Source organism: Mya arenaria, chromosome 2 (genome assembly GCF_026914265.1).
Source record: "Mya arenaria isolate MELC-2E11 chromosome 2, ASM2691426v1".
NCBI lineage: Eukaryota > Metazoa > Mollusca > Bivalvia > Myida > Myidae > Mya > Mya arenaria.
This window is the reverse complement of record NC_069123.1, coordinates 66,206,141-66,267,088: the sequence shown is the minus strand read 5'-3', so window position 1 is coordinate 66,267,088 and position 60,948 is coordinate 66,206,141. Positions and strand designations below refer to the sequence as shown.

Genomic DNA, 60,948 nt, shown 5'->3' with positions numbered 1-60,948 from the left:
CTTCTGGTAAAGCCCCCGAAGAGAGCATCTCGCGGTTTTAGTAGATTAACAAACTCTATTGATTGTAATGTTTCATTCCGACATCATTCTCCCTATCTTGTTTAAAGTCACATTCTTATATGGAGATTTAGAAATAACCTTTCTTTTATAAAAGCGGACTTAGTCTTAAAATTGCCTTTGGTAAAAGGTTTTCATATTTTTTTCTTTCTTCGCTTTTATCAATATACTAGTAAATAGAAATGCGACATATTGTCTATTTCTTCTAGCTCCTGTCTGTTTGCAGGGCCTTATCACATTTTTCGATTTTGAAATGTTTTCCAGCTCCACGGCCATTGATTGGCGTGAGTGTTTATCCAGGGCATCTGAAAGGGTGAAGACCTTTATGCATTCTGGGCAGCGATGGTTCTGCTTGAGATTGTGTTTATGTTCATGTTGGTCAAAATTTTCCTTTCTATGAAAGACCTTTCACAACTAGATTTTTCCAATGATTTAGCTGGCTCATTTTTCGCTCCAATAGTATGTTTAATACATGCATCATACATACCATTATCCCTCAAGTTTCTGTAAGATGTTTTGCACAGTATGAGTAAATGTGTTTATAGCTATATGAGGTAACCCTGTCCTATTAAGTGTAAGTCATTGACGTATCTCAACACAACGCGACAAGGGAGGTCATGGTGCCTCTCAATAAGATACAGTTCATTCTTAGTAAATAATGTTTTCTGCATTTTCTGTTTAATCAGTCATTGTATTATAACCCTTTTGAAAAGGGCTCCAAAAAGAGGTTCTTGGCGTATACAGTGCCAAGTGCTCAGCATTATTATTTAATAACTATTTTTCGCGTATTTTACCTATTTGGCCTTGATATTTATAGAAGTACAAAAGTGGAGTGATATTCGTTCAATATGCAGCAACACAGCTTCTAAACGCCAGCTCCATAACTTATCGGTGGTGCACTGAAAATGAACTTTGTTCTAAAGTATGACAGAACCTGTACAAGCATGCAGTTAATCTAATTGACCGAATACGGTAAGAGATCATTTCCCCGCGAAGAGATATTTCATCAGACTTGAATCATTACTTCGGGGACGATGGACTCTCTCAGTTTGTAAGTATAAAGCAACTTTTTTCTGAAACGTCATGTTGAAAACATGCATTCGTACATAAGAGGATAGTCTTATTGTAGTGTGTTTGAAATTCATACAGGAATGGATGGAAGACCAGATGGCTACTTCTATTCATTATCTATGTGCAATATTCTACGCAGATCGATTTCTGCTTTTCGATAGGTGTTCTGTTTCCTTACTTGTCAGACAAGTTCCAGCGGAATAGGAAAGATACCGTCCTTGTACAGTCAGTAACCACAAGTGTGCTCCTTTCATCAGGTAAAAGGTTGAAATGGCTGACAATCATCCCCTCAAATAGTTTTGTATTTCCTTTCTCATATCCATATTTCATCGAATGTTTTCATGACTTATTTTATTTTCTTACACCAATGTTGTTGACTTTATCAATATTATTTTATAAATAAATTAATTCTTTAAAAAATGCATTAGTACATTGAATGTTTATTTTTTATTAGGTATTATATTTGGACAGATGATTTGGACTCTTTAAATTATCATTTGTTCCAATTATCTTTTGTCCTGTGGGATTCATTCTAGCATATTTTGCTTCGGAATTGTGGCATCTTTACATTTGTATCGGCACTATAGGAGGTGAGAATTTGAAAATATATGTGGATGTTGCATCTTCAAAAAATATATTCTATCACATAATGTTGACTTCTATAAACCTTGATAGGGTACCTTATCGATATCTTTACAAACGTAGATGTTTCATTCCATATTTTCTTTATATATTTTCGACGCAATGCTGAAGGAAATTTTAAATGAACACAAGTATTTAAATAACAGATATAGTGTTCAAGAGACAAATGATATTCTATTATCTCTCCTACTAGGCATCGGATTTTCATGTACGAATGTGTTAGCCTATACCGCCGTTGGTTTTGCCTTCGTTGGAAGAAAAAGGAGTCTCAGCATTGCAATTCTCGCTACTGGGACTGGTGTTGCTGGAATCTGTTATCCCTATTTCATGAAATGGGTCGCCGAAACATACAGAGTACAGCGTTGTTTCTTTTACGTCGGCCTCTTATTTCTTTCTTCGAGTGTGCTGTCGTTTGTATTTTACACGGAAAGTATCAACGCAAGCCCACAGAGCAATCATGAACCGAACCCCGATGAGAAAAAGAAAAAAACATTTGGCGAAGATTACTTACTACATTTGTAATGGAATTGAACGAAGTACTTATCGTAGAATTTTTGTTAAATGTGGTTGCCACATGTATTATTATTGGAGCAATAAATGGAACGGTTTTTTCTCTTCAAATGGACATCGCTAGGTGGAAATCGTTATCTGACTGGGATGGAATCTTTGTTTTTAATATCATGAACATTGCTAATATAATTGCTGGTTTCTTGCCAGGTGTTTTGAAGCAGGTTCGTGGTTGCAGTATAAGTTACTCCTTTATTCTTGCTGGAGCCACAGTTTAGGGAATCGAAGGGTATATTGTAATAACTTTAGCCACAACCCGCACGTGGTATCTAGCTGGAAACGCACTAATAGGATTGCAACTTGGAGCTGTAATATCCACGACAATGATCTCCCTCAAACATATTGAAAAAAGCACTTGCCGTTTGCTTCAAGCATTGTGATAACTTGCAATGGCCTTGCGTCAATAGGAACTGCACCTCTGTTTGGTATGATTTTACCGTTTGTCCTGATGTTAAATGAATGTATTCGTAATACTATTTTAATCAGTATGCTGACGTGCACTGCGATTACGTTGAGGTTCATTGGGTAAGCTAGGCTAAGTTTTTTTCATATCATTTTCGCAGTATTTCTTATAATGATTCAAATGTGATATGACGACCTTAGATTCGATTGGTGATAATGTTGATACAATTCTGCTTCTTTTTACTTTTAGATTGAATGATTATATGTACTTTTATCATGACATGTTTTCTCTTTTTCAGCTCATATTCGGGATGTAACGATGGAATATAATCCGGTTTTGTATGCGTCAATTACCCTTAATACAGTTGGGTTGACCTTATATGTATTGGCATTTGTGTGCAGGAGAAGAACATCCCCTGAATACATCAGCAATATTAACATATATACTGTAGAACCGCAACCTATGGTGTCAGCTGTTTCTTTGGAGACAGGACTTACTTTATCTGACATAGATGTTTGATTTTCAAATGACTTTGTTTGTTGAGTCTAAAGCATTCATTACTCTCTTTTTCAGTATAATTATGATTTTTGTTTTGCCAGTAAAATACGAATTGTTAGTTTGGTGCAAGAACTTTATTCCATTTGTCACTGCCTGTATTGTTGCCATATTTCCATTGGCATTAGTTTGCCATCGTTCACACATTTTTTATCAAAATGTGATGCAATATCAGGTGAAAATATCGCGAAATAAAGTGAATTATTCAATACTGGTAATGTAATTTCTAAATAAATTAGGGATGCAAACGAATTGCAAAATTGAAATTCGAATATTCGATAATTCTTTCGATCGAATATTCGATTACCAAAATACATCTTTTATAAGTTGTAGTAAACTATTATTATTCGCTAAAATAATAGCTTGGGCATTTAAACCCTACTTTGTCGTAGCCAGTACGCTCGGCGGACCCTGATTTTCCCCAAATGAGCCTCTGAAATTCCCCATTTTAAGAAAGAAAAAAATACGTTTTGAACAACAAAACCCCCGAATATTTTCAATTCCGCTGCCTTCATATTTGTAAACAATGTAAAATTAGATGTATTCCTGGTCAAATAGCGTAAGGCGCCAATGCCTTACCGTACGAGGAGCAGCCTCGTTCTGAGTTTGACCTCTACCAACTATATTTATGCAAGGACCTAACCAACTCGGGAACTAGTAGACTATTGAAACTAAAACGCTATACTGTGCTGTTACACTTCAAAGCACGAACATTTATCGAAACATGGAAAACAGTTTAAAGCACATACATTTAACTACAGTATTGTAGCATATGGCATTCATATCATCACGGCGATTTGAACAATATTGCCTAACTTAATTTGCAGCAAAGGCAACATATTGGTGAGAAGGCCGATTCCTTAAATCCTTAATTGGCAAAGGCATTTAAATTTACCGACAATAATTGATTTTTTTTATCTCACCTGTCTAATAGTCAGTTACTGTAAAAATACGGGGAATTTCTATAGTACCCTACGATATGTCCCTAAATGACAGATGACGCGTGTATAGTGTATTGGATCTCATTCACACCTCTGACAGTATGGCCCAATCGTTGTAAAAACAAGACAAACAAGCTTTATACACAACAACAGAGTTGTTACATTCGAATACAAATTGTTTGATCGAATATCGATCGAATATATCTGTATTTGTAAATCTGCCCGTCTCAATCGCTAGTCTATGAGCAGAAATTTGGATAATATGTTATATGTAGTATATTTCTCTACTTGAAAGTGTGTCTAATTAAGGCGCATGTTCTTAATTTTGTTGAATTTTTTATGCATGTCATTTGTATAAAACGAGAAAATTTGATGAAATATACAAGCGAAAGGCACGTGGAAAACACATCACAATAAATAAAACGCCTTTTTTATATTCATTGCGATTATATTGCTGAAATACACGACTGAATTTTATGTGATAACACACTTTTCATTGATTCATGGAAATAGCTCATCAGTGTCCGTTGACTCCGTCGGCATGAATGGTAAAACGCTTCCATTCTTTTCAATTTCCAGTTGTACAGAAAAATACTCAATTTATAATACTACGTTTTTGCACTAGTCTGTTAATAAATAAGGAAATGCACTGAAGGTTGGAAAAACGTCCGTGTACTTTATCAAATTTAAAATGTCCGTGCACTTTATCATATTTTTTTTTTTGCTCATTTCCCCGCTTTGAAATAAGTATAGGAAATGAAACCATAGCCTTTGAAAACTACAAAATGAATAAAACTTAACGAAAACATGATTATCGTATAAGTTACTTACGGATAACACAAATTTTAGTAACATATTTGTCAGAAGCCGTGTTATATAGACACATTTGTTTACATGATATGCAGCGGTCACGTGATGCATTCTGTAGGGCTGGGCGGCCCCTATTTATGTAAAATATAAGACTGAGAAAGCGGTGTTTATTTTCTTGGTTTAAACAGTAAACTAGAACTTTCAACTGAGACGGACTCGGTTTACTTTGGGAGAAGGGGATGGACTGAAAGTCAATGGCGTTGTGTATAGAAACCATTGTCGAACAGTGGGGATACTACTTTAAATCTCTTTACATGCCTTCCGAACAAGATGATTTTGATAGTAAATGGAAACAAGCTGTTGAAATGAGTGTTGATCGGGCTTTATAAAGACTCGTGCTTGATCTGGAAGACACGGTTTCACCGGAAGTGGTTGCTGATTGTATTAGAACTCTACCGAAGGGAAAGCCATGCGGGCCCGATGAAATAAGTCATGAACACCTGTTATACGTTCAAGACAGAATAGCTAAACCCATTTCGATATTGTATACCGCTATCTTGAGACTTGGTAACATTCTCCAAGAAAAGAAGAACGTGCACGTGGAAATAAACGAAAGGATGATCCGGAAGGATGATCCAAATAACTACAGGACAATAACGTTGACATCCAGTATACTTAAGATATATGAATGCGTCTTACTGGAGCGGTGTAAAGAAACAATTATTGAAACAATGAATAAACTTCAAGGCGGTTTTCAAAGGCAGTTAGCATGTATTATGACTAGTTTCTCATTAAGAGAGTGTTTACATTTTGCTAGAGAGTTCTCATCCCCCGTTTATCTTTGTTTATAATTTATAAAGTTAAAAGATAATTAAAAAAAACACTTTTATTTTATGGTTATGTGTTGCAATAAACGATATTATGTTTTCCCTTTTCCGGGACGTTTAGCAATGTACTTTTAGGTGTTTGTATTACTTTAATAATACCAGTTTTTATTACTGGTATAGGGTAATTTCTTGTTATTAAAATGGTGGCAAGTTCACTTAATCGTGTTTTTTTATCCGACATATTGGTACAAAGCTGACGGGCTAAGCATGGATTGAAGCGCATTTACAATGTTTCAACTCACGTTTTCGTCAAGTAGCTTTTGCCATAAATCTAACCTATAACCTAACCTAATCTATGTTATTGAAGCATTTATCATAATTCAAAAACGCACAATACAATTTAATATTTCATCTTAGTATATAAGTTCATCGTCTTGCATGAGCATGAAGGGAAATTGGTCGGCAAATAAAATCGGATACACATAAACATTAATGTCGTTTACTTTTTATTGATATTTTTTATTGTATTGTATGTATGTATTGTATGTATGTATTGTATGTATGTATTGTATGTATGTATTGTATGTATGTATTGTATGTATGTATTGTATGTATGTATTGTATGTATGTATTGTATGTATGTATTGTATGTATGTATTGTATGTATGTATTGTATGTATGTATTGTATGTATGTATTGTATGTATGTATTGTATGTATGTATTGTATGTATGTATTGTATGTATGTATTGTATGTATGTATTGTATGTATGTATTGTATGTATGTATTGTATGTATGTATTGTATGTATGTATTGTATGTATGTATTGTATGTATGTATTGTATGTATGTATTGTATGTATGTATTGTATGTATGTATTGTATGTATGTATTGTATGTATGTATTGTATGTATGTATTGTATGTATGTATTGTATGTATGTATTGTATGTATGTATTGTATGTATGTATGTATGTATGTATGTATGTATGTATTGTATGTATGTATTGTATGTATGTATTGTATGTATGTATTGTATGTATGTATTGTATGTATGTATTGTATGTATGTATTGTATGTATGTATTGTATGTATGTATTGTATGTATGTATTGTATGTATGTATTGTATGTATGTATTGTATGTATGTATTGTATGTATGTATTGTATGTATGTATTGTATGTATGTATGTATTGTATGTATGTATGTATTGTATGTATTGTATGTATTGTATGTATGTATTGTATGTATGTATGTATTGTATGTATGTATGTATTGTATGTATTGTATGTATTGTATTGTATGTATGTATGTATGTATGTATGTATGTATGTATGTATGTATGTATGTATGTATGTATGTATGTATGTATGTATGTATGTATGTATGTATGTATGTATGTATGTATGTATGTATGTATGTATGTATGTATGTATGTATGTATGTATGTATGTATGTATGTATGTATGTATGTATGTATGTATGTATGTATGTATGTATGTATGTATGTATGTATGTATGTATGTATGTATGTATGTATGTATGTATGTATGTATGTATGTATGTATGTATGTATGTATGTATGTATGTATGTATGTATGTATGTATGTATGTATGTATGTATGTATGTATGTATGTATGTATGTATGTATGTATGTATGTATGTATGTATGTATGTATGTATGTATGTATGTATGTATGTATGTATGTATGTATGTATGTATGTATGTATGTATGTATGTATGTATGTATGTATGTATGTATGTATGTATGTATGTATGTATGTATGTATGTATGTATGTATGTATGTATGTATGTATGTATGTATGTATGTATGTATGTATGTATGTATGTATGTATGTATGTATGTATGTATGTATGTATGTATGTATGTATGTATGTATGTATGTATGTATGTATGTATGTATGTATGTATGTATGTATGTATGTATGTATGTATGTATGTATGTATGTATGTATGTATGTATGTATGTATGTATGTATGTATGTATGTATGTATGTATGTATGTATGTATGTATGTATGTATGTATGTATGTATGTATGTATGTATGTATGTATGTATGTATGTATGTATGTATGTATGTATGTATGTATGTATGTATGTATGTATGTATGTATGTATGTATGTATGTATGTATGTATGTATGTATGTATGTATGTATGTATGTATGTATGTATGTATGTATGTATGTATGTATGTATGTATGTATGTATGTATGTATGTATGTATGTATGTATGTATGTATGTATGTATGTATGTATGTATGTATGTATGTATGTATGTATGTATGTATGTATGTATGTATGTATGTATGTATGTATGTATGTATGTATGTATGTATGTATGTATGTATGTATGTATGTATGTATGTATGTATGTATGTATGTATGTATGTATGTATGTATGTATGTATGTATGTATGTATGTATGTATGTATGTATGTATGTATGTATGTATGTATGTATGTATGTATGTATGTATGTATGTATGTATGTATGTATGTATGTATGTATGTATGTATGTATGTATGTATGTATGTATGTATGTATGTATGTATGTATGTATGTATGTATGTATGTATGTATGTATGTATGTATGTATGTATGTATGTATGTATGTATGTATGTATGTATGTATGTATGTATGTATGTATGTATGTATGTATGTATGTATGTATGTATGTATGTATGTATGTATGTATGTATGTATGTATGTATGTATGTATGTATGTATGTATGTATGTATGTATGTATGTATGTATGTATGTATGTATGTATGTATGTATGTATGTATGTATGTATGTATGTATGTATGTATGTATGTATGTATGTATGTATGTATGTATGTATGTATGTATGTATGTATGTATGTATGTATGTATGTATGTATGTATGTATGTATGTATGTATGTATGTATGTATGTATGTATGTATGTATGTATCACAATAAACACAATGTATGCATAAATAATTATATCAATAAATCGTAATAATAAATACATAATTATTCAGACATAGAGAGATGCACTTATAGTTGATATTTATCTTTGTCTTCATAACTGCACTTGATTTAGTTACTGTGCAGTTGTTAACAAACAAATAAATGCTAATTAAAACAAACCTATTCAATTAAAATAGATTATAACGTAATGTTTCTTAATTCAAATGCATTTTAAATATGCACACTTACATTTGTCAAAATAGTTTCATTTTCGATATTAAAAAGTTCCACTAATGTATGCATAGTATTACTAAGACTTTTATCTAACTTGAGTTTGGTATACAATGTGCATTCTAAAACAAAATGATTTCGACTTCTAATAAATTACAAATGGTACATATACGTTCGTGTAAGGGTGTTGATTACGGTCTATTCCATCTGCATGTATGAGGATAGCCGCAATTCAGACATAGACTTACGAAACTGTGTAACATTCAATATTTTATTATTGCGATAAATTTGTTTATAAAACATTTAAAAAACGTCAAAAAGGTTAAGAGATACTTGGACTGGGACTTAACACATAAATGATATGTGTGGTTAAGTTTAGATAAATGGATGAATATTACTATTATTTTTATTCAAAAGCAGTTAAAACATCTTGAAGTTCTAATATGATTTTGAAAATACATCATTCTTCTCTAATTAATTGAAAATATTTAAAATTGACTGTATTCTTGCTAATTGTCGAGTATACAATCAGGTGATTTTTTTTTAAATATCATAATTGCTCATTTTTTTATAACAGAACAGAACAGAACAGAAAATTTATTTTGACTTAAGCATATAAACAGCTCATCGTCACATTACACAACATACACAATACGCATACACATACAAATAAATAATACATAGATGAATAAATGCATGAATTATTCAATTTCTATATATATGGTGATGGAGAAAAAAAACAAAAAAACAACAACAACAACAGCTTTCATCGCGCCTATAGATACCTGTGAGAGTGTTCACTCCCTACTCTCCATAGAGGAACGTTTAGGCAAATGTTAGGCAAGGGTACTTTAAAAGAATACAGTGGTTTGATCACTAAATAGTTATCAGCGCAAAGATAACAGTACAAATACAACTAATCTTAAGACATCTACAAAACACATGGGATAACATCCAGTACAAGGATATAAATATTTCTAGAAAAAGCATATATGTATTCAAACATAATCATTTCTTTCTTTGAAAGCTTTTAAACAATAAATAGCTAGTTTAACCAGAAGAGGTTTATTATCTGTTTGCAGTAAGGTAATAAATTTTTCCATACTAGGATGTCTTGAATAGTAATTTGGCAAATACCTTCTACGAATATCAGCATATAGTGGACATCTTAAAACGAAATGGTACTCGTCTTCTATATCGTTAAGGTTGCAATAGGTACATTTTCTATCATGTCTTGCAATACCATTATGTCGGCCAACTTCAATATTTAACCTATGGGAAGATAGCCGTAATTGTGCAAGCACTTGTCTGTATTTGATATTGTCTAATAGAGAAATATAATTAGAAACTTGGTAATTACATTTAAATTTTTTATATATATTTAATGAACTACAGCTATCCATACCCACTCTCCATTCTGAGATATAAATATCTCGTAATCTATTTCTAAGCAGAGGTACAAATGCAGCCATATTCACTGATTCGGGGAATAACCAAACATCATTAAAACCTGAGCGTTGTAATACATCTCGAACATTCGAGGCCCAATTTATGACAGCAGGATTTAGTTCTACTTCACTCACTTCCTTTAAAATGATAGTTCTTAAAATACAATTCTTAGATTTGCATGTAAACAATTTAACAAAGTATTTAATGCATCGCATGTATCTTTCAATATACAATGGGAACCGGCCCAGCTCGCTATATAGAGAAAGAGTATTTGTCGACCTTTTCACTTTGAGGATCCATTTACAAAACCTTTTTTGCACTCTTTCCAAACATTCATACTTACCAAATCCCCATACCCCCGATCCATAATTAAGTATAGACATAACATATGCATCAAACAGATTAAAAAGAATATGGACAGGGGCGAGTGTATCTTTTATAACCGCAAATAGACTATTCATAGACCTTATAGCTTTGCCAGCTAAAGTTTTAGCTGCTTGAGCAAATGAGCCACCAGATGAGAAAACAACACCAAGATAATTGAAGGAATTTACGATTTCTACAACAACACCTTTATATTTCCATTCAACATTTTGCGACAATCTACCGCCTTTTCTAAATACAACTATTTTAGTTGTTTCAATATTTACAGTGAGATTCCAGCGATCACAGTATGTCTGTAAGTTATCTAATGACGTCTGAAGGCCTTCTTTCGACTCTGACATTAACACAGCATCGTCTGCAAACAACAACAGAAAGATATTTATTCCATCGAGTGAGATCCCGGCATAAGTTCCTTGTTGCATATGTAACTCTATATCATTTAAAAACAGAGAGAAACAAATCGGGGAAGTTATTTCCCCTTGAAATAATCCGACATTATTTTCAAAGAAATCAGACAATGTCCCAACATGTTTAACACAAAGCTTCACTTCCTCGTACATTGAGCGTAAAAGGGCCAGTAATTTACCATCGACGCCGGATTTTATTAGTTTATACCATAGCCTGCTCCTACTTATACTGTCATACGCCTTTTTAAAGTCCACAAAACAACAATACAACTTCTTTTTAGAGTTTAACTGTCTTTGGATCAATGATTGTAATATAAATATAGGATCTACTGTACTACAATTGTTCTTAAAACCAAATTGTGCATCCGTGAGAACATCGTACTCCATCGCCCATTTCTTAAGCCTCTCATTTAATATACCGGTGAACAACTTTGCAAAGCAACTGATCAGTGTAATCCCCCTGTAGTTGTTAGGGTCCGAAAGATCTCCTTTCTTATATATGGGAATAATAGCCCCGTTAGCCCATGACTTGGGAAACGTGCCCTTGTTAAGGATAGTGTTAAAAAACAGATGCAATGGCTTGATCAAAACCGGAACACTGGTTTTAAAATATTCGTATAAAACATTATCTATGGAACATGCCTTATTATTACCAAGTCTACTAATCGCCTTTAAAATTTCTTCTTCACTGATTAATCTATCAAGACAATCAAACGTAGGTGAATTACCATTATTGTTCCTATCAAAATCTGCTAAAAACTCAGAGCTTAAATCATCATCATGGTCCTGAGCACCAGACATCAACCCTTCGAAATATACCTTAAAATCCTCATTTGGAATATCGTCACCCTTTTGACATGTAGCCTTTACCCTAAAAATCTTCCAAAACTCCCTAGGTGATTTTCTACGCATGTCATTCATTTTTTTACTACGCTCTGCGTGAAATGATAATTTGGACTTTCTACACTGGTATTTATAATCTTTTTTGGCCTGTAAAACTCTCTCTCTCCCTTCATTACCTGATGCCTTATTAAAATTTGTCAAGTATTCTTTATATACTAATAACTTTTGTTTGCAACTCTCATCATACCAATCTTTTTTATTCTTATCACCATCAATGAAATAAGTACGGGCGGGCCTCTTTGACCTCTTAGAAAAATATTTATCACCCTTACTGCAAATATAATTTGTAAAAATAGACGTCAATGTATCAATATTGCAGGTCCCATTGATTTCTACGTTTAAATCCCGCTCGAGGCAATGTATATCAGTTGACAAATCATCAACAAAAACAGTCTGGAAATTTGGATCCCATTTATAATAGGTATTTCTATATTCCGACTTTGTATGTATTAAAGTATTAATTTTCACTGCGAACTTCACGGGTGCATGATTTGAGAATACATTAAAATCGCCAACCTCAAAACTCGACAATGAATCAAAATTATCCAATGATGTAAGTAAATAATCCACTAAGCTCTGACCGTTATGTGTCATGCACGTGAACTTGCCGGGGTCATTGAACAGACGACCATTCACAATACCAATCGTAACAACTCGGCCATCTCCGGCAAGCTTCGAGATAGACCTCGTAAATAGTAGTAAGGATATACGAAAGTGCGATGCGGCTGCCGGCGATTAACACCGTTTTCAATCCGCGTAAAGAAGGCCCATTGTAACAACAAGGAAATGGATTGTGTTAAATTAAATGTGCTTGTTTAAGAGAAAATATTTATTGTAACCTCAAAAAATGTTCGTTTTATGAATATTAAGATGTTTCCTTATAGTTCAAGCACTCTATTTCCTCTAGAAAAATCGTGAGCACACAGAAAATTTACTTGACAGTCATTGAAATGATCATACGGTTCATGGCATGCATGAATCATTACATCGGATTAAATGCATGCATGGACTAAATGTCAACATTTTCTCAACAGTTATAGGAATACCCTATGAAATGTAAGTTTTAAGTCATACTTTGCCGTGTTATTTTTCACACCATGCCTTGCCATTAAAACAACATTACTATTCTGTATTCATTGATTGCCTTGTGCAGAGTTTTGTGGGTTGTGGTAGGATGGGTGTGAGCTGGTCACCCAGTCAGCTTTACCAGCTGAAATCTATGCATGCCTTTACTTCAGCATTATTGGGTTTGGGCTGCAGATTTTTTTTGTGTCAACAGTTCTGTGGGGTTGAGGTGGGGCGGTGACTATCCACGCAGTATGCTCAATTGTTAGAGTACCATTACAACGTTCATGTGGATATGCATCAGACAATTGTAACCACGGCCTCCCCAGGTCTGGGGAATAGTGGGGACTTTGACTTTCAGTACAGCCCACACCCTGCGCGGACGATCCAATGGCAAAATCCCTGCCAACGCCCCCACACCCCAGGGACTCTAGGTAAGGTCCATTCCACTCTATATTTTAAGCGAAGATAAAACCACCGCATTCAACCAGCACTGCAGGGCCACCTGATAGGTAAAAACACAGCCCATTTCCGCTGGTTAACCCCAGTATTCCCCCGGACCGGGGGGGGGGGGGGTTACAATTGACTGGTGCACTGAGTTGACAGATCTTGACTTAAAATTGTATTTGTTCAAGGCAGATCATGCTTCACTTTACCTCCTAGGCTGTGGATAAAACCCACTCATTAGAAGTTTCCTTACACATTATACTTGTCTTAATCTATAATTATTAGTCTCAATATCTTTGAGTAAATTGTCATTTTTTATTAAAAACAACCAAAAGAGTAACTGATAAGATACTCAACTGATTTATTTTTTTGTAAATAAAAGCCTTAAACAAATATTTAGCCAGGTTACTAAGCTTTTCATCAATGTATACCAGACTTTTTTCAATAATACTTAATCTATTTTGAATAATTAGCCTTTAGATCACTCTTCACCAAATGACTCTTTTATGTCCAACTCCATAAAATGCAAACAAGAATAATTACAGTTTGGATCAACATGTCTCTTAATTTTATTTTTGATATTAGTCAAGTAATAACAGAGCCATGTGTATGCAATCCAATGTAAAACTAATGATAAATTAGGTTTTGCTCCCATTTTTACTTTCATTTCTGTGCCAAGCCCTTTTAAGTGCATTGAGTCTTTTGGGAGACTTCACAATATTTCTGGCGCTTAATCCCCATATATGGCTTTAAGTTGCCATACAAATTTAAGTCTTCATTACAAAATATACTGTATGTCTCCACTTTAACCATAAACACACAATGAGAGGACTATTTAAAGCATTACCATGTGTCAGAATTATAGATCTTTCTTTACATTTTATTTTTCTAATTGTATTACCGGTCTCTTTAGCAATACCCTTGTGCCTCTTTGAGTACTTGGCTTGACAGTTTGGTTTTTAATACATTGTTTTGAATGTTTTATTTGTACACAACAATGATGATGATGATGATGACACTATGCTATGCCAAAACCTCAACACATTTTCTTCAAACAAAAAAGGACAGTCATTCAGAATAACTTTTATTACATCAGTTGAGAAAATAAACTCATACAATCAACGAAATAAACATGCATCTGTAAAATCAAAGGTCATGTTATGTGTTCGTTAAATTCAACTTAATAAAGAAAATAAATATTGGTTGCAGTAAGCAATGCGCATCACTTCTAATAAACATTCAAACAGACTGAAAAATAAATCAACACAAATGGAAAAACTGTTTGCAAGTCAGCTAGTATCTTATTTTATGCCTTATCAGATTGCTATGCAAGCTGGAAGCTTACAAAATCACTCTTAAGTCTGTTGCCTAAGAAGAAACAAGTATGGACATCCTTTTCCTGAGGTCAAGAGAAAGTATCTTGGAGGTCTTGAACTCACAACCTTGAATTTGGGGCTTATCCTCTAGACCACTTTCACCTTTTCACATTTTAAAGAGCCCAGTTTACAATATGGCACTTGCAAAGATGTGCCCTATTAACAGATTTTCTGAAGTCTTAAAAATTGAACTGAACAAAATAGTTCTCCTTTATTTGGTCTGCTGATGCCATCTGTTTCTGTTTTTGTAGTTATCTTCCCTCCATAATATAGGAAAACCACTTAAAGTGTATATAAATTCTTTACCATTTTACCCTTTTAAAATATATGTTCGGATTTATTTAATTATCACGGACCAACAGATGACTTTTATCTTCAACTTCACATCAGTATGTAAGTCATCAAATATTTGAGATGACAAGATGTTCCACTGAACGCTTTGTTTCCATCTTGCACTCATTTTTCCAAGGAAGGCGTTGCAGTTGTGTTAAGATGATTGCCATGCATTGCAGGTCAATCCTCATACAATGGCATTTTTGATTACATTCGGATTCCAGTGCCTGAAATAGAAAACAGAAAATACAACAATAATAGGAATTATATTTTCAGATCAATTATTTTAAAAGCCTGTACAACAACAGAAAAGTATTCACAAAACATTAAGTGCAACACCAATTTAAAGCTGCATCCTCACAGTTTTACTGTTCTGACACCTTTTTTATTTTTGTCTTTAAACGAGCCAATTGGCAATTATTGTGCAAATGTATGGAAACCAGTGATATTAGACTGCTGACATAATATCAGATCACAATCTTTCATATACAAGTTTGAAAGTTTGGTAAAAATTCCTCCAACAAGTCATATAAGGTCACACATAATAGAACAGATTTCAATTGTTTGGAAAATATTTTTTTGCTATTGCTTTAAGCCATTTAATTAATTAATTATATGTGTAAATTTAATTGAATTACTCCTTTGGGCTTTTGAAGAATGACCAAGAAGAACTGTCAATCTGTGAGAGAGCAGCTTTTAGCTCTGGACTACTGGTTAATTAAAAAATATGAAATGAAATTGTTATCATGTTTAAATTCATCTACAATGTTGATATTTTAATACTGTCAATCCTTGTTGGTTAATTGTACAAACATGCAGGTACTTTTGGGCTTAAACCAATAGGATACTTGACTGTTAAATTATTGTCCGAATTTCGAAAATAGCACAACCATTACCTCATCTGCCTTTTTTCAATAGAACAAGCCGGGAATCAGAGTCAGCTGCACCCCTGGTACCATACTCTTCTCTGAAAATGACAATAAGATTAAAATTTAAATGTCTGCATTTCATTGGCACAGTAAAAATGTCAGCATTTTTCAATGTTTCTGCATCACCACCACTGGTGGATATCAAAGAATTTAGTCTTGAAAGAAATGTGTGCTGGTTTATGCGTTCAAACTCATTTTGTTAAACCAATAGAATGAAGATCTAATTTATTTAGAGAACTATATCAGTGAACAGGGCCGAGGTATTCAATTGTGCCATTACATTAAGTTGTTCGCTACCAACACTCACCGACATATAAACCATACATCCTTGGTTAAAAGAATGTAAATATTAATTATAAAAAATTAAAGTTAATGATATGAAATGTATAAAGCTAACCTATTATCGATCTAAGTAAAGTTAGATTCAGACTTATTTGTTATCAAAAAAATAAATAATAGAGTATTTGTTTTCTTAATTTTTGCCACTGATCACTGGAGCTTCAAAATTGTTATTTACTAAATTGAATCTGTCAAATGAAAGAAGACTTTACCCCACCCACTAAGAATTAATGACATTTCCAATTAGTTTCTCATTAGGGCTCTTTTAAAACTATTTTTATATTTTATTAAAATACAATAAGTATAAAAATAACACTTACACACAAATAAGTGGTAAAAGTTCGCTCCTCATTCTGTCTTTGGACTAACATATCTCTTGGTTGTTTGAACATCTTCTTGGTCGGCCATGATGGACTATTTTCTTACGACCCGTATTATATCCGAGGCCATATCTTGATACTAGCCGAGGAGTTCCGATTGTCACAATACGTATATTTGTAGCCTTACACAAATCAAGCATACAATCCCCAAAACGATTGGAGGTAAAATCACGTGATTGCCGAGGCGTGGGAAAATCTATCTCATCTACGTCATCGCTGTCAAGGCTACGATCAAACTCAATGTAATCCCTTTTATGACCTACTCTACTATTTGTATCACCTGTAATAAAAAGTTTACCAAATTGACTGAAATATGTAATATCCTGCTCTAACTGCATAAATAAATCAATATCATAAATGGCATGTGCCGGGCTTGCTTCCGGGCTTATATAAGTAGCACAAATGTAAATATTTGACTCGAGATTAAAAAACAACTTATCGAACTTTAGCCATACTATGCAATCAATAGTATTTCTAACAACAGATACCCCCTTTCTTATATTATTTTTGATATAAATGATGATACCACCACTCGGACGTTTTGCCCTGCGGTTTTGAAATCTCCTAAATGAATGAATTGGTTTACTATAATTTTTTAATTCAATATTTGATCTAGAATTTGTCCATGTTTCGCTTAAGCATATAACATCATACTTAGAAATAAAATCAACAAACTCTGGTGATGATCGTTTTTCAGCACTAAGACCTTCAATGTTCCATGACAAGAATTTGAGAACACTCTCACTGTCTCCCTAGTCACTCTCCTTATATAGTTGTTTGTCTATGAAGAGCTTGTCCACTCGAATGAACGCATCTTTACCTTGTTTCCGGGCATCAATCATGATCGGGATGAGCTTCCGGCGTTTCTCCATTACCTCCCGGGGATACTGTTCGGAGATCCCAAAGTTCGTTCCCTTTAATTGCTTGGCGGCCTGCCGAACACGCTCGCGATCGGGATACAGCACGAATTTTGCGACTAGTGGGCGAACCTTGCCGTCCTTGCGAGCACCCACCCTGTGTGCACGGTGCAGCCCAATTTCCGCAGCGTTAGGGATCTTGAGTTTTTCGTCAATAAATGACAGAACTTTACGTTCGCAATTTTCCTCAGCGTCCTCCGGAATGTTATAAAACATTAAATTGTCCCTCATACTGCGGCAACGTAGATCTTGGATTTCATCCTTGAATTCTTGTTTTTCCTTAGTCTGCTGGCTCTCGACCGACTTCATTTTCTGTATGAGAGAATCAAGTTCTTTTTGTTGTCGATCAATCTTCTCGATTGAGGAACTATCAAACTGGCGACTCTGTTCTATGTCTTTGACCTTTGACTCTATTTCGCTGATCCGTGCCTCCATTGACTGAACTTTTACCGTAAGATTGTTAATCGATGATTGAATAACGTCAAGCTGCACCAGTTTCTTATCCATACTATCAAACCGATTCATAATCCGTGTAAACATGTCGTTGTTTACCTGTGCACCTGGAGAAGTCTGAACAGGTGTTATTGGGGTCATAGGCGTGCCCCCTTGAGCCCCTGGGGCCCAACATGTGTATTGTCCACTATTCATGTTCATTGCTTGGGTAAAAGGACCCGGTGAGAACTGGGGGTTGCTTCCATACATTTGATTGTTCATTGTACCAAAGTCAAAACACTGACCGCTACTATTATCCTTTTCCCGCCTCTTACTAGGCGTCCGGAGGTGATTTTCATTTGGCGATGATTTCGCCCTGTTCCTCTTTGCTTTTCGGTTTGGCATTTAAACATCGTTTACACCACTACATTTCCATTCATTTTAATCCAAAACAAACATAAAATCACGCATTTACACTTATAAATATCCAAATTTTCACTCTCTTCAAATTTTTTGCCACCATTCCTCGCGCATGCGCATATCAGATCTAATAAATACCATCTAGCTTGTTTAAATTACTTTCAATTTCTTTTCTCATATAAACTCCTGGGCTGGTATTCATAAATTATATTAAGTCATTTCCTAACTTAAGTCATTTTCTGAGGTTAGGTATTCCATTGGTCATATGGTATAATAACTTATATATATCTAAAAATACTTTATTTTCATTAATTTTATGTAATACACATAATTTTATGTTAAAAAACTTATAGTTTTTCCTCAATTTGACAATGAACATTTTAGGAAATTGACTTGAGTCAAGAAATGACTAAAGCTGTTTAATGAATACCAGCTCAGTTTTGTTAAATTATGATAATTTATAAACTGGAAAAGTATAGAATTTCCTTTATTCAACCACAGCTTGTGTCACTCTTAACAATCTTAAGTTCATAATTGTTAGTTTTCCGGCACCTGGGATTTTTATGCCCGTAAGGGTGGCATATATTTACCTGTACGTCTGTCCGTCTATCCGTCTGTCACCAAGGTTTCCGATCAATATCTGAAGAACGCTTAGGCCAAGGGTTCTCAAGCTTTATAGGCAGGTTGGTCATGACCATCAGATAAAGCCTTTTGATTTTGAGGTCAGTTGGTCAAAGGTCAATGTTGTAGTGACCTTGATATTATATCAGCTGAAAATCGGTTTCCAATCAATACATGAAGAACACTGTGGTTCAAGGACCTCAAACTTCGTAGGCAGGTTGGTCATAACCAGCAGATTTACCCTATTGCTTTAGAGGTCAGTAGGTCAAAGGTGATTGTCGTTGTGATCGTAAGCTGAAAATACGTAAGCTGAAGAGACCTCGAACTTGATAGAGGTGGACCAGCACCATAGCCATTTTGACGTTAGTTGGTCAAGGGTCAAGGTCGTGGTGACCTTGAGCTGAAAGTCCGAATTTATCCAATAAATGAAGAATGCTTGTATCCAGGTATCTTAATCTTGGTATGATGTTGAACTGCATCTGCTTTCTTTAAGCCATGTTTCACAAACATTCGAGGCGTCTTCGTTGCAGTGCTTTGCATACAAAATCGTTTTGTTGAGATTTATGAGTGCATCACGTCAATTCTTTTTGAGCAGATCAATTATTTGGAACACCTCGGCCATTTTCCATCGAAAACAACCTCGGATGTACATCAGTAGAAGTAGTTCGTAAAATTGTAAATTTACTAGCTATAATTAATTGTAGTGTTTAAATGTGTGTGTTTTTAAATACTTAGTTTAGATTAATTGCCTGTGATTATTGCATAAATAGTCAAGATACATAAGAGTAAAGTCATTAAGTTTAATTGGTAAATTGAAATTACTACGCGATATACTTGCAGCGTAGTTGTAAACCCGCCATATACATTCGATGTTGTTTTCGATGGAGAATGGCCGTGGTGGTCCGAATACAGATCAGTGAGCGGGAAATGTCATTCGGAACTCCTCGGCCATTTTCACCAAAAACAACTTAAATAATACTAGTATTAATATATAGTAGTGTTCTAACATGTATTTTGTATAACTATGTTTAAATGATAAATATTCCCAAGAGTAAATTAAGTCATAAAGTTTAACTGCTAAATTGAAATTACTACGCGATCTGTATTGTATCAGAAGTCAGGTATAACAGACTGGCCGATCTGGAAGGTGTATGAAAATATGAAAATATGTATTTTTTAATTATTAAGTGCATTTATAATTTCAATACAAGTCTATTGGTAAACAATATACGTGTTTACGTCGTGCATCCATTAAATGTCGTCCGTGTCATGTTTACTAATTACAAATGATCGAACATCGGTTTCAGATAATGATGACAAATATTGAATTATGTACAAAAGAGACAAATTCAAACGATTATTACTGTTTTAACTGAGTATTTTGCGTTTCTTTTTATTGAGTATATTGTTCACACGGTGTCTATCCAAAGCCATCAATTATTATATGTAACTTATGTTTTATATATTTATTATTCATATGTAATAAGCTGTTAATTGTTGTTTGTTGTATGGTTTTGTACGGTCCGGCCAGTCATTTGTATCCAATCGAAATTCTGAAGACTTCCGAACGATTAACGGACCGGTACGGAAATTTCTGTTGGTCCGGAATTGGTCCGGTCCGATCTTTATTCCCAACCTTAAAGGTGCCTTGGAACCTGGTCAAATAGCCCCAACGTTAAATAACCCCCATTTTGCAATCGGAACTCCTCGGCTAGTATCAAGATATGGCCTCGGATATAATACGGGTCGTAAGAAAATAGTCCATCATGGCCGACCAAGAAGATGTTTAAACAACCGAGAGATATGTTAGTCCAAAGACAGAATGACGAGCGAACTTTTACCACTTATTTGTGTGTAAGTGTTATTTTTATACTTATTGTATTTTAATAAAATATAAAAATAGTTTTAAAAGAGCCCTAATGAGAAACTAATTGGAAATGTCATTAATTCTTAGTGGGTGGGGTAAAGTCTTCTTTCATTTGACAGATTCTAATTTAGTAAATAACAATTTTGAAGCTCCAGTGATCAGTGGCAAAAATTAAGAAAACAAATACTCTATTATTATTTTTTTTTAATAACAAATAAGTCTGAATCTGACTTTACTTAGATCGATAATAGGTTAGACTTTCTTTCTCAGTGTATTTATCTCATACATTTCATATCATTAACTTTAATTTTTTATAATTAAAATTTACATTCTTTAAACCAAGGATGTATGGTTTATATGTCCGTGAGTGTTGGTAGCGAACAACTTAATGTAATGGCACAATTGAATACCTCGGCCCTGTTCACTAATATAGTTCTCTAAATAAATTAGATCTTCATTCTATTGGTTTAACAAAATGAGTTTGAACGCATAAACAAGCACACATTTCTTTCAAGACTAAATTCTATGATATCCACCAGTGGTGGTGATGCAGAAACATTGAAAAATGCTGACATTTTTACTGTGCCAATGAAATGCAGACATTTAAATTTTAATCTTATTGTCATTTTCAGAGAAGAGTATGGTACCAGGGGTGCAGCTGACTCTGATTCCCGGCTTGTTCTAATGAAAAAAGGCAGATGAGGTAATGGTTGTGCTATTTTCGAAATTCGGACAATAATTTAACAGTCAAGTATCCTATTGGTTTAAGCCCAAAAGTATGTGCATGTTTGTACAATTAACCAACAAGGATTGACAGTATTAAAATATCAACATTGTAGATGAATTTAAACATGATAACAATATCATTTCATATTTTTTAATTAACCAGTAGTCCAGAGCTAAAAGCTGCTCTCTCACAGATTGACAGTTCTTCTTGGTCATTCTTCATAAGCCCAAAGGAGTAATTAAATTAAATTTACACATATAATTAATTATATGGCTTAAAGCAATAGCAAAAAAATATTTTCCAAACAAATGAAATCTGTTCTATTATGTGTGACCTTATATGACTAGTTGGAGGAATTTTTACCAAATTTTCAAACTTGTATATGAAAGACTGTGATCTGATATTATGTCAGCAGTCTAATATCACTGGTTTCCATACATTTGCACAATAATTGCCAATTGGATTGTTTAAAGACAAAAATAAAAAAGGTGTCAGAACAGTAAAACTGTGAGGATGCAGCTTTAAATTGGTGTTGCACTTAATGTTTTGTGAATACTTTTCTGTTGTTGTACAGGCTTTTAAAATAATTGATCTGAAAATATAATTCCTATTATTGTTGTATTTTCTATTTCAGGCACTGGAATCCGAATGTAATCAAAAATGCCATTGTATGAGGATTGACCTGCAATGCATGGCAATCATCTTAACACAACTGCAACGCCTTCCTTGGAAAAATGAGTGCAAGATGGAAACAAAGCGTTCAGTGGAACATCTTGTCATCTCAAATATTTGATGACTTACATACTGATGTGAAGTTAAAGATAAAAGTCATCTGTTGGTCCGTGATTATTAAATAAATCCGAACTTATATTTTAAAAGGGTAAAATGGTAAAGGATTTATATACGCTTTAAGTGGTTTTCCTATATTATGGAGGGAAGATAACTACAAAAACAGAAACAGATGGCATCGGCAGACCAAAGAAAGGAGAACTATTTTGTTCAGTTCAATTTTTAAGACTTCAGAAAATCTGTTAATATGGGCACATCCTTGCAAATGCCATATTGTAAACTGGGCTCTTTAAAATGTGAAAAGGTGAAAGTGGTCTAGAGGATAAGCCCCAAATTCAAGGTTGTGAGTTCAAGACCTCCAAGATACTTTCTCTTGACCTCAGGAAAAGGATGTCCATACTTGTTTCTTCTTAGGCAACAGACTTAAGAGTGATTTTGTAAGCTTCCAGCTTGCATAGCAATCTGATAAGGCATAAAATAAGATACTAGCTGACTTGCAAACAGTTTTTCCATTTGTGTTGATTTATTTTTCAGTCTGTTGGAATGTTTATTAGAAGTGATGCGCATTGCTTACTGCAACCAATATTTATTTCCTTTATTAAGTTGAATTTAACGAACACATAACATTACTTGTGATTTTACAGATGCATGTTTATTTTGTTGATTGTATGAGTTTATTTTCTCAAATGATGTAATAAAAGTTATTCTGAATGACTGTCCTATTTTGTTTGAAGAAAATGTGTTGAGGTTTTGGCATAGCATAGTGTCATCATCATCATTGTTGTGTAGAAATAAAACATTCAAAACAATGTATTAAAAACCAAACTGTCAAGCCAAGTACTCAAAGAGGCACAAGGATATTGCTAAAGAGACCGGTAATACAATTAGACAAATAAAATGTAAAGAAAGATCTATAATTCTGACACATGGTAATGCTTTAAATAGTCCTCTCATTGTGTGTTTATGGTTAAAGTGGAGACATACAGTATATTTTGTAATGAAGACTTAAATTTGTATGGCAACTTAAAGCCATATATGGAGATTAAGCGCCAGAAATATTGTGAAGTATCCCAAAAGACTCAATGCACTTAAAAGGGCTTGGCACAGAAATGAAAGTAAAAATGGGAGCAAAACCTAATTTATCATTAGTTTTACATTGGATTGCATACACATGGCTCTGTTATTACTTGACTAATATTAAGAATAAAATTAAGAGACATGTTGATCCAAACTGTAATTATTCTTGTTTGCATTTTATGGAGTTGGACATAAAAGAGTCATTTGGTGAAGAGTGATCTAAAGGCTAATTATTCAAAATAGATTAAGTATTATTGAAAAAAGTCTGCTATACATTGCTGAAAAGCTTAGTAACCTGGCTAAATATTTGTTTCAGGCTTTTATTTACAAAAAAATAAATCAGTTGAGTATCTTATCAGTTACTCTTTTGGTGTTGTTGTTTGTAATAAAAAATGACAATTTACTAAAAGATATTGAGACTAATAATTATAGATTTAGACAAGTATAATGTGTAAGGAAACTTCTAATGAGTGGGTTTTATCCACAGCCTAGGAGGTAAAGTGAAGGATGATCTGCCTTGAACAAATACAATTTCAAGACAAGATCTGTCAACTTAGTGCACCAGTCAATTGTAACCCCCCACCCCAGGTCCGGGGAATACTGGGGTTAACCAGGGGAAATGGGCCGTGTTTTTACCTATCAGGTGGCCCTGCAATGCTGGTTGAATGCGGTGGTTTTATCTTCGCTTAAAATATAGAGGGGAATGGACCTTACCTAGAGTCCCTGGGGTGTGGGGGCATTTGGCAGGGATTTTGCCATTGGAGCGTCCGCGCAGGGTGGGGATTTTAGCCGGGGTTGGCTGTACTGAAAGTCAAAGTCCCCACTGTTCCCCAGACCTGGGGAGGCCGTGGTTACAGTTGTCTGGTGCATATCCACATGAACGTTGTATTGGTACTCTAACAATTGAGCTTACTGTGTGGATAAGTCACCGCCCCACCTCAACCCCACAGAACTGTTTACACAAAAAAAAAATCTGCAGCCCAAACCCAATAATGCTGAAGTAAAGGCATGCATAGATTTCAGCTGGTAAAGCTCACTGGGTGCCAAGCTCACACCCATCCTACCACAATCCACAAAAGTCTGCACAATGCAATCAATGATTTTACAGAATAGTAATGTTGTTTTAATGGCAAGGCATGGTGTGAAAAATAACACGGCAAAGTATGACTTAAAACTTACATTTCATAGGGTATTCCTATAACTGTTGAGAAAATGTTGACATTTAGTCCATGCATGCATTTAATCCGATGTAATGATTCATGCATGCCATGAACCGTATGATCATTTCAATGACTGTCAAGTACATTTTCTGTGTACTCACGATTTTTCTAGAGGAAATAGAGTGCTTCAACTATAAGAAAACATCTAAATATTCATAAAACGAACATTTTTTGAGGTTATAATAAATATTTTCTCTTAAACAAGCACATTTAATTTAACACAATCCATTTCCTTGTTGTTACAATGGGCCTTCTTTACGCGGATTGAAAACGGTGTTAATCGCCGGCAGCCGCATCGCACTTTCGTATATCCTTACTACTATTTACAAGGTCTATCTCGAAGCTTGCCGGAGATGGCCGAGTTGTTACGATTGCCCATTTTGGTCAAATAGCCCCCACTGCGAAAAAAATGGTCAAAACGCCCCCATTTTGTTCAAATAGTCCCCACTATTTTTTTATTTGAAATTAAATTTGAAGGCAACTTGTAATCTTTTTAAAATATTTTAATGTGATTTGTTTTATTTTTAAGATATTAGAATGTATATTTGAAAGTAAGTTGTAATATTTTCATGATTTTTGTATATATATATTTGAAGGTAAGATGTAATATTTTTCAGATCTATTGCATTTACATAATTGCTAATCAAACAATTACATCTGTTGATAATTAAAATGCTTTAACATATAAACAATAACTTGCACATATTAAAGACTTATTAATTAGAGAAAATAGGGCATATAAATTCTCACCTGTGGGTTCACCACACTTAGCTTAATAACTGGCTTCAAATAATTGAGTTTGCACAAGATTAAAGTCCGCTCACACTTAACTTAATAAATGACTTCAAATAATTTTGTTCGCACACCTTCTCTTTGACTTTCTGTTCACCCTTTAAGAATTCAAACGGGTAGATATAACCGTAATCGAATTCAACGTGATGAAAGATATTGTTTATGTTGTAATAGAAGAGATATAGAAGACGAGTTCCATTTTATTTTTATTTGTCCATGTTTTAATCTTATTAGAAAGAAATACATCAAACGTAATTATTATATACGTCCGTCTGTACTAAAATTTATTGAACTGTTAAATTCAACAAATAGACAAGAACTTATAAAACTATCTTTATTTGTCAAAGAAGCGTTATGTATAAGACGAACAACTCTTAATATTGAATTATAACCATGATTCATTTTTTGTTATATTTTTGTTCATCCTCGCCTAATTTGAATATGTCCATACATCTGTATTCTAATTTACTCATTATTGTATTACCTGTGTTCTCACCATGTGTTCAATTATTATATGTATATGGTTAAGAAGATGATGTACTTTGTACAAGTCTTAATAAATTATCTGTTCTGTTCTGTTCTGTTTGATATATTTAATTACAATTTAGATTTAGTATAACATGATTGATTGTAAGCATCAGCTTGCATTGTAGAAATGAGTTTATGAATGTGAGAGAGCAGCGATGGATAGAATCCACGATTTGACCAATCGCTGATTGGTGCAATTACGGCCAGTCTGTTCGCACGAATAATGATGTAGAGGGTATGTTTTTAAAATCGAACTTTACATGATATGAACATTATGAAATTGGATTGGAAAATAAGCTATATATATACAAAATCAACATTTCCGTTAAAACTATCATTTCATAATTTTCAGGATGGCATCGCCGCCTCAACAGCCGTGCCGGGATTGCGCCGCCATTCTACAACCTCGAACGGTTGCTCAGCCTTGAAGCCGATTCCATTGACAACCAAATCCGCCTGGTATCGGAACAACGCATGCAGCGCAATCAAAAGGCATGCAGGGACGTGTGTTTGCTGCATGGGACCTGTACCGATCTGGAGATCTAACCGACACCGGTCTACCAAAAAGATTGCGTCTATATATGTGCACACCATCCCCAAACCGAACGAAACTGAAAACTGAAAAACTTTATTATTATGTGTTGTGTTGTGAATAATATGTAAAGTATTTCAAAATTTAAAAAAGGTTATATTATTGATATTATTTGATTTTGCTGCATAATCAATATTAAAATAAAGAAAAACACCAAAAAATAACTTAGAAACATTTAAAATGTATATTTGATGAAACAATATATTATTCATAAATTATATATTTTATTATTATTATGTGTTGTGTTGTGATTAATATGTACTTTAAAATTAAAAAAGTTATATCATATATTCTTGTTATTATTTAATTTTGCTGCGTAATCAATATTAAAATAAAGAAAAACACCAAAAAACAGATCTATTAAACACCAAAAAACCCCCAGATTTATTAATATAAAAATAACGTTATTTGCACTTAATTCAATAAAAATAAAGGTTGGAAAAAGTGGGGCCGTTTTTGGGGGGCTATTTGCCCAATTTTTAAAAGTGAGTGGGGGCTATTTGACTTGGGGGCTATTCGTTGTGTACACACCGGTCTTACTGAGTCAAGTCTATTTTTGAGACCGGTGTGTACACATTGGGGGGGGGGGGCTATTTACTAGGAAGCGGTGCCGTTATATCTAAATATTCAGTATCGCTTATGTCGCTGCCTAAAAGTTATGAAACAGACAGACAAGTCACCAAATTAAGAAAATATACCATTTTCTAATTGGTAATTTCTCCAATTCACAATTATTCAATAATAAAATCCTCTTCAGTAATTATCCATCCAAATATAACTAAATTCAGCGATGTTCCTACGTCAAACTTCTCAATGATGTGTTGCTTACTAGTGAGCGGACATGAAGTATTCGGACTTTCTAGATCTAAATAACTGATTATTTCTTGCTTAAGCCATGGAAAACAAATAATTTATTTCTTATTTTTATCATCAAATTGATTTGGATTGCTGAATTTATTTATACAACAATTTCATAAGAAAATTAGGCATTTTATTTTAATTTTGAAGTGTTTCGTTCAATCTTGGGAATAGTTAAAATTATTAAAACAACATGTAGCCACGCACCGGTAGGTTTACTGATGCTAAGTCCCATCATGTTAAATCATTTTTAAGTCTGATTTTATGCAAATGCTGTATTTTCTTTTTCTGTAACACAGAGACTGAGAGTGAGAGTGGTAAATGAAATTCATAAATACACAGAATTTAAGGACTAACAAATTTTCTTGTTCAGATTTTCATATCTCTAATTCATAAACATATAATTATATTTTTTTATTTTAGTTTTTGTTCTTATAGGGCACTAGGAGACAACACACTCTTTATTCTTTCAGCGTATTGCTGAATCAGTTTTGGTATGACTAGAATTTTAATCATTTTTCTTATATTGATCATCACTGTTGTTTTACCACATAGGTCTTAGTATGAATCTATACAATACAAACATAGCACTCACAAAATATGTGTTATACTATGGTTGAGTATTTATAGGGCCAGCTAACAATCAGAATAACTTTCCGTTTACAGCAATATGGATAGTGCAAGTACGTCAGGAAACCCACATGGAGCAGTACAGCTGGATGAAATTCCAGGGCCATCCAGTAACTTCCATGTGGACATGCAACTCATACCAGCAGCTCAACTGTCCGAAGACCTGGATGAATTGCAGGCACTCAATATTGGTGTCTTTAACCAGGAGGACTTGGAGCAAGGTATGCTTTAAAGCTTAATGTCTTGAAATTAAAATCTGCTTGACTTATGTAGTGTGGGTGTCCCAAGACAAAACCACTCAACTTCAGAGTTCGAATATTATTTATTTATACGTAGTCGAACGAAACCTAAAACATATAATAAAACATATAAAAGTATATGCTAACATAATCATATTATTAATAACACCAAATACAAAGACAATGGACAGTGATCGGTAAATACATCAAGGGAGACTTCGCGGTTAAATACATAAAACATTCTAAGAACTATGAGCAATAAACTTACCAGGCACGTCTAAATAATAATTAAATATGAATGAATATTTGAGCTCAAAGATAAGAGCGAATATTAAATAAGTAAGAATATTTCAGCTCAATGATAAGAGCGAATATTAAATAAATAGTAACAACTGTTACAATTGAAATCTTGACTTGCGTCGATGATGATTCAGAACGGAATGATATATGTGTATATATAAATAAGGGCGTGTGCAATGAAGCGGGAAAAAGGGGAAAAGGCATTATGAACCAATCAATCACTCTATAAATTTAGACAAACTCGCATAACCAGTATTCACGCTCTGACGCACTCGGACATAGACGGACATTGACGGACATAGACGGACAGTAACGCACAGAGGACAATAACTACGTAGCACAACACTAAACACGACGATACACAAACAATACAAAACGATATACGATATAGAACCATACCAAACACACAAACTAATAAAATACTGAAATATGCACCTTGCTACACTTAGTTCATAGCAATGGTTTATAGCATCAAAGAATGGAAAATGGAATATGCATGTATTTACATTTTAATTTAAGTCATGTGAATACATTGAATTACTGTTGTTTTGAATAGGTGTGATGCAACAAGTTGATGAAGCTATCTCTAAAGAAGAAGAAAAGAAGAAAAAGGAGTCACTGAAAAAGGATTTGAAGAAAGTAAATGATGACATCAGGTAAGCAAGACCCCACTTGATTTGTCATGATGTAGAGTTTATTGTTAGAGTGTTACCTATAGCCAAATGCTTTTGTAACAAGCTAGGTCTTATTATGTGTAAAAATGTTTAATAATGCATTGATGTACTTTTTGTATCATTGCTATAAAAATAATTTTCTTGATTACCAACTTCTATGCTATATTAATGTTTTTTGTTCTTTACTGTGTATATATTTTGTCATGTTGTCAAACAAACATGGTCTGTGCGAAATTTAATTGGCTTCATGTTCTGTTTTGCCTAGGTCCCTGAAGCATGAACTTGCTTCTCTGGCCACCCAGCTGTCTGGGCTGAGGAACATGTCAACTGGAGGGGCAAACAGACGCTTCATGTCCGCACAGAAACAGAAGGAAACAAAGGTAACCATTCCAGAATTTTTGAATTCAATTAGTCTTTGTTGTTGACAAACTGCAAAATCACTTTAACTAATCATAAGTCCTACTGATCAATTGAGATAGAACAGTGCAGTTGGCATCTGCTTGCTCTGTTGTTGGGCCAGTTATCTCTTGAATAGCTGAAACACAATATAGGATTTATTATGGTTGTATTTCAGACTACAGAAATGAAGGCATTGGAAGAGAAGAAAAAAGTGATCCAATCGAAGCTAGATGGCAAACTCCCTCTCTTTGATGAAAATGAGAGAGGTATTTGATTTGATTTGATAAAAAACACAAATCTGTAAGAATTTAATTCATCATTGAAAAAACTTGATCAGCTAGAAATGCCAGAATATTTTGAAGGACTTGGTAAGTGTTGGAAGGAATTAGATGAAACTTTTCATTTCTCTTAAACTCCCCCTGTTGTTGTTATAAATAAAACTTTCATATTGATAAACATGAGTTTACATAATAATGAATTATAAGGTGTAGTTGTGCATTTCTGTTCTCATTAAGTGAATCGCTTAATAGACAATAAAGGTGAAAACCCTTTTTAAATAGCTGTTGTTTGTACCTAACCCCCAGGTTTAAAGACAATGCTAGCCACATCTGGAAATGAAGCCCAGGACAGGATGATCAAGACTGGAGAGATGACACCGTTTGGCACTGTGGTTCCCCAGCAGACTCACCCTTCCAAGGAATCACAGGTATGCTGTAGTTGGTGCATAGATAATGTCATTCCTAATTACATGTTTTGGTAGTTGTTGAAACTACTAGTAGCCAATGTCATACAAAACACATTGGAATAGTTCAATCATTAAGTATTATTATCCATGTTGTTTAATTCAGCGGTAAAATATGTTGTTTGTTTAAATATATGTAACTTTTAATATAAGATCAGCAAATGCATTGTATTAGTTTGTTTAAAAAATATAACAAATATTAATTGTTGTTGAATCATTTCTCTTGTCTTTTTAGGGATTGAAGGAAAATAATGCTGGCCAGGGTCCAGAAAAATATGTAACTCTTTACGGAAATAAGTCAGTGGTCAAAGAAGAAGTTAGCTCGTATGAAGAGGAGATACATAGTGATGGGGAGGAATGGTTGCCTAGCAACAAACAGGAGGTCGAAAGTGAGGAGAGTGAAGGCGAAATTCCAGATGTGAAAACCAAAAACACAGGTACTAAAAATTATATGTACATGTAACTTGATGTATATCTCTTGAACATTTCCTGTATGTTATGTCAATTTTTGTTTCAAAATACTTAAACTTATATTCTCCCATACAAGAGAGAAGTTGCTGAATGTTATTGCTGAAATAAAAAATTGTAAATTCATTTTTATATTAAAATTAGTTATATTGCTCAAAGTTTTCCTTTAATTTTAAGAAGAGCCAAAAAGCAAACATAAGAAAAAAAATTCAAAGAACTGGTCAAAGAAATTCAATCGGCCGATATATCGTAGTGACAGCGAGGGCTCAGATGATGAGGATCATACACCCCGGACCAAGGCTATCAGGAGGTACCGGGATGATGGGCTGGAGGAATACTACCTTGACAGGATGGAGTAAGTGCCAATCTTGGCGAGTTGGGCTAATAATTTTTTCTTTAATATTCTCATAGCCTCACCATCCTCATTGTTAGCCATGTTAAAGACTATTTGGTCTCATTCAAAAACATTCAATATTGCAATATTTAGACCTTGACCAGTACAAATAATAACGATCAAAGCTCAAATTTGGCTATCCGGTGTTGGAAGTGCCAAAGCCTGGATGTAAAAAATAAACACTTGAATAAAATAAAGCTTTGTTAATCTGAAGAGCTGTTCGCAATAAACTCTTGCTCTTCAATTCTTACAGTCATTATTTTACTATGAATCAAGACATTTAAGACAGCTTACAGCTAGTAGCCCAAATTTTCTGCTTATTACTGAATTCTACCTTGTAACAATACTTTACCCATTTCAGGCAGTTTAATGACAGTGAGTTGAGCAAGCAGCGGCTGCGAGCAGAGGGTCGTCTCAGTGAATCGGAGGATGATGAAGAGTTTGATGGAGGATTGAAGGTCCCAGGTCGCATATGGAGCAAGCTGTACAAGTAAGTCTCTAAATTTTGAGCTTATTTTAATGTAATAGTTTGTCATACATGGACTGCAATTCTCCGGAAAACGTTGAGCAGGATTTCCAAGTCTGGCTTCAGTGTTGTATTGAATAGTAATGGTAAACAATACAAAAAACATTTGGTATGAAAAATCAGGACATATTTGAAGTAAGGCTTCAACCTGTTTGACTAAAATATATGTTAAGTATTATGACAGTGCAATTTTAGTGTGCATGCACTAATTGAAGTTCTATTGTTTAAAATCATGAATTATGTTTGGCTATTTTATTAAGCTATTCACAAAAAGCATTGCCTTGATTATGGGATAGCTGTAAGGGAGAGACTGTGAACTAATTTAGGCATTATTTATTTTTGCATCTTTAACTGTAATCGCAAAATAAGTATGTATAGGCAGACAGGCTTTATCTGTTAAATTTTGTATTAATACTAGTATATACGAATATAGAGGATATTTGTTTAATTTCGGTGCGAGATCTAAATTTATTGCTCCAAAGGACCAGAAAATGCAATACTTAGTATTTAATAACTAGTTTAATTACGTCACAAGTGAAATATTTCTTTGTATAATCACTCTGTGAAATTAGTTTTGATCTTACACCCAAATTAACCAGGCATTTGGTAATTTAAAAAAATGTGTATTTAAGTGGCATTAATTAGAAAATCAGATAAAAAACATTAGATTGACTGTGACATCATGTTTGGTGACGTCATTCAAAGAAATTCAGTCAGGCATAATAAACAACTCGTTACTTTTATTAAGCAAAATGGAAACCAAAATATATCAAAGTTGATAGTTTGCTACATTGAAAATAACAGCACTGAAATTGCAAGATATATGACGGAAAATCATAATTGAAATCAGTTGCACACTTTTCTCACTTATACAATTGGGTTATGGGAATACAGATACCAGAAGACATGTGTAAAGTGGCTATGGGAGCTACACTGCCAGCAGGCTGGGGGCATTGTGGGGGATGAAATGGGGCTTGGGAAAACCATCCAGGCAATTGCATTCCTCGCCGCCCTTCGACAATCTAAACTGCGAGACAGGAACTTCAGGTTCGTGTGCTGATTTGGAACATCAACTTAATATATTTTTATTTTACACATGGTTTTTTATGTTTTGTACTATGCAGACAAAATTTGTGATGAGATAAGTTGTGTTGAAAAATAATACTTCCCTAATTTTATTATTTAAAAGAACACATGATATGAGTTTGTAGCATTTATGCTGAAAATGTATTTTTGGGTGGCTTTATATGTACATGTATATATTTTTGTAATTATTTTTGGTTATTTTGTAAATTAAAACATGAAGTTATTATAATAATATATAAATGTGTATACTCCACAGCTATGCCGGTCTGGGTCCCACTGTTGTCGTGTGCCCGGCCACAGTGATGCACCAGTGGGTCCGTGAATTTCATACCTGGTGGCCGCCTTTTAGAGTCGCCATTCTTCACGGCTCAGGCACATTCGTTGGGAAAGAGGTGGGTTTGACTTCAGGATTACACTAAAATAACGTTCATATATATACAAACTGTCAGAATAGTTAAAGAAATCTGTATTTAAAATTTTCTGAAAATTCTTTTTTCTTCATTTTCATATTCTCAAGATATATCAGAGCTACAGATAACTTTTTTACTTAAAGTGTATTTTACACCCTTATGCAATCTAGTAAAGTGTATGGTACACCCTTGGGTCATTCATTAAAGTGTAGTGGTGATTTCTAAAGTGTACTGGTACATTAAATTTCAAAATTGAATTACTTACTTTATTTAATGAACTTTTATAGAACATAATTATATAAGAACTTACACAAAATTGAAAGGTTGCTCAGCATATTACAAGTCCTGATTAATGTAGACAACTGTACTACTTTCTTGGCTTAGCCTTCTGTAAGCCTCTAAGGATAGTGAATCGATTTTGACAAACCCATTTAACATTTAATAGTATAAACACTAGCTAGAATGGTAAAAAATACGTAACGCCTTATTATTTTTAATCGTTCCGGTACGAACAGCTGTTTGTTTTTATGTCATAATGAGCGATTTTTAAAGTGTATTCATGCCATTACAACCCTTATCTGTAGCTCTGAGATATTCACAATCCTTTATTTTTAATACCATTATCTCTTCGTAAAAATCTCCTTGCAGGGCTACAGCTGCAAGAGTCAGCTTTACAAAACCTGGTCTGAAAAGGCTTGACAATCATAAGTCAACTTATGATAGTCTTAATGCCAAATTAAAACTTGTTATTTATGTATACTGGTTCATGTATATGCAAATGGAATGCTCCAACTCTGTTTAAATCATCACAGACTGAGCTAATCCAGAGGATAGTTCGGTGTAACGGTATCCTGGTGACCTCTTACAGCACCCTGGTCATACAGCAGGAGGCGCTGTTGGCGTACAACTGGCACTATGTGGTGCTGGATGAGGGGCACAAGATACGAAATCCTGATGTGAAGGCAACACTCGTCTGTAAACAGGTGAGCTGTCTGAAGGGAAAATGATTTGCCATAGAGTTGTCAGAAATTTAATATAAAAGTACTAGTTAATTTGGTGTCTTAGCTCGTCCCAATTCCCAATGCAAAACTAAAATATGAATTTTGGTTTTGTTTTGTCGTTGCTTTTTTATGAAAAAGGAAATTTGGACCCCAAACTGTTTTATATGGAAGAGTTAGTGTATTTTTAAAATACATTATTTATACTAGTTTATTTTATCTATTTCTTTAAAGCTTGTGCATTTCTAAGGCAAAATTTGAAGTACAAATTGTAGAAAATGAAAATTGAAATTATTTTTTTCCCATTTTGTTGGCATTAAATGTGAAAAACATCAAATGCTAAACACTGGGAAATGACATTCTTAAAAGGTTGAGGTAATAAGCTTTTTTCAACTTTCAGTTTCATGCAAAATTGTAAAACTAGTTCTGTTTGTTTTTTTCTTTTGTTAGTTCCGGACCCCACATCGGATTATACTGTCAGGTTCGCCCATCCAGAACAACCTGAAGGAGTTATGGTCCCTGATGGACTTTGTGTTCCCAGGCAAGCTTGGGACCCTCCCAGACTTCATGCAGCACTTTGCTGTCCCGATTGTACAGGGGGGATACTCAAACGCTACTGATGTTCAGGTACTTATCCTTGGCAGATGTTCATGTATAGGATGTAAGAGACTTTGTGCTAGAGAATCATTCTGTAACATTAGATGTTCTGCTTTTAAACATTTTTTTCTGTTTTATGTCAACCTTTAGCATGCTAATTTACATTTATGAAAGCTTTACTTTTTCATACATTGTATAATCAATGTATAACAAATCAGTAAACATTTGTTATCCACTCTGTTGAAAGCCAAGATTCACAATGAATTATTAAATATATCCATACTATTATTTATTACATATGTGTGTAGTTGTAGATTTGGCAATAGGAAAGTAGTATTCTATGCTGGAATGTTACACTCCAGGTTCAAGCTGCATATAAGTGTGCATGTGTTTTGCGCGACACCATAAACCCATATCTTCTACGGAGAATGAAGGCTGATGTGAAAATGGCAATCAACCTGCCGGGGAAAAATGAACAGGTACAAGTCTTTTGTCAAAACGTTCAGTTTGAGACATTCATAGTAAAAGATGAAGATTAATTACTTAAAGAGTGATGAAAAATAATTTGAACAAAAGTTCCAAAAAAAATTGTAGACAAAAAGTCTGTCAGTGAGTCCTTTTCGAAAGTTACTTTTTGTCTCACTATCTCTGGCCTAAATGACAATGTTCTTGTGAGGTCTTTGATTTTAAAGACAAAATTTTCTTAAGTTAAAGATGGATTAATCTCCACTGAACTGACATGTTCATGTATGTACAGGTGTTGTTTTGCCGGCTGTCCAAGGATCAGAGAGATGTATATGAGGAGTACCTAGCCTCTCGCGAGTGTGGAGAAATTCTCAGGGGAAGGCTGCTGGTATGCTTCTGGGATTGTTATAAACGTTCATATTTCAAGTCTTAGTACCAAAGTTTAAAAAAGTAATATTTTACGACTGTGAAGGAAGTTGGAAGAACTTATACTAAGTCACTCTCGTTGGCATGATGTTGCGCGAGAGTGTGGTCTTGTGTTGTGGGGGAAACCAGATTACCTGAAGGAAACCCACTTGTCTGGCTTGGTGACCACTAACCAAACTCACATATGGCCAGGCTGGGAATAGAATCCGTGTCGCCTTGGGGAGAAGCGAGTGCACTAACTGGACAACCAATGTTTTACTACCTTAGTGGGTAAAATCTATCCGAAGAAACCATGAAACCAATGGCAAAAACAAAAAAACAGAATTCGACACTTTTTGGCATGTCAAAGTTTTTAACTTAATGCTAAACACTAAATTAGGACTTCATTCATTATATAAGTTAAATGAAAGAATTTGATATTAGATTAATAAAACGTTTTGGACCAGCAACAGTTTCCAATTTCTGTACAGGTAATTTGGTTAATGGTATTTCAATTCAATGACTTAGTGATTGATTTTGAATGTAGGTGTTCTCTGGCCTGATCCAACTGCGTAAAATCTGTAACCACCCTGACCTGGCCACTGGGGGACCACGAATATTCGGGGAAGACAACCCAGTCGGGGACTCCACAATGGATTACGGGTACTGGAAGAGGGCAGGGAAAATGATTGTAGTGGATGCTCTCCTTAAACTGTGGAAGAAACAAGGTCATAGGGCCCTCTTCTTCAGTCAAAGCAAACAGGTATTGTTTAGTAAATTAAATTTGAAAGTACTCCCGTCTCTGTCTTTGAAGCATTCTAGACAACATAAATAGTGGTTGACCTCAATTGCAAATTTAATAGATGGATTTATAGGAATCTTTGTGTATTATGTATATAAAACATGTCATACATAAAGTGTCATATGATAAGGTTCTTTATAAATTAGGAAAAAATATGAATATACAACTGTTCTTTACTGTACATGTACCTTATGTTATTTTCCTCCACCCAGATGCTGGACATTATGGAGAAATATGTGCAGGAGAAGGGCTACTCATATGTCCGTATGGACGGGGGAACCGGCATCTCATCCAGGCAACCTCTCGTACAGAGATACAACTCTGTGAGTTATATACGGCTTTATATACTGAAACTCAATTATACAAGTTACAGTCATAAAATATGTAATATTTGGATTTCATAACTTAATTGGACTGAATATAAATTCAAACTAAAGTTTGTTTTCTCCGTTCTGTTGTAGTTTCACATTTATTTAAGAAATGATTTAAGAGATTTGATACCGGACATACCATAATAAGTTCCCGGAAACATTAGTCTTACCATTGTAGGAATGCACAATATCAACTTATTGATATCTTGTTGAAATATATTAAAACCTGTTTCCCACCAGGATGAAAGAATCTATCTATTCCTGCTGACAACACGAGTAGGAGGCCTGGGTATTAACCTTGTAGGGGCGAACCGTATCATCATATATGACCCTGACTGGAACCCAAGTACAGACATGCAGGCACGTGAACGAGCATGGAGGATTGGCCAGAAACGACAGGTGACCATCTACCGTCTCCTTACTACAGGGACCATTGAGGAGAAAATATACCATAGGTAGGGCAAACCATGTACACGAAGGCTCCAATTGTTTCACATTTGTTATCCTATTTTTGAATTTAATGCAAATCCAGACAACTATTGTTTTTATTTTGTTTTATGTAAATTTATCTTTAAAAGATGAAAGAGACAAGTCGCTGTCATTATTCTAATTTTGTATTATACATTTCACCCCAGTATGACAGCCATTCAGTTGACTTTCATAAAAGTTGATGATTTGTTTAATTCCAGACAAATCTTCAAACAGTTCCTGACTAATCGCGTGCTGAAGGACCCTAAGCAGCGGCGCCTGTTCAAGCATAATGACCTGTATGAGTTGTTCAGCCTTGCAGCCAGTGACGACAAGGGGGAGACAGAGACCTCGGCCATTTTTGCCGGCACAGGGTCTGACGTCACAGTCAAACTACGGAAGAAAAATGCTTTTGACAGGTATGTTCATCTTTGTGAAACTATATTTTATATAACTACAAATTTAATGTATATCATTAGCTTAAAAAAGAACCAAAATACCAAAAAATTTTAATGCAAGTATGCAAGTATATAAATTTAACATAATGTAACAAAACTTAACGCCCCTGATTTTTTTCCAAAGATTGAAGATAGTGTTGGATACCCTACCAGTAAGTCAGTTTATAATCCTGTATGTAGCCCACAGTAGTTAAGCAGTATTTCCACAGTGTTTGTTTGGGTTTTCAGGATAAAGGAACAAAAGCTCATTGAACAACAACAACAGGAGGACTCTAATGATGTTGAGAGAGAAACTGAGGCAGACTTGAACTTTAACAAGGAGGAGATAGAGAGAATGAGGGACATGGCGAAAAAACTGAGCAAGAAAATGGAACAAGAGAAAGTTGCCAGGATGTTAAAGCCAGATGAAAAGCAGGGAAGCTCTGAGTCAGGCTCGGATAGTAAGGGCAAAGATAAAAAGGCAGCTGGAAATAATAAATCATGTGGTGCTAATGTGAACAAAGGTTCAGACGGTTCTAAAGTTGATAGAGACAATGTGACATGTACATCAACTTCAGGATTAAGTAAAAGAGAGAAGCTTAAACTGTTTAAAATTAAGAAGAAACCCAGTTCTGAACATTTGAATACAGGTGCTTTACCAGACAAACAGACACAATTACAAAGACCTGAAGTATCTGGTAGTGAATGTGCGAAGGCAGAAAGTTCTGTCTGTGATACCTCAAAACATGGGACATCATCTCAAAGAAGACATAGTGAGGAAGGTGGAGAAAAACACAAGAAGAAAAAGAAACATAAGAAGAAAGATGCTAGTAAGTAATATCTCATGTAGATATGGAGAAAGATTTAAAGGCTTTCTATGTTTAATGTAAGTGTTATAGAGGCAAACATGAATAGTGAATCAAGTACTAAGTTAATCAAGTACTCACTTTTTTTCCTGAATATATTTGGAGAGAATCTGCTAATGTCATTTGACTATTTTTAATTTAAACTTTGATAGTTTCTTGTCACAGCTACAAGCTGTTTCTTAGAAAGTCACTATTTTACCTTGTTTTTAAAGAACTAAAAGTGCCTGTTGAAAATCAATAAGGTATTTTTGAAGTACCGTTTAGTCAGAAAAAGTACCACTATTGACCAATTTTCTACCATTGTTGCATGTATGTAACAAACAAGCGACGCCACGGAACATCACGGAATGTCAAATTAGAACATGGTTAAAAGCAGTCATATATGTTTAATGGAGCCCTATATTCTACTGAACAATATTTTAATGGCAATGGAAAGCTTTAAATTCATGGTATTTTTTTTTTAATTATTCAAACATTATATGGAAAACAAATTTAAGAAATCATTTCCAAAAATTGTCCGATGACCACTAGAAATACCGTCCAACTTAGTTCTTGCTTCCATTTAATCACCTTTTTTAGAATCATTAAACAAAGATTTTTTATATAATTTCACTTAATTTTGTCTGCTTCAAACCAAAAAGGAGCTGAAGTTCACTGATATTATAGAAAAAATTGCTCATACTAGTATCTCAATAAATGAGGGAGATATCTTCAGGAAAGAAAATATGTTTTCTAAGATCAGAGATCTTGTGTAAAAGGAACAATGATTTTTATACTTGTACCTGAAATACAATATTGTATTTCTTGTGTATTTCAGGGTTTGAGGGGGAGCGAATTCCACACCTTCACAAGGTCAGGGCCTACAAGCCCCCCACTGACACAGAGCAGGAGGAGGCGGACAGGGATGGGGAGGAGATGGACAACTATGTGCTGAAAAAACTTTTCAAGAAAACTGGTCAGCACCTGTATTACATTGTGGGATATACTTACATGTAGATTGGAGTGGGGACATTTAGGTGAAGCGGAAGATTTATGAGTTTTAAGGGTTATCTTTACAGCTATGTGAATTACAAGTGTCACATCATGGAGTTTAGAATCATGTTTACCTAGTAACCGGATTTTTTGATGTTTTGCATATTGACCATATTTTAAGAGAAAGGTTATAGTTCAATAAACTTTTGGTTGATGGTGCTAAAACGTATGAACAATTAGTGAAACTTCCTATTTATGAAATAAGTTTGATGTAACGATGAACTCATTCATCACAAGTCTATTCTTTTCACTAATGTAATTATCTAATTATGATAATAGCGGCTTGTTTTGTAAGCTCTGTTTATTGTTTTGCAGATATTCAAGGAGCCTTGCACCATGACAAGGTTATGGAGCCGGGGAAGGCAGATTATGTCATTGTGGAAGCAGAGGCAGAGAAGGTGGCGCGGGAAGCAAGTAATGCCCTTAAGAGGTCAAGGTCACAGTGTCTCCCAGCAACCACTGGTGTACCCACATGGACTGGCCAACATGGGGGAGCTAAGAGGTGGCCATGATGCCTGTTTGTTGGATAGGGATTTAAAATGAAATAATTCTTTAATTTACTAATAGATAAATGTTTGAAAAGTTGGTTGGTTTTGTTTGTCACATACTTACATCGATTCTATATGATAGATAAATAATGTTACAGAAACATATAATAAGCCTTTCAAACATTCAGTTAAAAGGTTTGCTTGATTAAAGATTCTTTTTTATTATCTTGTTCTTGTTAATGGTATCTGTCAGTTAATTATGAAAACAAACAATTATTGTCATAACAAGTCTGTGATTTCACTGATAACTTTACTTGATATCCTTACTTTGTACGTTCCGTGTATTGGTAACATGTTTGACAACTGTTGTTTCAGGCCAAGATTTGGTCAGAAGAAAAGTTCTGTGCTGGCAAGGACGAATGTGGAGAAACCTGCATCTCCAGCTATTAAGGTATAAAACAATAGAATTCATTGTGCTTATGTTGCAAGTTTTATTAAAATGTTTTTTGTTAATATTTATTATAAAACAAAACAAAAGTCTATTTTTACTGTATGTATTCTAATGTAGAGTGTGTTACCTTTCATGTCAGATAAATGTCAAGTATGTGATGGTAATGTATCACAAATATGATCATACATAAATCACAAAACTTATTTCCTATTTTTCAGGAGGAGAAAGGTGGGGATTCATCTGTGAGCCAGCACTTTGACGGTTCTCTGGCAGGCAGTGTACAGACCAGTGTGGAGGCTGGCACCAGTCAGGAGGGCGGGGTCTCCTCAACCGATCTCCTCAACAAGATGCGAGTCAGGAATGAGGTGTTTACGCCTGCAGGGGAAGGAGATGACGATGACGATGCCAGTGCTTATGTGTCAGATCCCTCCTCTCTAGAACTTGTTAAAAGAATGAGAGAGTTTATAATGTTTGAGTGCTCAAAGTTTGGTCAGGCATTTACAAAAGAACTTCTGGATGAGTTTGGACCAAAATTACCTCCAGAGAATTCAGCCAAGTTCCGAGCTCTGTTGCACAGTATCTGTGATTTTGACAAGAGTGTTGGTGTGTGGAAACTGAGGCAGGATTTTAGGTGAATGGAAGTTATTTGGTTTTAGGTTGCTCTTTTTCCCATTTAAAACCTTATTGCATATCAGGGGAAATTATTCAGGTATCTCATTGCAATTCTTAAATACAATGTCTTTGTATTACTGTATTAAGCAAACTGTTTTCTTGAATGTTTTATTTCTTTATCATTTTTATTTCTTTAACTTTTTTATTTCTTTAACATTCATTTTTGATATTGTCCTCAGGTTATCTTATTCAAACTTTCTTTTTTGTTTTGTTTCATATTATTGCTATACAGACAACAGGTATTGCCAGTGAACATAGTAGCAGACTTCTAATAAAGAAGGAAAATACCATTTTGGTCTTCTTTCATTCCTACATTGCAAAAAGATGATTTCAATTAATGTCCATTTATGGAGTTGGACAAGGTCATGATGTCAGCATCTCATGTTGGTATTTGTACTTGCTCTGTTGCAGAACTGGAAATTACTGGTCACTTATTCAAACAACTTCAAGATGAGGTCAAAAGCATTATAAAATGTATGCCTGCCAATCTCATAATTATCCCTTGCTCTAATGTCCAAAACTCACATGGAGCGCCTGAACTACATGGAACTAGAGGCAAGTTGTGTGGGCAGAGAACCTTTCAGTAACATGTCGGAAGAGCTCTACTCGCCTAGAAAAAGCACACTTCATAAGCCCATGCATGCCTCCATAAATTCCATATTAAGTTTAGATTCAATGCTATGTTTACTACAAAACGCTCTGTGAGGAAACAAACTTCTCACTGAGGAGACATCCAGGGTACCTTCTTCAAATGTAAAGGTTACACTATGAACTGAAGGTGCTGTAGCTGGTTGTAGCTCTTTTCAACACTAATAGAATGCTGTAGTACTTTTTTCAACCGATTGTAGTTGAGGCAATAAACAAACACATTTGGTACCTGATGTGTTTATATACATTCCAATAACAATTAAATGTAAAAATACAAAATGCATAGCACAATTGTGACACAACCCTTTCTAAGATGTATTTTTAATATTTAATAATAGAGAACAATAACAATTCATACTGTATGAGAGAAACAGCAATACGCACAGTTAGAGAAACGGATCCCAGTTTCGATATTCTTCTAACAAGAGCAGTACAGACCAAACATAAACCCTCATCTGATGTGTTATTTCTGGTAAAGTAAGGGCATAACTCGAGTCTTTTAAACCATAGTTATGGGCATTGCTAAAGATGTGCTTATTGTTTCTTGCAACATGTGTACAAAGTTTTATTTAAATGTCTTGATCAAAGGCAAAGTTTTAAAAAATATATCCTTGAGAAACATTACAGGTAAAAAGTCAATGTTCTCTCCATTGCAAACAAATGAATTGGTCACCGACTTTCATCACATAATATTGCACAAAAACAAGAACATTTTCGAGAAAATTGAATTATACATAATAACTTTGGATTTCTTTCTTTGAATGGTCACACTTCAGATCCAATATTGACATTAAAATAAGTTTTATAAAACTTCAAATGCCCATAATATTATACAAATAGCATATGATATTGATAATATGGAATGATCAGTTAAATACTAACAGAATGATAAATACACATAATTATGAATTTGTAATTTAAAAGTAGCTTACAAGGAAAGCTTAACAATATGTTCCTTCATTAATTGAATTGAAAAAAAAGCAAATTTTATGAGATTCTTCTAACATAATATCTGGAAAAAAAGGCAGCATGTTCATAGAAAAACTGATCAGATGATACGGGAAATAATAATATAGATATTATACTTTATTATAAATTATGCATACATCCACTTTATCTAATTGAAGTGACAAGGCATTGTTTTCAAACACATAAATGTTCTCACAAAGCTTCACTCTTCCATAATCAACCAACCTGATCGACCCAATCATCATGGCATAAAGGATATGTAAATGTATCGCCCCCCCCCCCCCCCCCTTGCACTAAATATTAAGCAGCACCTGTATAATAGCCAATATAGCCAACTTCATTGAAGATAGTGCCGGTGATGAAAATATGACGAGTCAGAAGATGATGATAACGATGAACTCATTCATCACAAGTCTATTCTTCTTTGAATCCGTGACTTCAGATCATCATGGTATTTTTCCACCTGAACAGGAAACCATTATAATTGTCAAATATAAAACATTTATTTTTTTCATCTATATGCAGTTTTAAAATTCACAGTGCCAAGGAAAGTAGAGAATAAACAACCATTTGTAACAAATACGACAAATATCAGTCCATGGCTTATACGATACACAACAACACATGTGGCCACCTTGAAGCCAACTAAAGAATCGCAATCAAGGTTTTCACACCGTTGTCAACAGAACTGAGGTTATTATAAAACCTCAAATTGTTTTCAATAAAACTTACAAACCAGCGCAACCACTTTGTCTTAGAATTGAATACAATAATGATGAAACATGTGCCTGTCAAAAGCAATAAAAAAGGGTAAATTAAACAGTAAACAAGAAATGCTGCAATGCGACAAAACCAGGTTTTCAATGATTGACAGAAGAACATATGCCTTCGTTGTGAGATTCAGTTTCAAATGTGTTTTCTATTTTAGTAACAGTGAACTTGACTTCAGGGCCATAAATGCAATCTCTTGGAGGCCTTCCATAAGCTCTTCCTACATCTCACCGCAGCCAGCCCAAACAATAGCATACATCATTCCAATAGTTAAAAATTTAAAAATGTGCCTGTCAAAGGCAATACAAAAAGTCAATTAAGGGCCCTAATTTGTATAGTTAATATTGAGTTATATAACCTAATTGTGTGATGGCTAATGTGTAAAGAAAGAAGTCAATTGAATGAAAAAAATTGACATCTGCTTTAAAACCCAAAGTCGCCCAAAAACATTAACCAATCTTTCTAAGTCGATCAAGGGCCATAACTAGTATTAAGGATAATATGGAGTTATGTTACCTAAAACCTGGGATGGCAATAAAAAACTGTGTCAAGTGTAAAGTATTAAGTCATTTGAATGAAGGGTATAGAAGTGATTAGTAAAAATCCCAACTTGCCCTAAACCTTGAACCACTCACAATGTGCACTACATCTTGAACCTATTTTCCCAAGTTCCTAAAGTCAATCAGGGGCAATATTTGTATTAAGGATGTAAAGGTGTTATGTAACTTTATTGTAAGATGGTCATCAACAATTGTGTATTAGTATTAAAGTATTTAGTTTTATCAGGGGCCATAATTTGTATTCAGGATAATATTGAGTTCTGTAACCTCATTGTGTGATGGTCCTGAACAACCGTGTGAAGTATTAAGTGAATTGAATGAAGGGTATTGGAGTTATTAGTGAAAATGTTAACTTGCCCTTAAACCTTAACTGGATGCCAACGTAGACGCCGGGGCGAGTAGTAAAGCGTCCTTATTCTTCAAATAGTCATGATAAAAAGTGTCAATTCATAATTTTATGAAGAAATAGAGATAGTTGGCAAAACAGAAAAATATTTTTTTGTTGAACATGTACTGACCTTCCTGTTATGGAACTGAGCCTTTTCCTTGAGAGACTCATGCTCTTTAGTGTTCACATCTTGTCCCTCTTGAAACTTGAGGTCCATCTTTTTCACCTTGTCACTCAGATACTCCGCCTTACGTACACGGCTCTCAAAGTGGCCCAGCTCTGTCTGAATAACACAAGAAGGATTTGATACATCTTGTTCCTAACATTTTGAAAGGTTGTATTTGCATGTTTCTGCTCCCAGACAAGGTCAGCATTAGATAAAAAAGGCCAAACTCCTAAATAATGTAAGTCCTAGGTTATGACCAGTAAAAATATCAAGACCCTTACTTTTAGAGATGCCAGTTCTTTTTCATTCATGCCTGCCTTTTGTGCCAGAGCCCATAAATGGTAGACCCGGGCATCCTCAAACTCCACCCCCTGTCCTGTGTCCCCATCTGCTGGCTTGTTCTTCACCTTTCCCTCTAGTGTCTTGAGCGACTCTCGTACCTCCTTGTGTTTTGCCTTCATGTCTTGTCTCTTCTTATTCAGGACTGTGAATGCTTCGTCTTGCCCATCTAGGTTTTCCAGTGAGTTGTCTATTTTATCTGTGAAGAGGAACCAAAACTTGACTTGAAAATGAACCCCAGGTACAATGATCAAATGTCTCATGCATATAGAATTAGTGACCAGATAGTTGAATCCTGACAAACAAACAGTATTAATATTGTTTATAGGTTTGCTATTGAATTGAAATACATGTATATGTATTTACATATGTTCCTTTTAACTAGCTGCTGAACTTAACTAAAAAATAAATAAAATTACTGAAAAGAAGTCCATGTTTAATCATACAGTTTTATAATTGGTGTGTAACCAAGCAGGGGTATCATCTTAATTGAATTACTGATCCAAACCAAGGGGATAATTTATTGGCATCCAACTGACCCTGGAGTTCATCATACTCCTGTCTGAGGTCCTCATACTCGTCCATCTTTTGCTGGTGATGGCCAAGCTCCTGCTTCAACAAGTGTATCTCATCCTCTGTACAGGGACAAACAACACATTAGTTTAAATCCATCCTAAACAATAGTATTTTTAACATATACTGGTATAGTATACCTTACTGTACATCCTCAGATAAATCATTTGTACCTTATTGGCATGATGCTGTGCAAGTGTCAAGTCTTATGATCATTTATCAGAAATATTTCACCAGGTCTTTGAAATTTGCGCATTTTGTGTGCTTTTGGCAACCAATTTGTGACTGGCTATGCCAACTGAATTATTCATTACAGCACAAATGAATACTAAACATAACTCAAACTTGTGCCATAAGTACGAAAATCAAATTCAAAAGAACATGAAAATATGCACGTCAGGCATAAGAAGCACCTCTACAATTGTGGGAGAAGTTAGCTCCACAAACATTTGCTATCTCTGGACCAACAGACCATATATGTGTGGGTGACTCCAATATATTTTTGACAGCTCTCGACCAACGGACCATAAATATATACAATTCCCTTTTTAGAAATAACAATATGTACCAGAAAATCCCTCTTTCACAGCTTTAGAGATCATTTTTTGCAACTTTTTATCCTTGATGTCGTGTTCCGGTCTCCTCCTTCCCTGTCTTCGACTGCCATACACGTCAGAGGGAAAATGATGAGTCAACCCATATTTCTCCAATATCACTGTAATTGCATGATACAACAATAGTCTGAATGTATATTATATTTTGTTGGTAAATCTACAAAATTTAATGTAGTATATAATGTACCAATAATAATTATTTAAGGATTCAAGGTTTTACTATTGCAGTTCATCAGTGTATGAACACATTTTGGTCAGTGCACAGCTAGTGAAGTATGAGTGATTATCCATGCAATCCACTGACCAAATGTTTACACAAGTGAACCGCAATTCAAAAAGTTCAAAGTTTATATTTACACTTATTATTTGCAAATTTTCAGCAAACTAGTTGATATTCACCATAAAAAGTTACACTTCCAAGACAATTAAAGGTAAAAATGCTTCAGATTTGTATGTTTAAAAAGGTTGTGGCATCCATGACATCACTTGTTTTATTCAATGTAGATGTCACATTTATTTTCCCTCAATAAAATGTCAATAAACCAATCACAAGCTTTGCTTTTGCAGTATCAGACGTGTATGTATATGTTTTCTGAAGATATTCATCCAAGACAGTGTTATAGGATTGTAAATTTCACTTAAACTTACTAGTCATTTCAGATGAATTATTTCTTGTGTGTACTTAAACTTTGATAAAAACAACATTCTACAACTTACTTGCCATTTCATCTCTAACTTCAGCCTCAAACATTCCATCAAAGTCCATGTTTTCTCCCTTCCGTCGTTTTAGCTCTCCCTCTCGTTTATCTTGAACCACCAGGTCTGCGTATAAATCAGAAAGACGCTGACCTTTCAGCATCTGCAATCAGTTATGTTAGAATGCTTATCATTGAGTGTTTATAACTTTACTGAAAATGATTACTCACATGCTTATACAAAAAGAAAGCATTCAATAACAAAACAATGTTATGTTTGTTGGATATCATGACTTATTATAACAAATAATTGTTACAAAATCTTGGTTTATTTTAATCATTATGTTTATACAACATGATTTCATTAAATGTTACTTTAGTAAATACAATATTCCCGATACATTACAATGTATTTTAAAAGCTTCCTAGTCAAATAGTCTTCCCCAGTCAAATAGCCCCCATTTTGGTCAAATAGCCCCCACTCACATTTTAAAATTGGTCAAATAGCCCCCAAAAAACGCCCCCACTTTTTTTTTATATGTTTATATGCATACTTAATCCAAAATATTTTTAAACCTTTATTTTTACAAAATGAAGTGCAATTAACATTATTTGTATATTAATAAATCCGACAATTTTACCAAGTAAGAATAACAAACGTTTTAAAATTTTACTTATAAATAATATATTATTACATCAAATCTGCATTTAAAATGTTTCTAAGCCATAAGTTTTGTTGTTGTTTTTCTTTATTTTGTTATTGATTACGCATCGAAATTAAGTAACAACAAGAATATATAAGATACCTTTTTTTTTTTTTTTTTGAAATAATTTACATATTATTCACATCTTTTAGATACACATTTACAATATATGGTAAAATGTATTTTCATTGCACAATACAATATACATGAACATAGATGGTCAGTATATATTATATGTCAATACATAATAATAAAGTTCTTATTCTAATTAATAAGTCTTTCATTAATATGTGCAAATTATTTTTTATATTTTAAAACATTTTAATTATCAGCAAATGTAATTGTTTGATTAGCAATTATGTAAATGCAATTTATCTTAAAAATATTACAACTTACCTTCAAATATAAATAAAAATATCCTAAAAATATTACAACTTGTTTTAAAACCTTCAAATATACATTCAAATATCTTAAAAAAAAATTACAACTTACCTTCAAATATAATTTCAAATAAAAAAGGAGTGGGGTGTTTTGTGGCATTTTGACCATATTTTTCCAAATGGGGGCTATTTGACCAAAAGTGTGCGGGCTTTTTGACCAAAATGGGGGCTATTTGGCTTGGGGGCTATTTGACCAGGTTCCTTTTAAAATACAGAAAACGGTATTGGCGAATTCGTCACTATTGAAAGGTTTCGCTGACGTGTCCTTAAATATCGCAAAATGAATCTTCACCCTTCAAAGACATTTCAAACAAAATACATTACAGGCAAAATAAAGAATTGTTACTGCTGTCACGCATTTTTTGCCGAGTTTATCGATCGTTTAAATGTTTTTGCTCAATAATCCGAATTAACACATTTCCGAAAAATACGATAGTTAAGAAGTTTCAAATAAACGTCAAGATACAAACTCTTTGACCCTTCCGCCACACAGCATTTACTCTCTTCATTCGGAAGGGATTATCATCGTTTAACTCAATGCTTGCCACAATACACAACGTCAAAATATGACAAAACGTCAAAAAAGGTAGATCAGCTTTCATTTTGAAATCACGTGACTAATAGACGGATGTTTAGTGTCCGGCGTGACGGAGATATTTAGGTACCCAACTCTGGGAAAAAACGATATACAGAAAATAATATTGACCTAAATTATGTTTAAATAATGTTTGTATTTTGACACAACAGTTCAAATGGATGAGACTAAGTTTTGTAATGCTATGCTGTGATCTGGGATCAATAACAAACTCCCTGAGTTTAGTCTTTGAAAACAAAAGTATACCGGTTGAGCCGAGCTGTAAACTTGATTGGAATTCCAGATTATCCGTCAAATTTTCCTACTTTCACTTTGGATGTTAAAATGGCCGATCAACTAGAGAAATACAGAGACGTTTTATTGGAAATATCACATTGTATCGACGAAAATGACTTGTCGAAGATGAAATTCGTTAGTCTTGATAAAATAAAAAAGAAACAAAGTGAAAAGATTTTAAACCCTCTTCAGTTTTTCACAGCATTAGAGGAAAGAGGATTTTTGGGTCAAAATAACCTAAGCTATTTGAAGAACTTGTTACAGAAATGTTGTGCTGGGAAAGTGAACGGCCTCAGAATATTAGAACTGTATGAGCAGGGATTAATACAAGGTATCCCGCTGTACGATACACCCCAAGGTGCGACCTTCAACCTTCCCGGACCGGGGGTGCCGAACGGGGGCCATCCAGGGCAGTCACAAGTGATCTATGTTGTACATGAGCCAGGAAGAGTGCCAGACGGGAACTTAAATGGGAGACAAGAGAGTTGGTTTCTTTGCATTATTTGTTGTAACCTACACTCTTTTTTCCTTCTTTCAGCAAATTTCATTTCAGGTTTTTCCGATTTTGTTTGGGAAAAATTAACACTGATTTGCTGGGTACATGTATCCGTGTGACTTGTCAATCAAGAACTTCCATGCCAATGATATATAAATGCTATATAGACATATAATACGATTTCATTCTACTGTGATGTTATGATGGACACAGACACCAGTTCGTACGATGCAGAGATAATTAGCTGTGCGAGTAATGTGGAAATATAGTGTCGTGTAAGCATAATAAGTTGTTGTATTATGTCACATGGCGTGATAAACGGCCTAAAAATTGTGGCCTTTCATTATGGTGTACATCCTGGTGTCTGTGATGATATAAAGGTATGTTGCGTATCATGTTTATCTTCACTGCCATAATATTAATTTATTAGAGCCATGCTTTTTTATTTCAGGACAAATATATAACGGACCAGGTGTGTATAAACTTCATATCTTGTATTGCATAGAAGTATTTCAAGCATAGTGAGTCTCAATCATTGGTCAGTCTATAGGTCAGTCTATATATTGGTTACAACTTTAACACTAAGTCACGAAGATGCTGACTACTGTGAGGCAGTAGTTGGCATGATTTTTTAAAGCAACATGGCTCACAATCTGCTCAGATTCTGACCCATTTTCCAACAGTATAAAAAAAGTATTCTAGTTTTCGACATGGTGTCATACATTTGTGACCTATGAATTGATAACAATAAGCAATACATAAATATATACATACAGTCGAACCCAGTTGCCTCGAACTCCTAGAGACCGGCGAAAAAAACCTAGAGCCTCGGATAATTCGAGTCAAGCGGGAATTTTTACCTTTAGTATTTAGAAATGGGTTCGAGCCAACGAGTAATTCGAGCCAACAAAAGTCGAGCCAACGGGGTTCAACTGTATATGTTTAAGAGGATTTACATATATTAGGACAATAGCTGTCCAAGTAGAAGTAGCATTGCTTTTAATAGAAAGTCTTCCGTTTAAAATCCCCCTATTTGCTCTAAATCAACCCCGAAGAATACTAAGTACTGGTCCCAATTCCTCGAATTTTCTTATGCAGGCTCAAGTGACTCAATTCAGTAAGCCACATTTCTCACTCAGACCCATTATAACAAAACAATTATAGTGAGCTAAACCTTACCTGCTATATGGCCTAATGATGTTCCGTGACAAGATGTTTCGAGGAATTGGGGTCTGAGCATCATATAATACTTATTTATGGCACAAGCATGTAACCAGATGGTAATGTTCTTAACCGGCCTGTCTGTCGTTATTATTTGAAATTAAAACTCAATTACCTTGTTACTTTGTACATGGGTTATTTAATTTTCAGACTTAAGTGAAGAAACGGATTTTCTGACAAACAACCTTGGACGAGACTGGAAATTTTACATGCGGGCTCTCGGTATCCATGATAACGACATAGACTCCGTGTCTCATGACTACACCTCCATGAGGGAGAGGATCCGGCAGTGTTTGTTGCTATGGCAGCAAGAACAACAGCAGAACGCCAACAGAATTAAGCTTATAAACGCTTGTAAACATTCCTCTGTCAGGCGAATGGACTTGGCGTGCAAGATAGAAGATGGTTCTTTCAGAAATGAACGATGAGTAGTTGTTCTCCTATTCATATTTGCATTACTTTAAGAATAACTCAATGTTTGTTTTTTATTCATTTACGGACGGGTAATTTTAATGCATCAGCTCAACATAACAAATATATGGAAACACAAGATACGTGGAGAACATTTCCTTGTTTCATTTTGCATAAGTTATGACCTCTTTTGTTATCTGGAGTGGAGGTCAGTGAAGTGACTATATGATTCTTATAATTAAGTATGCCGAAAGTTTCCTTGTACCGAATGATTCCCATATTGTATATATATCAATTTACGTAGAATTTAACATTCTCGGTAATATTTATCGTTGTACATACTTGTTACGTTTAACTCTGTACATATTTTGCTTGCTTAGTTGACATGCATACACTCATTAAAACGTTTACTTTGTTTAGACAATTTCATTTCGATAAATCATTAGCTTTAATGGGCGGACAAATAAAAGTACATTCCCTTCCCTTATTATTCAGTTTTCCAAATATTGACAATAGAAATAAACACTGATAGATTGTACAGCTTTTTACAGAACGTCTTTTTCTGTTCATCCTGGGCCCTGTTTTATTAATGGTCGCATCGCAAATTTGGACATTCGGAACTCCTCGGCCATTTTTATCGAAAACAACCTCGGATGTATTTGGACGGTTTACATACTCAAAAAGTGGTACGTTTAAGTCCGCTTAATGATCTAATTCACAAATGTACGAACTATTTCAACTGATGTACCGGTCGAGGTTGTTTTCGATAAAAATGGCCGAGGAGTTCCGAATGAAATTTAGACTGCTCTTTCGCTTTTGTGACCGCCTGTTGTCCGTCATGCGTCGTCAACAATTTCTTTACACAATTCTTCTCTGGAGCCGCTTGGCCAATGTTTTAAAATTGTCGAGAACTCCAGTTAAATAAACAACATGGTCGCCAGAGCTTAACATATTAAAACTTTTCTGGTCGTTAACCGCTAGCTTAAATCGCCCCGAACTTGAGGTCAGAATTGGAAAACACTGATCAAGTAATGAAGCTCCAACAAATACAATATGTTGTCCGAAACCATGTAAAAACAGCCAAGATTAAAGGGTCGTTTTCAAGGTTTATATAATACATTTTTAAATCATTTTTTTATTGCGAATAAAGTGTGGCAGATCATAAGGAGCATAAAACTAAGATACTGACGTTTGGAACCCTTCATCAAATGTTGTCATATGCTCAAACATTTTGTTTAAAATCCACGATTTTTAGAAGTAAAAAAGTAATGCGATTTAGCAAGAGGCTGTCAGAGGCGTATCTGAAGCATTTTGAAAAGTACGCCCGTACACTTTAGCGCGGTTAAAAAAGTAAAGGTATTTCTATATTCTGGTCCCCATATGATATATGGGGTTGGAGCGGGACCGATATCCCCTGACTTGGGACTTTTTTACCGACTATTTCGCGGGATTCTTAATTCATTTGTACGCCTGGGCTTATTGGAGTATGCCTAGGTACGCCCCTGGCTGTACATAATGTGATTGTGGGTTGATTGACATTATGACGTGATGCTACCAATGTTTTGAATAAAGGTTGAACTACCCGTAACCTTATGTATGAATTATTCAGGGCGAGTGGGTATGGTATGAGTTTTCTATTTTTCTTGACTTTACCGGCGTGGGTTCGCTCCCCTCAACTAGCATTTCTTTTATACGTAAATAACACTTTTTCAGCATTTTCAGTTTTTAAAGAGTAAACACCTATTATACTGTAAGTCACGGTTTTCAGATGCATTTAATACCGGGAAAGCTCATTTTAACTAATATCCCTCATGTGGACAGAATCATGTCTAAAACACAAAGAAACTTAAGTCGCGTAACAATAGGATTACATGCAGAAAATCATATTTGATCGTCTTAGTTAGTTCTTGAAACTGACCCAGGATTGTTAGTGAATACCTCAGTTGATCGTCTTAGTTATTTCGTGAAACTGACCCAGGATTGTTAGTGAATACCTCAGTTGATCGTCTTAGTTATTTCGTGAAACTGACCCAGGATTGTTAGTGAATACCTCAGTTGATCGTCTTAGTTATTTCGTGAAACTGATCCAGGATTGTTAGTGAATACCTCAGTTGATCGTCTTAGTTATTTCGTGAAACTGACCCAGGATTGTTAGTGAATACCTCAGTTGATCGTCTTAGTTATTTCGTGAAACTGACCCAGGATTGTTAGTGAATACCTCAGTTGATCGTCTTAGTTATTTCGTGAAACTGACCCAGGATTGTTAGTGAATACCTCAGTTGATCGTCTTAGTTATTTCGTGAAACTGACCCAGGATTGTTAGTGAATACCTCAGTTGATCGTCTTAGTTATTTCGTGAAACTGACCCAGGATTGTTAGTGAATACCTCAGTTGATCGTCTTAGTTATTTCGTGAAACTGACCCAGGATTGTTAGTGAATACCTCAGTTGATCGTCTTAGTTATTTCGTGAAACTGATCCAGGATTGTTAGTGAATACCTCAGTTGATCGTCTTAGTTATTTCGTGAAACTGACCCAGGATTGTAAGTGAATACCTCAGTTGATCGTCTTAGTTATTTCGTGAAACTGACCCAGGATTGTTAGTGAATACCTCAGTTGATCGTCTTAGTTATTTCGTGAAACTGACCCAGGATTGTTAGTGAATACCTCAGTTGATCGTCTTAGTTATTTCGTGAAACTGACCCAGGATTGTTAGTGAATACCTCAGTTGATCGTCTTAGTTATTTCGTGAAACTGACCCAGGATTGTTAGTGAATACCTCAGTTGATCGTCTTAGTTATTTCGTGAAACTGACCCAGGATTGTTAGTGAATACCTCAGTTGATCGTCTTAGTTATTTCGTGAAACTGACCCAGGATTGTTAGTGAATACCTCAGTTGATCGTCTTAGTTATTTCGTGAAACTGACTCAGGATTGTTAGTGAATACCTCAGTTGATCGTCTTAGTTATTTCGTGAAACTGACCCAGGATTGTTAGTGAATACCTCAGTTGATCGTCTTAGTTATTTCGTGAAACTGACCCAGGATTGTTAGCGAATACCTCAGTTGATCGTCTTAGTTATTTCGTGAAACTGACCCAGGATTGTTATTGAATACCTCAGTTGTTAAGCTGTGTACAGAGTAACAATTAGGACAAATTGCCTTGTTTATTACACAGGTGAGCAATCCACGGTCCACTTTTTGTTCGTTCACTTTAGATGGAGTGATTGGGTCGTCTTCCATTAATAGTTTTATTTAAATATGATTTATAGGAAGTCTCGTCATGTATAAGTAGTCATGAGGTAGTACGACCCTAATGGGCATCATTTCAAACTATGATCAGCTTGATCATTTCTAAACGTGTATCATTTCCTGAACTTGAATTGAAAAAAAATGATTTTTTACCGTCAAATTACAATTTTATACATGTATAATTAAAACTTGAATTGCTCCCAATTTCAGATTTCTTTTATAAAAACAATATCACCTGAGAGAAAAGAAAAATCCTTTATTTTATATATTTGTCAACATTTTGGTAATAATTTGATATCAGAGTAACAAGTAACATATTTGCTTTCAGAAATAATACATTATTGATCACATCATCAACAAATATAATCAAATTGTACTGAAATAGTCATATGGTATGACAATTTTAACATACTGTTTTAACCGCGTAAAAACTGGAACGTTTTAAAGCAAAATCAACAAGTTCTAGAAATATTAGATAAAGAACAGATCATATTAGTGATTAAGTTTACCATTGTGGGAACATTTTGCCAAAAATTCTAAATATTTACCGTCTTACTTAAAAAAATAAATAGAGTGTGAAATTCCCACCCACCGGGCCTGAAAGTAATGAAATCCTCAAAAAAGCTTATATGTATGTGTTAAAATGTACTTGATCACTTTTAACTTCAAACCACCAAACAATATAAACTTCTGCAAAAATGTAAGCAAATGAAAACAAAGAAAAAAATATATGTGCTTTTGGATGGATTCGAACCTCTACCTTGAAACCACCAACAGATTTATAGACCTGTAGGCTAAAGCATTAAAATGAGTTAAAAGTGGATGTTTTCATTACGGGTGCGCTACCCTAATTCTTCATGCGTATCAAAACTCAGTGGTGCAAATTGTTTCAAGCGGATATATTATTGTAATGATTGTGCTTAATAGTTAATGTATCCTACTGATGAAATTCATTTATTTGTAAACGCAAGTTATTCTTGTGCTTAAAAAATGGTTCTTGTTCATGTTACATGGTGTTTATTTTGGTTTAATTGTTTTCAAAATGTTTACGGTACATGTTTTAGTGAGTATAACAGACTTTACGAGTCGCTGAACATGTCAGTCTCCTACAACAAGATGGTGCGACCTTTCTCGTCTGCCAACCACGCAACGCACGTGACTCTGGATGTCATACTCAACAGCTTGAACGATTTTGATGAGCTTAGCGGATTGATAGACATAACATGCACGTTAGAAATCGAATGGACAGACGACAGATTAACATGGGATCCATTCTCGTTTGGTAACATTTCAAGTGTCATAGTGCCAGCAGACGATATTTGGCGCCCAGACATCTACGTGTTGAACGTAGCAGGCGATATTAAGAGGATAGGCGATGGCGTCGCGACGCGCGTGCACAGAGACGGACGGATCACGTGGAACGTCGCTCAGACGTTGACGTTCCACTGCGGTGTCGACGTTACTTTCGTTCCTTTCGATCATCAAGTTTGCAATATCATATTTTCAGGTATAAATATAACCTGTAATCAAACATAAACACATATAAGTAAACAATAACATTTTCTGCTTTATATTAGTAGCATCATATAGACACATCATTGCAATTAATCAACGAAATTTGTTTAAATCTTCAAACAATTACGTTCATCATTTTAAGCATACGTTCATATGGAAGACGAACTTCGACTGCAGTCCAATCTAAAGGTACTTGACGTGGAGTTGATCTACCCCAATGCGGTCTGGAACATACAACCAGCTCCAGTCATCAATGGATCAATAGAGGGCCGATCATACTTGACCGCAGGCGTGGACTTAAAACGAAAGAGTCAGTTTGTAGTAATATACATCATTGTTCCACTAGGATTGCTCGGACTCACAAACATGTTCGCGTTCTTAATTCCTAATGAACTTGGGGAGCGGAATTCCGTCGCTGGGACTACTTTTCTTACAATAGTTGTATTCATGAGCATCATTAACGAAGTAATGCCTCAAAGTTCGTCACCCACAGCATACATATTTGTGTTTAATTTATGCTTGATGATACAAAGCTCGATTATAATGATTGTATGCACATTGATATCAAAGTTGTACGATCTGAAAAGCGACCCAAATGATTCCTGTATTCCATACCTAGTTTGCATGAAGAAACGAAGACGTCAATCGGGCGATAATCAGGACGGAGGCAGACTTGAGGAGACAAAACCACTGACTTGGACTGACGTCGGGAGAAGACTTGACGTCGTGCTCTTTATTGTGTTTTTACTTATACACACATTCCATTCTTTGTATGTTTTCATTTCACTGAAACGGAATTTGTTCCTTCCTTAAATCAAAGGCCTTCTGCCGAACCAAACAGATGATTTGATATTTGATAAGCACTCGCATGGATTATTTATCCGAACACATCTGTGTTAAAACTGACCTTTTTAGTACAATGAAGAAACTTTCATTATAGCGTTTAATAATACTTTCATATTATGTTAATTTCATATATCATTGTAACTGGGCCCTGTAAATAGTACGTCATTTTGTAATTTCATATTTCACTGTTTCAAACAGTGAAAATGTCAATTTGACGACTGCCGGTGACACAATTTCAACAACGCCATTTCCGGTAAAATATATTACGATCTTACACTGAAACAAACAATTTTCCTATATTAGTGTATGTCCCTTATAATGGCTTTTTATTTCAATTGTTATCTTCAAACATTTGGACGTTCGATCCGGTTTTTATCAAATAAAAAATAATTTAATGCCGTTGGAACCAAATTTGCGCTGTGTTAAAATAGGTTTCATCTCCTGTGACATTTTTTTTTTCACTTAAGTCAGCAGACAATTTTCAAATATATTTTCTTCTAAATTTATCTCTCCGTCTTAAGTATGGTAAGGACATTTACCATATATAGCCTACAGTCATGAATTCGTGATTTAACAAGAGCCTAACGACATCCATATTTCTTTAACAACTTTAATGTATGTCTAGATAACGATTCTTTTAAAATTAAACTTCTTCAAATTGCTTTTCTGTGCCTGTAGGTTGCAACTTGAGTAAACATTGTTTGAAATAAATGACAATATTATGCCCAAGTCATTATTACTTACAGACAGTTTTATTTCAACTTCATTCATGTAATGGACAATACACAATGTCTTACACGTACCGCATTGGCAAGAGAATCATTATAGTGTATCATTATTTTATTGATATTAAAAGTAGACAGCGATGATAAAATTATAATGAATCAATTAACAAGGTGATTTCGCCTGAGGGTTGCCCATGGCGACGCGTTGAAATCATGTACTCAATGATCAATCATTCATAAGAAGACGTCTGGATGATGCTAAATGTAGCAGGTTAAGGTGTTCCTTGCTAGGTGTGGCCCGGAAGTTACGTCATAGTGTGCACCTTGCTCGGGTCAGTGGACCTCTGGATTAGGTCAACGGAAGAGTGTATTATACTAATGCATTTAAAATATCATATAACCTGAGTAATATATACATTCATAAGATAATTAACGTTTTTCAAAGCTGAAACATAGTTACATCTATTAATTATGTAAGAAATTATATTTTTAATTAAACTATGCTATTAATCATTTTAAACATACTTTTTTTATAACATTTTTTTCTTCAAAAAATGATTAAGTGGTTTACTCTTCAGCTAAAAGTATTGCAGATATAATTAGAATATTGTCATTTGCATTGTCTTACATTGACCAAGAAAACGTACAGTAATTTAAACAATATTTTGTTCGTCAACGAAACCAATGCGTCGCTTTGAAATAACAAGATTGGTCTTTGATCATTTTAAAAACATATTTAAGCTATATCTAGCTACCGCGAATAAAACTCAAGAAATAACAACCATACTATATGTACGTCTAGTGTTTTGATTTCGGCCACAGTCCAAAGCCTATATATGTTTCTCGCCTATATTCTGAACTGCACTTGACTTGTGATGTTTGTTACGAAGTGTGTGCGACGGTGAATGGCTTAGTCTAACGTTTTGTTCTCAATGCTCATGCAAAAAAATAAGTTCACTAGCATGCATCATTATAATTCACTAACATAATAAACTGTTGTGAACCTATGTTCCAACGATTCAATGTATTACACATTTTCTCTTGCCTGAAACCACATGCAAACTAAACATAATTGATCAGCTGTACGAATAGAATAACTCTCATGCGTATAAAGACAACGTTTTATTTACAAATTAAATTGTTGTATTTCAACTCATTTATGGCGATGACATCATTCAAATCAATGCACATCACACGAATCCCCGAAGGCCTTTACATACAAATAATTGTAACGTCTTCCGTTTCGTATCATGGCTGATGTTAGCATACACATGTGGACGAGCCATCGTGTTGAAGTGAGCTTGTACAGTCTCGTTCATATCATGTCCCATGTTAAATCGCTCACAACTGTTACAGTTCGTGATTAGTACAAATTGACACAAGTTTGGGCAGAGATAATAAAACAAACGAGCAATTAAGACTCGTACCAAATTGTTTAAGGCTATATAGTAAAAGAAATTCAATTGTGCGCACGTTTGTACCAGGCAGAGACTTAAGGACATTTAACATTTGCAAATTCGACATAAAAATATCTTCGAGGATATTAGAGGTAAGGATTTTTTTTTGTTATTTTTGTAAGGTTTTAAAAGTAAATACAGATTTAGCTTCAACAATAACATTGACAACCTGAATTAGTTTAATACTATTGTAAACTCTATTGGATATTAAGCATGCGGATGTTGAGCGTGGATCAACACATCATGCCAAAAAAAAAAATGATATTTTTCCATGATTTCTTACAGTATTTGATTTCCAATCCATGATAGTTTTGCCTGGGTAGCACTCTGATTTTAGGCGGTATAAGTGCACTATGTAACGTGGAGTGTGCATATGTTAACGTCTACACGAGAACGCGTGCAGATATATATGCACTTAATGGCATCGGAACATATTGTCACTGTTATCATTTATCCTTCTCAAAATCGGTCACTGTTTCGTAAAAGGCTGATCCACTGTATGGACTGTTCGTGCATATTCACAATAAAGCGTCCCGATATGTCCAGAGATAACTTTCATTATTTTGGAGTAAGATATAGATACAATGGTACAGTGCAATATGTAAGTATATCATTGTTGATAAAAGTTCAGCTGGTTCAGAAGTTAAGGAAGAATTATTTTGATAACGAAACTCAAATATCTTGTTGTAATTGCGAAACGAATTGTTATATTACAAATAAATATGCGGAAATAGATGTCATATGTTGGTGCATATGACCCAGAGTCACACCACCATTTTAGAAGGAATGCATCAAAGCAGTTTATATCATAATCGCATAGTCATTTAATGAATATGTGTATATGATATTATGTTTGCTCATAACATCATGGTTTGAACATATTAAGTTATATATCCGAATACATTGATGTGACTAACATTTTGTTTTCTTGAAGATATACCATTTAATATTTTTCATTTAAAACGTATCAATGAGTGCCTTGTATCACTATGAAAATACAACAAAGAACCCAAATGATAATTAATATGAAGATCTGTAATACATCTAACATCACTGTAGGTTCTTTCAACGATTGACTATGGTTTAAGGTAATGTTGATGTATACTAAACCTTTATTTTTGTGGAAACTGTACTGAAATATATGGTTATAATCTACCCTTGTCCCCTCGAAATAAACCCAAAACGTGATTTTGGTCCGTGAGACAACCAATCATGTTTAGCCATAACGCCGTCACGTGCTATTTAAAGATAATTCACATTACGTTGTTATGTGTAATACATGTTGATTGACGGGTTTAAAGATAACTCAAGTTTTGCCAGTTACGTCGTTACGTACTCCCCATAAGGGTATAAAGATAACCACCGTAGGACAAGAATCGATTAAAAATTTGTAACCAGAAGGATGTGTGTTTTAATAACTTTTTTTTTCAAAATATCATACAAGTACATGTA

General features: G+C 34.3%; 4 protein-coding genes and 3 long non-coding RNA genes across 10 annotated transcripts in view; 5 read left to right on the top strand and 2 right to left on the bottom strand.

Annotated features, from left to right (window-relative positions):
- The first annotated feature begins 316 nt into the window (after positions 1–316).
- LOC128242427 (uncharacterized) lies at positions 317–3,396 on the top strand. 2 transcript variants are annotated; one of them, XR_008262613.1, is made up of 6 exons: positions 317–1,108; positions 1,207–1,385; positions 1,583–1,718; positions 1,964–2,306; positions 2,488–2,762; positions 3,039–3,396. It is a non-coding gene; the product is annotated as an uncharacterized LOC128242427 (long non-coding RNA). The 2 variants fall into 2 exon arrangements; XR_008262611.1 differs by having other exon boundaries at positions 1,964–2,762.
- A 10,931-nt stretch (positions 3,397–14,327) lies between these two features.
- On the bottom strand, positions 14,328–17,143 carry LOC128225040 (uncharacterized). Its single transcript, XR_008259595.1, has 3 exons — positions 17,019–17,143; positions 16,327–16,397; positions 14,328–15,657 (listed from the first exon to the last, which is right to left on the bottom strand). It is a non-coding gene; the product is annotated as an uncharacterized LOC128225040 (long non-coding RNA).
- A 4,100-nt stretch (positions 17,144–21,243) lies between these two features.
- Positions 21,244–23,494, top strand: LOC128225150 (uncharacterized). The gene is made up of 3 exons (XR_008259614.1): positions 21,244–21,322; positions 21,968–22,038; positions 22,697–23,494. It is a non-coding gene; the product is annotated as an uncharacterized LOC128225150 (long non-coding RNA).
- Positions 23,495–27,672: 4,178 nt separating this feature from the next.
- On the top strand, positions 27,673–42,128 carry LOC128213387 (DNA excision repair protein ERCC-6-like). 2 transcript variants are annotated; one of them, XM_052919046.1, is made up of 24 exons: positions 27,673–27,771; positions 28,585–28,769; positions 29,644–29,743; positions 30,027–30,141; positions 30,336–30,426; positions 30,745–30,866; positions 31,138–31,339; positions 31,551–31,725; positions 32,126–32,254; positions 33,185–33,337; positions 33,633–33,768; positions 34,599–34,769; positions 35,235–35,411; positions 35,744–35,860; positions 36,139–36,234; positions 36,799–37,014; positions 37,266–37,376; positions 37,665–37,879; positions 38,114–38,311; positions 38,579–39,159; positions 40,013–40,150; positions 40,543–40,729; positions 41,091–41,166; positions 41,385–42,128. In XM_052919046.1, exons 2-24 carry the CDS (start codon positions 28,589–28,591, stop codon positions 41,799–41,801), a joined length of 4,104 nt encoding a protein of 1,367 aa, XP_052775006.1. In that variant the 5' UTR covers positions 27,673–27,771; positions 28,585–28,588; the 3' UTR covers positions 41,802–42,128. The 2 variants fall into 2 exon arrangements, with proteins under 2 accessions (XP_052775006.1, XP_052774999.1); XM_052919039.1 differs by having other exon boundaries at positions 31,548–31,725.
- A 579-nt stretch (positions 42,129–42,707) lies between these two features.
- On the bottom strand, positions 42,708–49,315 carry LOC128213400 (alpha-2-macroglobulin receptor-associated protein-like). Of its 2 annotated transcripts, XM_052919067.1 has the most exons (8): positions 49,176–49,315; positions 47,584–47,725; positions 46,821–46,967; positions 46,219–46,314; positions 45,622–45,878; positions 45,305–45,457; positions 43,819–43,918; positions 42,708–43,778 (listed from the first exon to the last, which is right to left on the bottom strand). In XM_052919067.1, the coding sequence occupies exons 1-7, from the start codon at positions 49,305–49,307 to the stop codon at positions 43,862–43,864; spliced, it is 984 nt and encodes a 327-aa protein (XP_052775027.1). In that variant the 5' UTR covers positions 49,308–49,315; the 3' UTR covers positions 42,708–43,778; positions 43,819–43,861. The 2 variants fall into 2 exon arrangements, with proteins under 2 accessions (XP_052775027.1, XP_052775018.1); XM_052919058.1 differs by having other exon boundaries at positions 42,708–43,918.
- A 268-nt stretch (positions 49,316–49,583) lies between these two features.
- On the top strand, positions 49,584–52,240 carry LOC128244830 (uncharacterized). The gene is made up of 3 exons (XM_052962925.1): positions 49,584–50,060; positions 50,524–50,544; positions 51,444–52,240. Exons 1-3 carry the CDS (start codon positions 49,625–49,627, stop codon positions 51,719–51,721), a joined length of 735 nt encoding a protein of 244 aa, XP_052818885.1. The 5' UTR covers positions 49,584–49,624; the 3' UTR covers positions 51,722–52,240.
- A 7,094-nt stretch (positions 52,241–59,334) lies between these two features.
- LOC128216951 (protein Tob1-like) overlaps positions 59,335–60,948 on the top strand; it is a 23,089-nt gene continuing 21,475 nt past the window's right edge. Inside the window, exon 1 of the mRNA XM_052923718.1 lies at positions 59,335–59,588. The gene's annotated coding sequence lies outside the window, so the exon portion shown is untranslated. The remainder of the gene's footprint in view (positions 59,589–60,948) is intronic.

Coding starts and splice junctions, on each gene's coding strand:
- LOC128213400 (XM_052919058.1), bottom strand. CDS start 49,307: ATGAAAGCTGATCTACCTTTTTTGACGTTTTGTCATATTTTGACGTTG. Junction 46,968..47,583: donor AGTTAGAGATGAAATGGCAA/GTAAGTTGTAGA, acceptor ATGCAATTACAG/TGATATTGGAGAAATATGGG. Junction 45,458..45,621: donor AAGAACTGGCATCTCTAAAA/GTAAGGGTCTTG, acceptor TGTGTTATTCAG/ACAGAGCTGGGCCACTTTGA.
- LOC128244830 (XM_052962925.1), top strand. CDS start 49,625: ATGGCCGATCAACTAGAGAAATACAGAGACGTTTTATTGGAAATATCA. Junction 50,061..50,523: donor CTTAAATGGGAGACAAGAGA/GTTGGTTTCTTT, acceptor TTTTTATTTCAG/GACAAATATATAACGGACCA. Junction 50,545..51,443: donor ACAAATATATAACGGACCAG/GTGTGTATAAAC, acceptor TTTAATTTTCAG/ACTTAAGTGAAGAAACGGAT.
- LOC128213387 (XM_052919039.1), top strand. CDS start 28,589: ATGGATAGTGCAAGTACGTCAGGAAACCCACATGGAGCAGTACAGCTG. Junction 30,867..31,137: donor ACCCTTCCAAGGAATCACAG/GTATGCTGTAGT, acceptor TTGTCTTTTTAG/GGATTGAAGGAAAATAATGC. Junction 31,726..32,125: donor TACTACCTTGACAGGATGGA/GTAAGTGCCAAT, acceptor TACCCATTTCAG/GCAGTTTAATGACAGTGAGT.